Source organism: Vicia villosa, linkage group LG1, assembly GCF_029867415.1.
Source record: "Vicia villosa cultivar HV-30 ecotype Madison, WI linkage group LG1, Vvil1.0, whole genome shotgun sequence".
In the NCBI taxonomy this organism is placed as follows: domain Eukaryota; kingdom Viridiplantae; phylum Streptophyta; class Magnoliopsida; order Fabales; family Fabaceae; genus Vicia; species Vicia villosa.
This window is the reverse complement of record NC_081180.1, coordinates 88,689,259-88,761,347: the sequence shown is the minus strand read 5'-3', so window position 1 is coordinate 88,761,347 and position 72,089 is coordinate 88,689,259. Positions and strand designations below refer to the sequence as shown.

At 33.1% G+C, this 72,089-nt stretch overlaps 4 protein-coding genes across 6 annotated transcripts; all 4 read left to right on the top strand.

Moving 5' to 3' along the window:
* Window positions 1-17,880: 17,880 nt before the first annotated feature.
* LOC131643482 (FCS-Like Zinc finger 8-like) lies at window positions 17,881-20,423 on the top strand. 2 transcript variants are annotated; one of them, XM_058913709.1, is made up of 3 exons: window positions 17,881-18,104; window positions 18,448-19,300; window positions 20,090-20,423. In XM_058913709.1, the coding sequence occupies exons 2-3, from the start codon at window positions 18,468-18,470 to the stop codon at window positions 20,172-20,174; spliced, it is 918 nt and encodes a 305-aa protein (XP_058769692.1). In that variant the 5' UTR covers window positions 17,881-18,104; window positions 18,448-18,467; the 3' UTR covers window positions 20,175-20,423. The 2 variants fall into 2 exon arrangements, with proteins under 2 accessions (XP_058769692.1, XP_058769693.1); XM_058913710.1 differs by lacking the exon at window positions 17,881-18,104 and having other exon boundaries at window positions 18,131-19,300.
* Window positions 20,424-33,733: 13,310 nt separating this feature from the next.
* Window positions 33,734-46,954, top strand: LOC131643481 (folate-biopterin transporter 1, chloroplastic-like). Of its 2 annotated transcripts, XM_058913708.1 has the most exons (10): window positions 33,734-34,155; window positions 34,587-34,810; window positions 35,294-35,358; window positions 35,478-35,640; window positions 41,889-42,037; window positions 42,131-42,385; window positions 42,503-42,671; window positions 42,764-42,856; window positions 46,147-46,441; window positions 46,521-46,954. In XM_058913708.1, the coding sequence occupies exons 1-10, from the start codon at window positions 33,927-33,929 to the stop codon at window positions 46,523-46,525; spliced, it is 1,647 nt and encodes a 548-aa protein (XP_058769691.1). In that variant the 5' UTR covers window positions 33,734-33,926; the 3' UTR covers window positions 46,526-46,954. The 2 variants fall into 2 exon arrangements, with proteins under 2 accessions (XP_058769691.1, XP_058769690.1); XM_058913707.1 differs by having other exon boundaries at window positions 46,147-46,954.
* LOC131643480 (uncharacterized) lies at window positions 36,270-39,654 on the top strand. Its single transcript, XM_058913706.1, has one exon. The coding sequence runs from the start codon at window positions 36,472-36,474 to the stop codon at window positions 39,646-39,648; it is 3,177 nt and encodes a 1,058-aa protein (XP_058769689.1). The 5' UTR covers window positions 36,270-36,471; the 3' UTR covers window positions 39,649-39,654.
* A 15,516-nt stretch (window positions 46,955-62,470) lies between the features above and the next one.
* Window positions 62,471-63,601, top strand: LOC131611750 (uncharacterized). Its single transcript, XM_058883647.1, has one exon. The coding sequence runs from the start codon at window positions 62,884-62,886 to the stop codon at window positions 63,271-63,273; it is 390 nt and encodes a 129-aa protein (XP_058739630.1). The 5' UTR covers window positions 62,471-62,883; the 3' UTR covers window positions 63,274-63,601.
* The last annotated feature ends 8,488 nt before the right edge of the window (window positions 63,602-72,089 follow it).

Here is a 72,089-nt window from a genome sequence, read left to right as displayed (position 1 = left end):
AAACGGCACTAAAAACAGACCTACGGTTCGAAAGTTACACATCATTTAACTTTTCAAGAAAACAACTATCGCTACAGCACGCGGCGCAACCAAGACTCGCGGCGCGACCTGAACCACACAAACGCATTCGCGGCGCCAACCTATGCACGCGGCGCGATACGAGAAAACAAGTACGCCTTCGCGGCGCCAACACGGGGACGCGGCGCGAACTGGAGATTTCACAGATTTTCGGGTCTGCGTCAGATCCTGCGATCTGACTCAATCTGAGTCCAAAACTGACTCTAAACGTCATATACAGGCAGTTAATCATCAATTGCATCATTATTCATCATCACACATCAAAACAACACATGATCAATCAATAATCCATGCAATTTTCTTCAATTCATAACCTCCCTAAACCCGACATATAATCCAATTGACTCAACAACATCCCTAATCAATATTATTATCCAAGAATACGATAATAGATGATAACCGGAGAGTCCCCCCTTACCTTAGCCAAAGATTCTTGATTGGTCTCTCCCTCCATTGTTCCTCTTCACGTACCAGCTTTCCAATCCCTCATCTCCTCTGCTCTGTTTTTCACGTTCCTTTTTCCTTTCTCCCAATTTTCCTTATTTTTATGAAAAATAACATTTTAATTAGTAAAGGGCTTTACTAACATAGCATCCCCTCTTTACTAATACCACACTTGGCCCAATACTATAAACCATCTTTCTTCCAATTAAATCCCACAAACCACTAATAATTCTAATTATAAATTAAATTTCCATTTAAATTAAAAATTAAAATATACGGGTGTTACAACTCTCCCCCACTAAAAGAGTTTCCGTCCTTGAAAACATACCTCAAGTAACCAGCTCGTATAAGAGTCCTCCACCTGACTCTCCAGCTCCCAATTAACATTACCATCGGTCAATCCTCAAAATCCATCTGACATAACCAACAGGAAACATGTTTCATACATTCAAATCCCAGTTCTTACGTCGCATTTGACTATCCAAAAGTATACCACTCGCTATAGCTCCAAAAGGTTAACAACAACAGAACATTGAGGTACAACCTATACAATACGCTCAACAGCCGAGTAATACAATTACACAATCTATAGTATGATCACACTGATCAACACTGCAGTAATGCATACCATCTACCAAACATACCAACCTTAGACATACTCTTCCATCTGAGCGATAAAATAATACTTACACTTTTCACCAATCGCTTCCTTCAAGAAACTCAATACTCATATTCCTATACCATTGAATTCCAATTATCTGGCTCCTCTTAAGTCAAGCCATCGATTATCCAACACTTTACATTCCTTTTTTTTTTCCGCACTACTCTGACTACTCATCACAATCATCTATACCAATTAGACTTCTGAGCTTTACCCGATCCCGACTCTCTTTACTTATTCGTTCAAGAATCATTCTTCATCATTCATGGTACCAATTTACCACTCAGTAATACTTACTCGCACTCAAAACAAATTCCTAAGTTACTACATCTATTAAACATTTCGGCCATCGGAACGAGTGCACACAAGTAATTATAATCACGCTCATCAGCCTCAATACGCCATTTCTTACAAAACAACTCAAATTGAGTTTCGCTCTTTTCTAAGAATTAAATCAATTCCTCCCTTCATAGAGTATAATTCCTCATTATATCTAGAATCTACAATAACCCCTTAACAATAACACAAAATTATTACAACGTCATATAGCATCAACTCTTCGTTTTAATTTCGCTGAATACATACTCGTTAACTACGTACAACCGTAATAACATATTCATCATCTCGGCAATTATTCAAAAGAGTTATAATTCTTCGACACGACATCCTTACATCCACTGGATTCTAAATCCAACATATAGATCAATACATATTCTCTATGTAGGCTTCCGACATATTAATTCCTTACTTCCCGCGAGTAGTACTCATAACACTACTCCACATCACACTTTCGCTGCGCGACTCTGATTACCCGTCTTAAGTCATCATCCACCATGTTGCACTCTTTCATATTCACTTCTTCATAAGTTCACACAACATAGTGAGTGATTATTCTCACGGCTTAGTATTCATCACATCTTAAACCATTAAGGTAACAAAACAAGCTTATCTCTTCTATATGATTCCATCTACTACCAACAAGAGATTTAGGGTGATCAAGTCCTAAATTTGTCAATATTAGTGGAAAATCATATTTAAGCATAAAGCGTCGTTACTACATAATAGTGTCCCTTTCCGAGTTTGCACCTAAACTCATTAACATCGTCATAGTCCAATAATTCACTACGGTGCCCTTCTAGAATATCCTTCTGAAGCTCAAAACATCAGTTACACAAATCCAATCACTCAACCTCATTACATCGTTTTCGTCGATTCTGAATTCACCGCCTTTACTTTGGTAATTCAAAGTCAACCTATCGATCAACTCAACATCATCTTTCTGACCTTCTCTAATCTTGTTAAGAATACCACTAGTCATCTTCTAGCATACTCAATCTAACACTATTAGGAGTGCCTTCACATACTAACTCAAGTCTCTAAATTGTCTAATTAAATCCAACTCATTCATCATTAGCACCGACATTTTAAAGACTTCTTACGCAACACAATAGCACAACATTTTCCTCATTAGGATGGTAATTCAAACCAAAATCCTAATCCTAAAAAAATATACTTTAATCATCTCTACTGCCTCATATTAAGCCCTTTCTGATCAAAGAGGTACTTCAACTCTTATGATCACTAAACACTTCGAATTTTGAACCATACAATTAACCTGCAAGACCAAGACAACATTCATAACTCGTGGTTTTAATCCAAATTCTATTACATCCTTCACGTCCAAATATCATCCCACTCGGAATCTCAACAAAGTCTTCCTCACGTCAACAAATGTTAGAAATTCCCTACAATTCTTCTTTTATACTTATCGTTACTTTGCCATCACAAATACGATTCCAAGAGTTCTAAAGTTTACTTCGCCTTTACTACTAATTTAATCTTTACTAAAATCCATCGGCACTCAAATCATCTTTGTGACCAAACATCTCGTCGACTTATTCATCAACAACATGTTCTACTCCACGTCGTTTCAAACAATCGCGGTAGTAGGCATTCTTATTCAACAAGTTTCACGCTTCCATAACCGACTTCAGAACCTCTCCTCATAGGGTCACTCTACTGTATTTATAACTCTTCCATAAATTAGAACACAATCCCTCCTCCTCGTAGGTTCAAACGGCACATTAATCCGACACTCAGAGCTCAAGATATGAATTTTCCAATCATTGCCCGAAAAATGCAACACTGATATCATGCAGCGATACTCTATACGATATATCCAAAACTCCTCAATTGGTAAATTCAATTCTTAAAATTACTCCTCAACAAACCTTCTAATTATTCCTTCGATCCATTCAACACTGACACTGACATCACGTGCAGTACCAATAAACAAGTCTAGTTATAAGAACAAGAGTAACCGTAACTCCACCTCTTTCCAACGTCATCCTGTCACAATTAAATATGTTACAGCTGCTGCAACTATTTTTATAACAAAGTTCATCTCGTTAGCTTTCCGACGCTTCAAACGGAACTCAATTCGGATGTCCATAACTCCAGTTATGAATTTTCGAAGTTCCGCAGCTATTCAGCAATTTTCCTGCGTTTTGCTTACGAAAATCTCTCTCCAAAACTCATTCTCTTCAACTCTATCACATTCCAAACAGCCCCTTATCGTATCTCTTCACTTCCAAACATTCTTATGACTTGAGCAACACATCCTATCGCCGAAGTGCGATTTCTGGAACATTACGACAGCAATCCTCTTTGCAAACTTGCAGCTGAATCTCGTCCGAGACGTAAGGCTACTCAACTGACATCTTCACAGTACACCAGTAGAGCTGACACATCGCAACTTTCCAATTTCCTTCTCTTACAATAACTGTCAATTACCTCTAATCATCTTCCTTCAAGATGTTCCAACTCAATTCCCAGTGAAGTCTTAATTCCAAGTCACCTTCAATTCGGGAAACAACAAACTCCAACAACGCTCGCACTGTTGCCAACAACAGCCTACTGAATCAATCTTCTTACAAATGAAACATAACCGAGAAGCGAAGCTTCTCCCCCACTTGTTTCAATCCAACACCTGCAACAAACAACCAAGTACCGACAGTGATTCACTCACATGTCGCGTACCAAGGAATAAAATGTCGACAATATACAACTGTCGCGCAACTCAACTGACTCAACAATTGGCCGGACAGACCGACCTGCTTTGATACCACTATTGTAACACCCTTCTAAACCCCGCGGAAATTTTTAAAATAATTCAGAGTAAAACATGAAAACAAGGGTGCCACAATTCCAATTAAGATAAATTTATCATAAATTCATTGTCATGCTTTCACTAAGGAACAATTCATCATAATACATAAACATCTCATGTTAACACAGCGGAAAATTCATCATACGGATAAGCATAACATCATCTATGCAATATCCCATATAATCTAATACAATAACAACACGATAGAGTATCATCATAAACTCTAAACTAGCGTTCCCCCAGTGTTACAATATCAGAGCATGACACCTGACGCTACACTAAAACACTGACTTATGAGCTAATCCTCACCAAGTCGAAAGCAGCTATCCTCAATCTGAAAATGTCAACAGTAAGGGTGAGTCTCATCAGAGTTAACAAATGTTATTGCATCTTAAATAACAACACATCATAGTTATATTATTCACCCAATTTCATCATATTCAGATTTTATCAGGAACATCCATCATTTACACAAACGTCAACAAAACACATCTTTCAAACAGACAATCATACTCAACATTAATTCAACAAAACACACAACCAACACGTCATCAATATTTATAACACTGGAATACTTCCAATCATGTTATAAAAGTATGCATATGTATGAACTGACACTATGCATGTGGTACCAACATCATCCAATGGGAATAACCCATGACCGATCCAACATCATCCAGATACGGCCCTGCCAGCACAGATTCCACACAATGGGAATCATGCCCTTCACTGATCCAACACACCCTTATGAGTATCATAAATGAACATGAATGAATGCAACATATACAACATACTTATACCATCGTCATGTCTAATGAGTAACATCATCTAATACCCATTTCATCATCATCATCATCATCATCATCATCAAAGTATGTTTATATACATTAGCATCATTCAAATACAATCAATCATCATCATCATCATCATTAAAGAACATACATGTGTCCACATCAATCATCATCATCAATAATAAGAACACACATGTATCCACATCATTCCAAAGCAAATCAGTCATCATCATACAACTCTCAACAAATCATCACATCATAATGTTTTTCAAAACAACATCTTATATTGTCACATTTCATCATATATGTCAACAATATATCATCCAATTAAACAAATCGTCACATGATTAATATTTCAACGTAGCATGTATTTAACACATCTCATCACATATATGTACAATACATCATTCACCAAGAATAAAATCATATTTAAAAATAATTGGATTCACACCTCATTCCATCATTTAAAACATAGGCTATCTCATAAGATTCATCGTGCTCGAAACGGCACTAAAAACAGACCTACGGTTCGAAAGTTACACATCATTTAACTTTTCAAGAAAACAACTATCGCTACAGCACGCGGCGCAACCAAGACTCGCGGCGCGACCTGAACCACACAAACGCGTTCGCGGAGCCAACCTATGCACGCGGCGCGATACGAGAAAACAAGTACGCCTTCGCGGCGCCAACACGGGGACGCGGCGCGAACTGGCGATTTCACAGATTTTCGGGTCTGCGTCAGATCCTGCGATCTGACTCAATCTGAGTCCAAAACTGACTCTAAACGTCATATACAGGCAGTTAATCATCAATTGCATCATTATTCATCATCACACATCAAAATAACACATAATCAATCAATAATCCATGCAATTTTCATCAATTCATAATCTCCCTAAACCCGACATATAATCCAATTGACTCAACAACATCCCTAATCAATATTATTATCCAAGAATACGATAATAGATGATAACCGGAGAGTCCCCCCTTACCTTAGCCAAAGATTCTTGATTGGTCTCTCCCTCCATTGTTCCTCTTCACGTACCAGTTTTCCAATCTCTCATCTCCTCTGCTCTGCTTTTCACGTTCCTTTTTCCTTTCTCCCAATTTTCCTTATTTTTATGAAAAATAACATTTTAATTAGTAAAGGGCTTTACTAACATAGCATCCCCTCTTTACTAATACCACACTTGGCCCAATACTATAAACCATCTTTCTTCCAATTAAATCCCACAAACCACCAATAATTCTAATTATAAATTAAATTTCCATTTAAATTAAAAATTAAAATATACGGGTGTTACAGAGTGCATGCTGATTACATTAAACTCAATTATTTAAGTAGAAACTCATTCCAATTGTATCTAATATAACTTTCAAGTTTTAACACTTGCGTGAATAACTCCTTATTCTAATCTATCATACGGACTATTCACAACTTTTACTTCTAAACATATATAATCTTATTATAATTAGCTTAGTTAAATTAAAATCAAATTTTAGCAATTGCATATTATATTTATTTCTTTACACCTTACTAATATAGATAATGCACCTCGTGATGGACAAAACCTACATTATTTGATACTAATCTTGATGAGGGCTATATATATTAAAAAGCTTAAACTTAAAATTTCCTTGAGGGAATTTGTAATTAATTTGATCTCGATGACTTATGTAGCATATAAAACGTCTCTCTGATACATCATCCTACATTCACATGAATCAACGCACATATAAATTGAAATTATATAGTTATAGCCCTAGCATCATTGTTCGCTCAAGCTAATGAATGAGCCCAAACTAAACCTTATAACTATTTATGCTTCTTCAAGATAATCCTTCATGGTTGCCCTCCTTCGATATTGTCTTCTTCTTTTCTTCATTATATTACATAAAATAAAACTTCTCTTGTCTTCTTCTTTATTATTATTATTAGTAGTATAATTATGATTATTAAATTGTGCAAACTAAATAATTTAAATTTTTGACAGTTGATCACATTATGTATACTTAGCAAGGGTTTCTCCCCTTACTAAACATGGTGCATCACGATTTCAATGGTTGCAAACTCTCAAGTTTGCCAAATTGAAAATTAGTGGCACGACTAGGGTTAATAGTGACGTAATTTTACAATTTCTAGATTTTTTTTCAATATAATGTAAATGTGTTAGTTTCCTAAATTTTCATGAGAAAAAACATATTTCGAAGCAAGGAAGTAGGAGAAATGGATTCCTTATTTAGGAATCATTCCTAATCGTGGTAAGTTTAATTTCTTGTTTTTATTTGTAATAGTCTTTAATCTCTTAAGGATGAATGTCTAGTTCCCCAAAATTAAATTTCTCGAGATGAATTTTCTCAATAGTGTGAACTATATGATCCGCTAAGTTTTATTCTTTGTAAGTGAATATATCTTCTCTTATAATTATTCAATTTTGTTTGTGCTTAATGTTTTTCTTTCGTCTATGAAATTGGTAGAAATGATCCAGGTAGCAATGAGAACTAACCGTAGATTTGCATACTAGAGATATTTTACGTGCGATAAACCTTCTAGTGGTTTCATCAGGATCACTGAGGTGATTGCAATAACAAAGACAATTATTCGACGATTAAAATGTTGGTAACTAGCTATTTTATAAACCATTCATGATTAAAGAGGGATCATTACATGATTAAGCATAAACATCACCGAAAAGCGGTAAAGGATTCAAAGGGGATGAATTGTCACTTTCTTCACAGATATTCAAACGATTAGTTTAGTTTTAGTATTTTTCTAGTTATAGTAAAACTCAATCAATTGTGCTCTACGCACCCATTAAACTAAGTGTTTTAGACATTTTAATAACAAGTACAATCTCATATGTTTTATTGAATTAACGACAATTTTTACAAATATGTTATAAATTTATTCATATTTTGAGATTTTTATTAACACAATATTTTTGCAATCAAACACAATTTTCACATTGACAATAGAAATTGTTATCAGGATTGTGGATGCGGTCGACTTTGTTAAGATGACAATTTGGTTTTTATATTTTAAACATAAAAAAATAAAATCAATTTTATTCTAAATTAAAATATAAAAAATATTCCCTCCGAGTAAAAGTTTTCTAAACTTTTTTACTTTAAATATAAGCAAATATCAACAAATTTAGGCACATTAAATGCGTTTATTTCAAAATTATCATTGCATTAATTATTTAATATTATTCAGAAATAAAAATTTAATTAAGCGCCTTTTAATAATTATATTAAGAATTTAATTGATATGCACCGACTATGTAGAATATTTTACACTGTCAGTTAATTGTAACCTTTAAATTAGCGTTTGACTGTTATTCTAATAATCTAATATTATCATTGAATGATTGTGAGACATTGATTGTGTAAAAAAATTACAAAATTTATTCAGACAGTGAAACAATTAATCTCTTATATTAATTATTGTATACGATATTAAAAATTAAATAATTTAATTACTACTCTTAATAAGCAATAAGCGTAAAGTTGTTTCTTTTTCTTATAATTCAGATCAGAGGGGTATAAATTTAGAATATTAAAACATATTTAAGCCAACTTTATAATATCACTCCTTGTTAATACTTGACTTTAAATAAAGTTGATAGGATAAAAAGAAAGGAAAAAGGGAGAATTTTGTTGAGGTATCTAGACTCATAATGCCTAGCATCGAATAGATTAAAGAAAGATAACGATGTTGTTAATAATCTCGTGACTCGTGAGTGGTGGTTTCACTTTCAGTTTTGCATGATGTGAGCATGCTACTATTATACTACTCCCATAACACAGTTACACAGTGCCTCTGATTCATTCATTGATGCTATGTGCATTGAAATTGAAAGTGAGAGACATATACAGATAGCCGATCGGAATTTCCACTCACTTAACGCCACCTTACCTTTCTTTAATTGCTATGTTTTTTTTTTGTTTAATAGCCAACGGGTTTGGAGCAACATCTCTGCTAGGATTATTAAAAAAATTGTCGAATCTAGTAAAATTGAATTGGTGAATCGATTAATGAACTAAACTATATTGTGTAAATTTTAGTACTTAATTAAATGACAAGTAAACTGAATCAAAATTAAAAATAAATTTTATCAAACAGAGTCTTAATGTTGATTTAGAATTTTAAATTAATATATTAAACTAATAACGATTCATTTTTGAGTAAATAACAAAAGTTCAATTCGATTTGAATAACTTTTTACTATAATTTAATTTAATTTGATTTTCAAACAAAACTATATCATAAACCACTTTAATCTCTGCAATCAAATTTCTCTTTAATGCTATTGACTACATTTAGGATCAGACAATCGATTGATTTTGGTCAAAATCAGACCTAAAACTTAAATTCGACTCAAATTACAGTTTTATTCTTAAGGTCCGATTTCGATTTTTTACAATTTCAATTAAAACGATTTAGCAGATAAATCAAATGAGTTTAATAAATTTAATAGTTATTGGGCTAAATCCATAACAATGACATTGTTAAATATATAAATCACAAATAACAATTTTTCTTAGAAAAATAGTAAAATTTTAAAATAGCACAAAGAATTATTTTTTATTATTAAAAATTATTATTACTTTATATATTTTCAATATCATTTGACATTAATTTGCTTATTAGCATATTTTAAACCATGACTTAAATAACATTCAAATTTTCATGTTGCGTAAATATAATGCCACAAGTAAATTATAAAAATTATGTTGGAACGTACAATCACATAATTGGTGAACTATGGAGTATATGGAGAGAGAGAGAGAGAGAGAGAGAGAGAGAGAGAGAGAGAGAGAGAGAGAGAGAGAGAGAGAGAGAGAGAGAGAGAGAGAGAGAGAGGAGAGAGAGAGAGAGAGGAGAGAGAGAGAGAGAGAGAGGAGAGAGAGAGAGGAGAGAGAGAGAGGAGAGAGAGAGAGAGAGAGAGGAGAGAGTGAGAGAGAGAGAGGAGAGAGAGAGAGAGAGAGGGTTGAGGATGAGAATGATAATTTGCAATTAACCAATAATGAGGATGCCTCGAAGGCATTTATACAAGTGTTACAAAATGATTGAGACCTAAAACACATCAACAAAATACAAGAAAAAACCAAAACTCGGGGCTGTAACTAGTTAACACAAATTGTTAACCGGTTACAACAGACAAAATCATAAAAACTCAATGTCAGGTGTAACCTATTAACGTGTTTCGTTAACCGTTTAAACGCAACTCCAAAATTTCTTTTTTTCATAAATGCTTTTCTACCAGCTATAATTGGTTACACCTCTATGTTAACTAGTTACAAACACCTGAATTAAATATTTTCACTCAAACACATCACCTTAATTCAAGTGCTCCAAGTCTTTCATACACATGTTCATCTTCAATCTTTAGAACACATCATTTGTGACTCCCTTAGTCAACATATAAGCAACTTGGTCCTCACTTATACATTATCCCACTCTTAACTTGTCTTCACTAATAAGTTCCCTTAAGTAATGAAATCTCATCTCAATGTGCTTTCTCGTTGCTGTGAAAAACGAATAGGGATTTAGGGAAGATAAGAAGAACACAAGAATTGGTTATAACTGCTATTCTTTTACTTTCTCTTAGAAAACAAGATTACAAGTTTACAAGAATAACCAATAATCTCTCTCACCCTAAATTGGGATTTACTGTGTACAATTATGAGAGACTAGTATGCTATTTATAATAAAACCTAACATACTAACTAATGGGCTTTTTCCACAAGGCCCATTACACAAGTCAACTTAATAAACAAGCTAACTTAACAAATTAGGGTTTAAACACTAAACCTAATTTATCATGCTAACAACCCTAGCATCTTCGATACAAGCATGTTAACAACCTTCAACTTCATGCTTAATTCTGTCGAACCAAGAAGCTACCCTTCGACCATACTAGAGTTCGATCCAATATCTCACAAATCTCCACCTTGGACCTAACTCTACAACATCAAGGGAACAAACTAGCTTTCTTCATGCAGCTTTATCAACTGCATACAGTGGAAAAACTTGCAACTCGGCAATGTCTTTGTGATCATAACAGCAACATTGTCCTCAGTCGAAACCTTCAGCACTTGGAATTCTTCATGCTCGATTACTCCTCTGACGAAATGCAGCCTCACATCAATGTTCTTAGTTCGCTCATGATAGGCTGAATTCTTCGACATGTGTATTGCACTTTGACTATCATATTTAACAGTGATACCTCGACCTTGAAGTTTCAGCTCCTTTGCAAAACCTTCGAGCCACAATGCTTCTTTCATAGCTTTAGTGAGGGAAATATATTCTGCTTCAGTGGTTGATAGAGCAACAACCTTCTGAAGTGTTGCTTTCCAACTAATTGTTGTGCCAAACATAGTGAAAACATATCCAGAAATAGATTTTTTAGAATCCATACAACCTGCATAATCAGAGTCGACATATCCTTCTATTGCTGCTTTACTATCTTCACCCAAGGCTCCACCATAAATTAGGACCCTGTTCAGAGACCCATTTATGTACCATAAAATCCACTTCAATGCTTGCCAGTGAGCCTTTCCAGGATTCGCCATGTACCTGCTTACAAGACTTACTGCATATGTTATATCGGGTCTAGTACATACCATAGCATACATCAAAGAACCAACTATATTAGCATATGGGATGCTATTCATATAGGCTCTTTCAACATCAGTATTGGGACACTGATCAATACTCAGCTTGAATTGAGGGTTTGTCGGAGTCACAACTGGCTTCGAATTTGACATACCAAACCTTTCGAGAATCTTTCGTAGATATGCCTCTTGAGATAAGCATAACTTCAACTTCTTTCTATCTCTTCGAATGTCAATTCCAAGAATCCTGGAAGCGGCTCCCAGATCCTTCATATCGAACTCCTTATTGAGTTCAACCTTCACCCTCATTACATCTTCGACATTGTTGCTTGCTATGAGAATATCATCTACATAAAGCAACAAAATAACAAATGAATTACCAGGTCGAAATTTGAAGTAAACACAGTGGTCGAACTGACTTCTAATGAAACTTATGCGTGCCATGAACTTGTCGAATCTCCTATTCCACTGTCGAGGAGATTGTTTCAGCCCATATAAAGATCTCTTTAGCTTGCACACATAATCTTCCTTTCCCTTTTCGACATACCCTTCAGGTTGCCTCATCAGGATCATTTCATCTAAATCACCATACAAGAACGCAGTCTTCACATCCATCTGTTCCAGTTCAAGGTCGAACTGTGCCACCATGGCAAGCAACATTCGAATGGACCTATGCTTCACAGCAAGAGAAAACACATCATTGAAGTCAACACATTCTTTCTGAGTGAAACCCCTTATAACTAACCTTGCCTTGTATCTTTTCGACGTCACTCCTTCAATTCCTTCCTTAACTTTGAAAATCCATTTACAACTGACTAACCTTGCCCCAGCAGGTTTCTTGATTAGTTCCGAGGTATGATTATCATGAAGAGATTTGATCTCATCATCCATGGCCTTCAGCCATTCAGTCTTATTTCGACTCCTCATAACTTCCTTATAATCTCTAGGTTCTTTGTCCAAAACCTCACTTGCAGAGATTAAGGCATAAGCTATAAGATCTGCATACCTAAGTCTCTGAGGTGCCTTGATGACTCTTTTCGACCTATCTCTCGATAATAGGTAGTCATCTACAGTTTCCTCATCCTCAGTATCATCTGCTTCTTCTTCGACGGCATCAGGGATATGCAATTCAGCATCAACATGCTCCACCTCAACAAGAATCTTTGACTGTTCCACTCTCTTCTTCACTTCGACCATCATCATCATCAGTTTTCTTGAAATCCATCTCAGCTTCATTGAAAACTACATCTCGACTGGTGATACACCTCTTGTGACCTGTCTCTAGGAACCATAGCCTATAAGCTTTGACTCCTTCAGGGTATCCCATGAACATGCATTTCAGAGCTCTAGGTTCAACCTTGTCTTGCCTAATGTGAGCATAGGCTATGCAGCCAAATACTCTCAGTTTTTCGTGATCTGGTGTTTATCAGATATGTTGCTGTCAAAACAGCCTCAGCCTAGAACACCTTCTTTAACCCCGCACTAGTCAACATGCATCTGACTCTCTCCAAAATAATTCGATTAAACCTTTCAGCCAAACCATTTTGCTGTAGAGTACCTGCAGTAGTTCTGTGCCTTGCAATACCAGAGCCCGCACAAAAACTGTCGAACGCCTCATTGCAAAATTCAAGGCCATTGTCGGTTCTCAACCTCTTGACCTTCCTACCAGTCTAATTTTCGACCAGAGTTGTCCAACCTTTGAAATTCTCAAAAGTTTCATCCTTAGTCTTCTGGATGAATACCCACAACTTCCTGGAATAGTCATCAACTATGGATAGAAAATACCTTGCTCCTCAATGTGATGGACACCTTGCAGGCCCCAAAGATCAGCATGGATGTAATCAAGGGATCCATGTGTTCTTTGTTTGCCTTTGTTGAACTTCACTCTGCAAGATTTTCCAAGTACACAGGGTTCACAAAACTTTAGCTTTTCGACTTTGTCTCCACCAAGCAGATTTTGTTTCCCTAATTCGACCAGACCCCTTTCACTGACATGGCCCAATCTCATGTGCCAGATTTCTGTCTTCGACAAAGGTTTCGTGGATGCAACATTTGTCGAACCACTTACAACTTCAGCCTCAAGGGTATACAATCCTTGTTTCTTCACGCCTCTCAAGACTTCCTTCAACCCCTTCATGACTCTTAGGACACTTTTCTCTCCTTGGAAAACATACCCTTTCTTGTCGAATTCACCAAGAGAAAGCAGGTTTCTCTTCAAATCAGGAACATACCTGACTTCAGTCAACAACCTTGTTGACTCATCATGGAGCTTGAATCTCACAGATCCAACACTTGCAATCTTGCAAGCTTTGTTGTTTCTCAGCAGTACTGATCCACCATCTTGATCACATAATTCCTCGAACAAGTCTTTGTTTGGATTCATGTGCCAAGTGCAACCTGAATCCATAATCCACTCCTTCCTAGAGTCACTGCTTGAAACCACAAGAACATCAGATGATTCGAAATCATCTTGAACAATGGCTTCATTGCCATTATCCTTACCTCTATGATCTTTCATGCGTTCAGGGCACACCTTCCGTGTGTGACCCTCCTTCTTACAATGATAGCATCGAATACTAGATGTTTCTCCACTATAAGACTTCTGCTGGCTTTTGCCTTTTTTTCTAGTCAAACTTACCATCCTTTTGAAATAATTTTCCTTTAACGGCCAAACCTTCACCAACAGTCAAAGGTTTATGCTCCTTTCGTTTTTCCAAGTCCTTTGAATACAGGGCTTATTGAACTTCTTCAAAGGACAGGGACTCCCTTCCATATAGGAGAGTTTCTTTGAAGTGAGCATGTGATCGAGATAAAGTGTACAATAGTAATAGCGCTTGATCTTCATCATCGATCTTCACATCAATATTTTCAAGATCAAGAATCAGCTTGTTGAACATATCCAACTGCTCAGCTAACACTTTGTCTTCAATCATCTTGAATAAATACAAAGCTTGCTTCAGGTAGAGTCGATTTACCAGCGATTTGGTCATATACAAACTTTCAAGTTTCACCCATAACCCTGATGCTGTCGTCTCCTTTGATGCCGGTCGGAGAACCTTATCACCAAGGCTCAACAAAATTGCGTTGTGTACTTTCTCGATCATATTCGTCTTCTCCCCTGCCGTCAATTCTGCATTCATGGCTGCCTTTCCCTTCAACGCTTCCAAGCAACCTTGCTGAACCAGTCGGGCTTTCATCTTCAAGCGCCACAGACCAAAATCATTCACTCTAGTGAACTTTTCAATCTCATACTTTGTTGAAGGCATCTTCTCCATGCTCACCGCACCAATTTGTTGTGAAAAACGATGTCAAGAACAAAATATAATAGGGAATTAGGGAAGATAAGAAGAACACAAGAATTGGTTATAACTGCTATTCTTTTACTTTCTCTTAGAAAATAAGATTACAAGTTTACAAGAATAACCAATAACCTCTCTCACCCTAAATTAGGATTTGTTGTGTACAATGATGAGAGACTAGTATGCTATTTATAATAAAACCTAACATACTAACTAATGGGCTTTTTCCACAAGGCCCATTACACAAGCCAACTTAATAAACAAGCTAACTTAACAAATTAGGATTTAAACACTAAACCTAATTTAACATGCTAACAACCCTAGCATCTTCGACACAAGCATGTGAACAACCTTCGACTTTATGCTTAATTCTGTCGAACCAAGAAGCTACCCTTCGACCATACTAGAGTTTGATCCAATATCTCACACTCCTCTCATGTGCAATTGGGTTCTTAGAAAAATTAATAGTTAAATCATTATCAACCGAGAGTGTGACAACCTCACCCTCATTTTTGCCCAACTCTTTCAATAGATTTATTAGCCACGCGACTTGACACGCACATAACAAAGCAGAAATATACTCGGCCTCACAAGACGAGAGTGCAACTATAGGTTCCTTCTTCGAACACCATGAGATTGGTGTTCCACCGAACATAAAGATGTATCTAATGGTAGACTTTAGATCTTATTTATCTCCGCGCCAATTGAAATCGGTAAAACCAAACAAATTTCATTTTTTGTCCGTATCCGTTGCAGGAAAGAGAATTCTGCAGCCAATAGACCATTTTGACGTATCTTAATATTCTTTTGATTACTGCCAAGTGAGACACATTTGCTCTCTCCATGAATCTACTTACAATACTAATACTAAACGCCAAATCTGGTCGCGTATTGTGTAAGTAATGTAATGATCCAATCAACCTTCTATATTGAGTTGGGTCTATGTTATTCTCCTTTTCATTCTTTGACAGCTGCAACCTTGGTTTAGCTGCTGTAATGGTAGCATTACAATGCTCCATGTCACACTTCTTCAATATCTCAATAGCATATCTCCTTTGGTGATAAGCAGTCCCCTTTTGAACTTGTGGAACTCTACGCCAAAGAAGTATGTCATAATACGAAGGTCGCTCATCTCAAATTCTTTCATAAGCTCACTCTTGAACTTATAAATACTCTTCTCATTATTTTCTGTGATCAACAAATCATCTACGTATAGACAAAGAATGATCACACTTTCACTTGTATTCGTCTTCACATAAACTTCATGCTCAGAGACACATTTCTTGAATCCAACCTCAACTAGGAAACCATTTATCTTTTTGTTCTTAGCTCTCAGAGCTTTCTTTAATCTGTATAACTCTTTTCTCAACTTGTAGAATCTTCCCTCTTGGTTTTTCACAACAAAACTAGGGGTTGTTCTACACACACTTCTTCAAGCGGACCGTTCAAAAAAGCGAACTTCACATCCATTTAAAAGATAGATCAATTGTTGTTATTCGCAATACCAATAACTAGCCTTTTGATTTCGGTCCTAGTAACCGGTGCAAATCCCTTATCAAAATCTATACGTTCTCTTTGCAAAAATCCATTTGCAATTAATCAAGCCTTATGCTTGATTATTCCACCCTTGGGATTTGCCTTCACCTTATAGACCCATCTTACACCAATCGACTCCTTTCTTTTCGGTAGATCAGCTAACTCCTAAGTATTTTTTTTCTCAATTGATTCTAGCTCCTTCTTCATAGCACAAATCCACTTTGGATCACTTTAGGTCTCTTCCATCTTAACGAGCTCAGATTCTGCCATAAGTGTAAAATAGACAAAATCACCATCATCATTGATTTCGTTGTCGCGGAATATCTCACAATCTTAGAGTCTTTGAGGCAAACCTCTTTGCCTTGTTGGTCGTCTCACATTTTTATCAGTTCTGGCTTTGACACACGACTCTTTTGCAGTTTCATTTTCTCCAAAATCTAGAAATTCGAAGTTGTTGCACATCAAATGTTTAGGGATCAGAACTAGGCTCTTGATGTCAAATGGTGGAACATACAATCACACAATTGGTGAACTATGAAGTATGTGGAGAAAGAGGTAATGAGAGAGAAGAGAATTAGAGAGAGATAATTGAGGGTGAGAATGATAATTTGCATTAACCGGTGATGAGGATGCCTCCAAAGCATTTATACAAGTGTTAAAAAATGATTGAGACCTAAAACACATCAACAAAATACAAGAAAAATCCAAATCTCAGGGCTGTAACCGTTAAACACAAACTGTTAACCGGTTACACCAGACAAAACCATTGAACTTCAATGTCAGGTGTAACAGGTTAACGCAGCTCCAATAAATTATAATAACTTGACATCATTATGAGCTTTATTGTTATAATGGAGCTCCATAGTAATAAAAGTAAATAAAACAAATATTAGTTGAGTTTAGGTATATTCAATTTTTGATTGGTGTAAAATACTCATCTGACCTGATATTTAATCCAACCCGATCCGTTTGGAAAAAAAATGGATCAATCCATTTCAATCGGACCGTTTAAATTTGTCCACTCCCAGACTGAATCGGTCTAACGAAACCGCTTTGAGTATAAGAATATTAAAAGTATATGCGACTCATTTATAATTATAATATCCAATTTTAAAGTTCTAAAAAAAAATGACATCATAATTAACATGAGTATACACATACATCATTTCTCAACCATTTAACATGGAATTATACGTACTTTAACTTTTACTGGTAACGTTCGTAAAAACTGGCATTGCTGAGATCATAGTAATGTGTCCTTATTAAAACCACTCAATGATTCACCTGAAACAACCCATCATTCTTCTTCTTTTCCTCTAAATTTCAAACCAAAAAAAAAAACACCTATCTTCAGTCATACGAAGAAGAAAAAAAAAAAGCCACCAACCAGTTACTCCAATCAAAACCGCTCTCTTCCTTTTCTCTGAAACAATTTCATTGATCTCTGCAACAACTTCAGACCTAATCATGGAACACTGAACTATAGTGCCCTAATAAAGGTACATTGAAAACGATACATAAAATAAATAAAAACAGCCCCACCACACCACTATTGTTCCTCACAGTAATAATTTACGGTGAAAAAGGAATCCAAAGTAACCAAAAGAATCAACAAAATTACAAACTCTTATTTTGTTCTGTTTTCTCTGTTACATGCATGTCTTGGTCCTTTTGATAATGACCACTCACAAGAGCTTTTCATGTTTTTTTTCATCACCATCTTGATTCTATTCTCAGAAACTCACCGAAATAAACGGGGAAGAAAAAGTTACTATAATTATTTTGAATTATTTTGTATTTCTAACATATATATAATATTCATTTCATGAACTTTTGTAACAGTTTGTGATTAAGCTGCTATAATGGAGGATTCTTCTGGTTCAAAGAGAATCGGTTTATCTTTATTTAATTCTCCGAAGTTGTTTACGAATTTTACTTCGAAGGGTTTTCATGAAACGGAAACAAGTATGATGAGTCCTACTTCAGTTCTTGATAGTAAAACTTTTAATGGTTTCAGAAAGAATCGTTTTTGGTCTGAAGCAACTAATACTAATAGTGCTGGAAAACAAGAACAGAAACGTTGTTGTTGGGAAAAACATGAGTCAAAGGTTGTTGTTGGTCTTGGTTTAGTTGATGTTCTTATTGATGATGAAAAAAACAGTGAAGTGAATTCGAAGGTGGAAAACAGAACGGTTCTGTTTGGATCTCAGTTGAAGATTCAGATTCCGTCTTTTTCCTCTTCGTCTGAATCATCGTCTTCGCCTTTATCTAGGGGCGATTTCGGAATCAAGACTAGGAACTCTTGTTTAGGTTCTTCTTCTGGAAGCTTCTCGGTCTCTCCTGTGGGAAAATCTTCATCTGGGTGTGGTGGTGGTGATTCTGTTGTTGAAAATGGAAATTTGAATTCTGGTAATGGAGTTTTCAAAGGGTGTGTTTCTGCAAGTGAAATGGAGCTTTCGGAGGATTATACGCGTGTGATTTGTCATGGCCCGAATCCGAGAACAACTCATATATTTGATAATTGTGTAATAGAGAGTAGTTGTTTTGATTTTGGATGTTCTGTTTCTGTTAAAGAGAATGGGTATTGTGTTCCTCAGAGTCCTACTAGCTATTATCATCAGTATGAGAATTTTCTGAGTTTCTGTTTTTACTGCAAGAAGAATCTTGAGCAGGGTAAAGACATCTACATGTACAGGTAATTGCTTATTCTTTAATTTTTTAATTTATCCCTCATGGATGATGATTTTCTAAGGACTAATTTATTTGAGTGTTGAAATTTCAATTTTTGAAATGAAATTTTGATTTGTATGTTGATTCTTAGGAAATTTTGTTTGTGTAAGTGTTGGTGTAGATTTTAGTTTGCTCTTGTCATCAGAGGGTATACAAAACCCTAAGGGGTTACCCTAGTCATGTCATGAAGGTTTGATACTATGTGCTCTTGTATAGGGTTTGAATCTGGTTCGTGCAAAAACGGCTGCGATAAAACATATCGGAAGCCTATACCTATAATGTTACTTGTCGTTTTTATGATAAAGATCAAATTGTGGTTAACTCACACTGCAATCAACGTTGCAACACTTGCAAATTGAAATCGTGAAAGCCTTTACGCAGTTGGGTTGCGACTGCAATTGCTATTTAAAACTTCAAGTTCAAATCTCCCAAAATAATTTTTGTATTGGGTTAGTTCATTTCTTACTGAATTTTGTTCGGTCGTCTTTAGATGAGTCTCTCGCTGATATTGGTCTTCAAGTTGGATAATGAGTTCATAGAGTTTTGTTCTCAATTCATACATGGTTTTATTCTATCTTCGGTTTAGTTTCCGTCGTGGACGCTGAAATTGGTCTTCAAGTTGGATACTGAGTTTTTTTTGAAAAATTTCTTTTGTTTGCTTTGCTATTTTGTGTATGATTAGAATTTGAACCATTCTTTTAGCATACCAATTAATCTTTAACCTAGTTGCATGATGTTGTATTGTATTTTGCAGGGGTGAGATGGCATTTTGCAGCCATGAATGCCGTAGCCAGGGGATGTCCATATTGGAAGCCAGGGATGCTTATTATGAGGCATAATTCCACCAAAACAAAAACATTTTAACCTTTGCTTCAAAGGGCTTAGTAAAAATAACACCCTTTTCATTTTTAGTTTTCTAGGATAAGAAATAGTCCTAAAAAAGTTTCTCAACTCAATCTTTCTGTGCACAAAAGTTTGTGAGAAACTGTAGAGTTGATGTATTTTTGAAATGAATTATTGGATTTTGATGTTGGGTTGTTGTCCATATTATTTTTTATCATTTCAATGGTGATGATGATAATTATGTATGACTTAAGCTTACATTATTAATTTTGATAAAGTATCCCACATTAATAATGCTACAATCACGCCTATAGGAGTAGGACCCATGACATTATTTGATGTAGAATCTTTTACTTTGTAAATTGTTTGATTTTTTGTCCTTTTAGTATGTTTAATTGATTATATAAGTTGTTCATTCATTGTACATGCATTGAGTATGACACTTGATGTATATTTTGCTCTAATGGGAGAATTAGATCAAAAGCATCAATTTATGATCACTATTTCAAGGAAATTATAACATTGGTAAAGTAGTTATGTATCCTTGTTGTTTTGTTGATATTTTTTTATTTTAGGTATAGTAGAGTACATCACATCTTTGTCCTTTTCCTTCCCATTGTATGCCATTTTTAAAGGAAGATTATATTTAAGAAAATTTTTTGGACGAGTTTATTTCGATTTACTTTATGGTATAAATATTTACATTAATTCTTAGATATAGCTATTAAAAATATTTGTTATTTTTCTTTTTAATTTTTTGGTATCAATTTATATTAGTTTATAGTAAACATAGATAGGGATTTTCGTAGGTGGTCCTATTATTAAATTAAGCAAGTTATAGGGTGGAAGGTGGCATAATTTTATTTTATTTAATACGGAGAGAGGTTTATTAATGGACCAAGTTCATATTAGGAGCTTCCATTTATAATTTGTCAACTTATAATTATTGTTTCAATTTTTTAATCTTTAAATAAGATAAATAAGAAAAACGAATATAGGAGTTACATAATTACGCAGAATATCTTTGTAAGATTAACCTTGTATATATGGACTGGACTATCCATTTTTATTCATTTTCTTTGGAAGAATTGTTCATGTAAGTGTGAAGAGCTATGTTGTATGTACACCTGTTTTCCTACCTCGTATGGCATTTACACCTTATACATACAATTATTTAGTGCTGCACAAATTCTAAAGTGAAGTAAAAGTATTTAAAAAATGATGAGTATATATTTTTAGTATAAATTACGATGTAAATGTAAGATTCAGTGTCATGAAAACATTTCTCAATTGTGAAGTGGATCAGAACAGATATGGTCAATTCTAAGAGGTGATGTTGTTTATGGTTTGTCGTCTTGAAAGGGTGAGACTTATAAGCATTATGTTGTTCAAAGTAAGTTTTTATTGGATGCAAAAGCTATTTTATATAAAAAGTGTGTATTTTGATTTGATATTTTATTGTTTTTTTATAAGAGTTTTCAAGGGTTTACGTGAGACTAATATGATTGTCTAAATAGACAAATGTTAGAGTATAAATTGTTATGTCATTTGAAAGTAGAGCGTCTTTACCCTAAGTTACTAGTTTGACGTCATACTAGAGTATAAGTTGAACATGCCTCTAGTTTTATTGGCTCGTTATCTAGTCATGTGTCAATGACCAACATGTGTGTAATGAGATAATCTCATTAGGTGTAATAGAAGACAATCCAAAGGGAAGTAAGATAAGCCATACATAATAGCGCCAAGCGAGCACAATAGTAGTATCATAAATCACTTGAAGTTGGCCATTCGCCGCCTATGGTTTGTAATAACACGCCCATATTAGGGTTGGATCGTCTGAAATAACTTGTCACTTATCCACTTATTAAAACATGGGCAACGATGTGTCCCCATAGTTACTAACAAAAGGGGATAGTCTAATAGAGAAACCATCCCTCCATGATTCAAGGAAGGGTGAAACCCACTCTCTACATGTTTCCCAATATGGAGCCGGAGTAAGTCACTCCTTAGTTTTTTCACCCAGACCCAAGGAGGCTATATAATTATATCAGTCTTAGGGGTGAAGGAAAAAAATCCAAATTTCCACAGAAACATGCATACATAGCTTCTCACCTCTCTATAGTCCTAAATACCGTCAAAATACATGAAAACAACAGAGACATCCCTATAAACACAGGCTACTCTCATTGTAATTTCTTAGCAAGTACAATTGGCGCTCATAGTGAGGTATGGTAAAACTAATTTGAGCCCCACTTGTTACCATATGCCAACTTCCTCAATCTCCTTCTCTAGTTGGGTGGTGGATAGAAGCGTAAATTCCACCATCAACACCATTATATGAGGGTTCTCATGTGGTGGAGAATCCAACTCTTCCCACTACTAGAAAACTACTTTTTATGACAACATTTTCACCTTACATGTCAAAAAATTGAGGTATAATCCCTGGACACGCCATGTTTATGAAAACTACTTTTTGATTCGAGTTATGGAAGTTGTATGAGTGATATTTATGATGTTGTGGGTGTGAGTTTATGATATGTTGATATTGTGGATTAGTTGTATATTAATGTTGTAATCTATCTTCGCTTATGTCTTTTATAATTGATTATGATTACTCACTCCTTCTGTTTGAATGTTACCTCTACATGGATAACATGCAGATTCTCAAAAGTAGCTTCCGTGGAAGTAAGTGGAAGCTAGTTGTGGAGAAATTCTTTAGTTATCATTTTTGTAGTGGTTTCTGCTCTAATCATGTAAATCGGGTTAGGGTTGACGTTTGAATTTCCTAAACTATATGTTGTTTATTTTTGGAAGCAAGTTGTTGAACTATATTTAAAAAAATTCAAGTTGAATGTTTTAAGACTCAAATTGATTGTGTTCTTTTACCTTCTACAATTTAACTCTGCATAGTTTCTATTTTGGTAAACATGTTTTCTGTCAGCAGGTGTTGTTATAACATCTGTTATAATACTTTATTTTGTGTTGAGACATCTGTCTTGACATCTGTATTGCAAGTGCCAGAATTTCAATAAATGAAGATGATTTCGCTGCGACGTTATTGTATGAGAACTGATACTGTATAAACATCATGAATGCATGTTTTAAAAGGTTGAATCTTAATTTGTGTAACCCGTGTTACGGGGAAGGATACTTATATGGTTTTTATGAAGTGTGACACCCTTGTGTGGCTTGTTTTAATTAATTTATTAATAAATTATATGTAGGGTTTAGGAGGGTGTTACATCTTACACTAATTAATGATTCTCTAGAATTCTGCAACTCATCATTTATCTCATTTTCTTTTATCATTAAAATCTCTCCAATACTTCTAGTTTTTGTTCAACTTTCTTCCATATTTGTTCATTTTTCAAAGCATCAAATTTTATGCTTTCAAGAATGAATTAGTAGAAAAAGGAAGTGTTGAATAAAGAACTTGAAACATTGAAGAGATTTTAACCATGAAAGAACGTGAGATGAATGATGAGTTACAGGATGCTTCAAATTTATTCATTAGTATAAGATGCTCTTCAAATATAACATAATTGTTCATATAATTATTTTCCTAACCAATTTTGATTTGTTATATATTCAGTTAGGGTTTAGTGAAATAAACATTCCACATTAGATTTAATAAACTCAATTGTGTTGTACCCATCGGTTTTGTTTCTAAACCAATGGAAAATGTGTTTTTCTCCATTTCATAATTCCAAATAGAATCTAAATGGAGATCTAACCCGTAACCTTTACACTTTACCTGTTGGTTGTTTTAAAACCAAGGTAAGACATTAAGACTTTTCATGACGCCCTTCGTTACCTTACCTGAGTAAACTGATGTAAGACCTCTTTTACAACTAATGTAAAAGGTGTATTTCATTGCAGTGTCCCTACGGAAGTATGCCAAGCAGATTTTGACGACGAGCATCATACATGTTGTCTTCGAGGAAGATTGGCAGAAGGATATAAAGTCTGATATCACCTTTTCCTGCAGTGATGTCGTCGACACCATTCCTAATAATAATTTTGTAATAGTTGCCTCCTAAAATTCTTGTACGCGAAGGACCAAACTTGTCTAGATGGAGAAGTTCGATAGGTTTTGATGTTGAAACAACCTTTTTCGATTTAAATGAAACTCTCGTTTGCTTTCCCATTTGTCAAGCTTCAAGAATTTATCTTTTAAAACTTTCATTTTAGGAAGACCAGTCACTATATTTTTGGATGCCATTTTATTCAACAAGTCAAAATGCATGTGAATTAAGCATTTATACCATATCCAAGAATCCTCACCCTTGGCTAATAAATACTTAGTTCCATGCATCGACACGTCATCTAGATCAAACATATAGATTTTATTAATCCAATATCCCTTAAACAGAGGGTCCTTACTTACCTTATTCTCAATTAAATAACTAAAAGTATAAAAAACAATGGTGTACCCATTGTATTGGCTAACGCTAAGTAGGTTGTGTTTAATCCCTTTAACTAAAAGCATATTTTTTAATGGTGATTATGGAGGGATTTTCCATAACACCTTTTCCTAGTGTTTTACCTCTTGTGTTGTCCCCATATGTGACGTGACCGTTTTCCTTCTCATCAAACTTGATGAACATGGTAGCATCTCCCGTAATGTGGCTTGAACACCCTCTATCTATAAATCATAATCTTTTCACGAATACAAGACTTTCATGTGATAATCAAATAGGCAATTTATGTCCCTAACTAGTGGGTCCTTTAGGGTTGTTGAGGTACACTTAGGAATCCATGACATTTTACCATTAGAAACTTGAACGTTCTGAATATGGCAAAGAGGCCTAATGTGTGCATTATCACCACAATAATGACAGATAGCTTTAGATGAAATGCTTATTCTATTTCTCCTAGTGACACAGGGGTTTTTCTTAAAAACTGTCCCTCTATCACTTGAAGAGCTAGAAAAAGATAGTGAAGTAGCATGAGTTAATTGTCCTTTGATATTTTTAATTTCAAGTTTTAATGTTGGACACTCAACACATTCTATTTTTTTTACCTTTTCAACTAAAGTGTTAGAAACATTATAACTATCTTCAACTACAAATGTATGCGTGTCTTTCAGACAATCCAAAGCATGATTAAGATTATTTATCTCCTTTTCAAGTGTCAAAATAATTTCTTTTTGGAGAGAAATATTCTTAAAAGCGTCTATAAAATCTGCATGCATATCATTAAAAGCTTGCAACAATCCGCTATATGAAATCTCATCATCAGATTCAGAATTGTATACCTTTGACGTTTCACCTTTCTTACGTGCCATCAAACATATGTTGGCACACTCATCATCTATGTTAGATCTATGGTTTTTGTATTGGCATAATTTTGCTAAAACATGATTCTTAACTGATGTTGAACGAGATGTTGTAACATCCTGTTCTGCTGTCATAACAAGTTTTGTTGTTATGTGTGTGGACAGATATTGTGACATTCTACACCAGAAAATCCTGATAGTTCATACTGTTTTTAAACCTTGAAATATTTGATTGAAAAATACGAGAATCTGGAATATTCATATTATCATTACATACATAGGCAATCAAGGGGTGATTAGGACAAATTCAGATTAGTCTCTGTTTTTAGAAAAATAATCTTTGAGATTTCTTTTGGAAAACTAAGATTTGATTTTTATTTGTTCCTAATCTGTAAAAGGATCTTGTAGTTGTATCAAAAAAGAGAAGATTGGATTCTTAAAGTCAACTTTTTTAATATATAAAACACATTACCACCATAATTACGCAATTAACCTAATTAAAATTATTAAGAGAAGGTTTATCAAAGACCTAAATGTCATTACATCCCCTAATCATTACTTATCATTTATTTTATTTAATACTGCATACTATTTAAATCTATTCACTAAACCAATATATTGGAAAAACAATTTACTCATTAATTTCCTTGAAAACGTGAAGAGTTATCTAAACCATAAGAAATTTGAATTTTTCTTATCCTATCTCTTTGGCCGTTAAAACCTAAATGTAATTGTACATCCCTAATTATTACTTACCCATTAATTAAACGGAACCGAAAGAAATTATTCAAACAACATTTTAATTCCAACATATTTTCTTAAATGAAGAGAGTAACGCATTGGAAATACACAAGTACACAACAGACCTTTAAAATACCTCTTCATTTCATTCAAACAAACCATATTATACTATTTATTTCCTCAGTAACCAAACGAGTTCAATCATGTTCTCTCTTCCACTTTCTTTCACTATGTTGCAATATGTTCTCTCTTCCATTTTCTTCCTGTTACTGTTTCTCTAAAAAAATTGTTAATTTAACGACACACCCTATTTCTCTTTTACGAAATTAGGGTTTTATTTTTTCTTCACTCTCCTTACGAATTCATAATTTTAGGTTTGAATTAGTTACAGATTCATATTTACCTATGGCGATTTAAACAAAGGTTGTCATTGAGGATGCAAAGATCGATCTCTTCGAAGATGATGAGGAGTTTGAAATCACTAATCTCTTTCTTTCGGTGACGCGATTATCTCAACTTCTGCTTTAAGTTTAAATGTGTTTTTGTTTTTTTAGTGAAGAATGCTTCCACTTTTAGTGAGGAAAATTATTTGTGTGCTATTGTTTTAGATTTGAGGTTATGTGATTGTTTAGTTTTTTTGATTATGTGGTTGATGGTTTATTTTAATGGTAACACAGTTGACTGGTGTTGTTGCTGTTGGATTTGAAGTGTACTGGTGGATCTGAAGTTCTTTTCAAACCTGTATCAATGATTCTTCATTTTTTTCAAATTGAATAACCTAGATTTTATTTTAGATATGTTTTTGTTTAGTTTCAACCCTAATTGGTTTTAGACACTTTGTTTGGATATAATCCATATCAAATTAGCATAAATTTGATGCATAAATTCATTTTTAGTGATAATTGAACACTAAGATAATTGAACAATTACTGTTTGTTAGCACTTTATCAAATTTATAGTACTATTGTTATTTGTAAGCAATGTGAAAGGAATTGAGAAATATGTTGGCAGATTAGTTGCTGAAACAAGTAGATCGAATTGTATACGAATTTATTCATGTTACTTTTCTAATTATATTTACTTTTGATTGTCATGTTCAAGAAATAAAATGATGATTGGTAATGAAGCTTTGGGATTCATTGCTCTTCGCGTTTTCATTTTTGCTTTGTTTATATATTTGCTTAAGACACAATTTTGGTAGATTCAATTTTTTTATGGATCTGTTTGATCAGTTTGTTTATGAAATCATTTTGTAGCATATAACATCTAATAAAATTCCCCGTATTTGATAGTTGGTAATAAAATATCATTAATAATATTATTCTTTTAATTTGTACCGAAAATTCCAATATTTTAATTTATGAGAAGATATTAGGTTTATTGTGTATCCTTTATATTAGAGAATATCTTACCCCACCCATTGTATATCTCACACACCATGCGAGTTGTCTAAAATGTCCTCCTGCTTCCGTAGATGTACCTCCGGAAGCACCTTTTTTTTTGTTTAACGTTGTTTTGTTTCATAGATGTATATACAGAAGCTTCCGTAGATGCATATACGGAAACATTTGATGTTATATTCGCACCAAACTCTTCCTCTCCCCATTCTTCACTTTTTCATTTCTAAACTCTCACTTTCTCTCACCCTCAAAAATCAAACTTCCAAACAAGTTGTTTTCTTCCTCTCGAGTTCGGCCGGTAACGTAAGATCAACTACCAACACATTCCACAGAGTTCTAAACTCCTTTTAATCGGTAAGTTTTCGACCTTTCGAGTTATTTTAGAATATTTGAAATAGAGATTGAATTCTATTTTTAGGTGTAGAAATGATTGAGTAGTGTAAGAAATATGGTTTAGAGATCATGTAGGTATTGTTTCAAGTGTAAAATGGATGATCAATCCATTAAAAAAGGGTTTTTAACCTTCTGCAACAGTGACCAGACACCATTGTTGTACCGTAGAAACTATGCCAAGACAGGTGGGGCACTCGACGGTAGAGGCAGAGTAACCAGCAGACGGCGCGGTGGATGCAGAGGCGGAGGCGGGGCCATCGGTAGCGGAGAGGCGCAGGATGATGTCCGACACACAGTAGTGATGCCTGTGATTTATTTGATATATGTATTTTGATTTCATTTATGTACAAGGTTTTGATATATGTATTCAACATTATTACTCGACGATTTATACAATTTATTTTTTTGGTGTACTATTTACTATTGCGTTTAAATCGCATTACTTTAATTTACTGTGATTGGATTTTCCATTGTTGTTATAAAAATTGAGTTTTGGAGTGAAATGTATGTCATTTAAAAATATAGCAGAATGTTCCGCGGATACATCTACAAACACTCTGTCTAAACACGTTATGTAGATATACACATAGAAAGAAACAAATTTTTTGAAAAAAAAATGTGCTTCCGGAAGTGCATCTACAGAAGCAATGGCAAAATTGGAATTTCACCAGGTGGCTAAGAGATTCAAGGGGTGGATTGAGATTTTCTCTTATATTATACACTCAAGATTAACGTTTAAAATTGTAGTATAATGGATCAAAATATCAAACATAGATTTAATGTTTATAATTGTTGTATAATGGATTAAAATATCAAACGTAGATTTAATGTTTATAATTGTTGTATAATGGATCAAAATATCAAATATACATGTAAAAAATGAGTTAGATAAGAAAATTCAAAAAATATATTAAATATATTAAAATTTAAAAATACATTACTAATTTGAAGGGATTATTCATGTCCTATTTAGTCATTTCCAAATTAAAGTTTATTATCACATATAATAGATATGCGTAATTATTCCTTTCACTTACCAATACTAAATGTTTGAAAAACTTCCTTTAAATCCTATTCCCTTTTCATTATTAAATGTACCTTTTTAGTATTCCAAACATGAAATATTATTAGTAATAATTGATGTGCATTTAATTATTGATAGGGTATTCATGGGTGCGGGTCGACCCACAAACTCGCTAACCCAAGCTAAACCAACCCATAATAACCCATAAAGTTTTTGTTCGGGTATTGAGTTTAAGTTTTGTAACTCGTGGATCCGTTGACCCAACTCATTGATGTTACATTAGTAATTTCTTATTTTTTTATTATTATTTTAAATAGAAATATAAAATTATTATCTCAGTACTAACCATAATTTTTTCAAAAAAGTTTTATTTTCCACCAATAATACTACTAAATAAATGAGTTTACATAATGTTAAGACTAAATGTTGTTTCTTATTTTCTTTTGTATCATTTTCAACTTAATGTATTTTATAAAAATAACGTGTCTTGTGGAATTTTATATTATTATCTAGTGTTATGTTATATTGATGAATATTATTAGATATTATATGATGTGATTCATCCATTTTGTGTGTTAGAAATATGTATAAATGTATTGAATTTTGTTACAATATTTTTAAATTGAAAAAAAAATTATTATTTTTTAATTTGAAACACAACCCACGAACCCAACCCATAAATGAACGGGTCCGTTAGGGTTGGTTTTGATAATGAAATTGCGGGTTGGACAGCAATCTCAACCCATTGAAGTTTGAACGTGTTAGGTAATGGGGTAGGTCCTACCCAACTCATGTACACCCCTAATTATTGGTATTATACAAGAGAAAAAATATAAGTCTACTCAATGTAATTTATTTTACAATTTTCAATTTAGCTAAAACAGAAAGGTCACACAGGGAAAAGGAAAAGTTAGGAAAAGTCACCATACGTTTTGAATTTTTATTTACAACTAAACATTGCAGGAATACAACCACTTAATTATTTTATTATTTTATCAATAATAATTTTTTAAGATTTTTTCTACTTTAGTAATACTTTAAAAAATAATTTTATATACGATTAAAAATTTATTTTTATATGTTTTATTGAAACGACTCTTATTAAATTATCTTCGATGTATTGTTGTGCATATACTTTTCTTTTATTTTTAAATATTTTAACAATATCATTGATTCGTTGACAAAATAATATACATTATATTCAAAAATTATAAAATAATTAGGTAAATTTGTTTATAATTCTTCAAAAATAAAATACTATTAAAAAAACAAGAAAATATTTTTAATAACATTAAAAATAATTTTACAAACTTTTACGTATCTAAGAAAATTATGATTTAGGAGAGTTTATTTTAGGTGTTTTAGTATAATTTTTAATCCAAAAATATAAACAAAGATTATACTATTTGAATCCATAAGGAATTCAAATATATTGAATTTTTTATATTTCAAATATGATTGGAATATCATAATGAATTAAAACATATTAAATTTTTTATATTCCAAATATGATTACAACATATTAAAAAAAAGTAGGTTTTTATCTAAATCTAATTATAATTATTTCAAATCCGATGATAAATGTTATAATCAATTCAAAGGTATTAAGTTTTTTATATTCCAAATCTAATTATAATATTTTTTATATTTTAAATTTGATTATAACGTAATAGGGTTTATCCAATTTTATTTATAATGGTTTTTTTAATTTTTAATTAAGAATTAGATTTTTCAGTGTAGAAAATATAATTAAGAATAATAATTAATTATCTCTAATAATATTGTAATTGATTGATTTATCTAATAATATTTCATTGTAATTGGTACACACAAAATTGAAATATTTTGATGTTTTATTTTTATTTTTTTTATGTTTAATTCAAATGGAATGAATTAGATTTTATTTTGTTTCAATTTTAATAATAATTGGTTCATATATTTTTTTCCAACGTATTAACAATGATACTATTTTTATAAAACGAATAACTTATGCGACCACGAAGTAATATCAAAAATCCCATAAAAATAGGGGAACTCAAAAATTGTATTGAAGGAGGGTTTTGGAGGGCTTACGTAAAATTTCCAAATATCTTTTAGGTTGTCATACTATTTTGAAAATTAAAATTTTTGTAATGATAATGACTCTTTTATCATTCTTTTTTAAAAAAATGTCAAATATTTTTCTATATTTTTAAAAAAAATTAGTATTCGGAAGCCTTCCCCCTCCCCTCCAAACTCCCAAACATAGCCTTAGACTATGTTTGCGAGTTTGGAGGGGAGGGGAAGGGAAGACTTCCGAAAACGAAATTTTAAAAAATTACAGGAAAATATTTGACATTTTTTAAAAAAATGATTTTGTTTTGAATGATAAAAGAGTCATTATCATTACTAAATATTTAATTTTCAGAATAGTATAACAACCTAAAAGATATTTGGAAAATTTATTTAAGCCTTAAAAAACCCTCATTCAATACAATTTTTGAGTTCCCCCATTTTAAGAGGAGTCAAACCCTTCAAAATCTTCTCACCAAAAATCTTTTTATTCTTTTTACTAAATTCTTCTTATTTTTCAAAACCCTCTCCCCTCTTCCCCTCCAAAACTCGCAAATAAAACCTTAGGAAACATTTCCTTTGTTGGAAGTGAACTTTTCTCGAGTTTATTGCAAGTTTTCTAGGAGATTGATGTACATTATGTCACACGAGTATTCTTGGTCTATCAGAACCCTATTTACATCATATTTGGGCGTGGCAATATTTTAGGATAAACTTTCATGCAATATATTATGAAAAAAAAAAATCTAGACATTTTAAACATCTTTTTAGGATGAATTTTTTTTAAAAAAAATGTTGTGTTTGAACGAGTGAGATGATTTTTTTATAGAAAAATGTTGTGTTTGAATTAATCACAAATTTAGTGAAGTTTAACTATGATGTTCACTACTTGTCAAAAAAAAAAATATGATGTTCACTTATTTATGAATTTAGTCGGGGCTGGCCCTCTGCATGTGCAGGGAGTGCTACAGTACAGAGCCTCCAAATTTTAGGGGCCCAAAAATTTTAAAAGATCCAATTTTTTTCTATAAATATTAATTAAAATAAATAAAATATTATGATAAAAATTCAATAAATTAAAAAATGTTATAATAAAAATTTAATACATATAAAAATTGAGATAGATCAAAATTCAAAATAATTTTAATTAAATATATTATTGATTAATACATAAATATAATTTTTATGTCTCTTTTTTAATTAATATAATTGTATTTATATTTTAAATTTGAGTCTATTTTCAAAATTTGAACGGGACCTCTGCGTTAATTGGGCTGGCCCTGAATTTAGTAACAAATTTATCATTATTATATATTTGATCAATATTAATAGTATAAAATAGTAAATATTGTCACGTAACATGCCATACTAGCATCGTGTCATTTCAATTTCTATTAGGGGAAGGGGAGGGGAGGGAAAGGGAGGGATTTTTATTAATTATATTAATGTTTGGTTCAAACGAGGGGAGGGGAGGGGAGGGAAGAGATTTTGATTAAAAATGTGTTTGGTTCACGAGGGGAGGGGAGAAGTTTTATTAATAATTTACATTTTTATCGTTATGATTATAACTGATATGATATTCAAAGGTGAAAATTTCATAAATAATTTTTTGGAAATAATATTTGTAATATTGAGTGATTAAAAATTTATAACTTACTACATAACGTTAAAAAAATTGAATACACTTGATACATATTATAACTTTCGACGAAAAATTATCTATCTGTCGATAACAACTTTTAAATACATAAAATAACTTATTGTTTTATATATATATATATATATATATATATATATATATATATATATATATATATATATATATATATATATATATATATATAATAAACAAAATAAATGAATGGTTTAAAATTTTATATAAAATATATATAATAGAATATATAATAAAATTTTAAAAAAATTAATATAAATAAACATAAAAATTATAATTATAATAAAAAATTTAAAACTGTAGTGATTATAACTTTTATTAAATAAAAATAATAATTTTAAGGTAAAAAGTAATTATAATAAATTGATATAAGCAATAGAGAAAAATCACAAAAAAAGAAGAAGTAGACGAAAGAAAATAATAATTTTGAAATAATAAAATAAAATTAAGGATACTTTAGTAAATATATTAATTTATAAGTCGCTTTACAATTCCAATGAATAATTAAAGCTATTTTTCCTATTATATCCTTAAATATTTATTATTCTCTCTCTTTTCAATTATATAAATTTATCTTCCACATGTCATTAATGAAGGATAATTTTGTAAAAACATTCATAATTTCTCATTTTCATACAACAATTATTATTTTTTTTAATATGTGTGAAAAGTCTAAAACGACTTGTAATAAAAAACGGAGGGAGTATATTTTAGTTAGGTATCAATATCCTCGTTCAATTAAATAATAGAATTTAATGGCACGTCACTTTTTTATTTTATTTTATTTTCAAATAATTAAAATTAAAACACAATTTATACTAAAGGTACTTATATCCAACTTAAATTCATGGATAGTAAAGAAAGCAATTAAAACAATTTTGATATATTTTGTTAATTTAAATTAAACCATGAAAATTGATAGTATATTTTGAAATAAAAGTCCACCTATATCTGAAGATTAGAAGGCTCTTGAAAGTAGATTGAGTTGTCCAACTCTAAGCACCACCACACCACCATTATTATATACCGAATAAACATAAATTAATACCGAACACTGTGTGAACGACTTGAGCTTCAGGGACTGAACAGTACAGAATACCTGATGACTAAACACTTAGCAATTAAATAATCACCACCAATGTTTGAAATTTTTAGCTCCTTATTTTAATTTAAACAGTTAATAAAAAAATGACTTGTGTTTATTTTTTCTCTTTAATACCATTATTACCCTCCAAAATTCCCAATTTCTACACCTCCAACCTACGCCACACACCGATCGTCGCTCGCTCACCGCAAAACCGCCGGAGAACGCATCGGAAACTGCCGGGAACTGAAATGTCCGGCACCGTTCCGAGGTCGGCTTCAGCTTTCCGAATCAGCACCGATGATAGCGATGCATTATTAGGTTCTCGTACCGGTAAGTGAAATTCATAATTCTCCTCTGTTTAATGTTTATCTGTTTTTGAATTGGATTTCATGTTGAAGTTGCTTACAATGTTTCAAATTTTGAGGTGATGGATTGATACTACTGTTTTTCGCTGTAAGAAGTTTTTTATTTTTTTCCTTAGTGATTGATGAATGCACGGTGCAGTTCTTGATTCAAGATAAAATAGCTTATAACTGCTTATGTATAAGCTATTTCTATAGCAAGATAAAATAAAGTTGAATTATAAGCTTTAAGCTACTTTCATAAGCTATTCCGGCGTGCTTATAAAAATATGCTGAAAACAACTTAAGGAATTGAAACTATTGTTTGTTTTAGATTTGAAGTCTTTATTGTTCCCAAGGAGTTTAGTCATTACGTTTTTGAAAGGAAATTACTGGCAGCATTGTTAAATTTTGTGGCAGGTGCGGGAAAAGGTGATACATTAGCAACTGAAACAGATCTAGAGGCTTCCTCCACTAGTAAAAATGCTCTACGAAAGAACAGATACAGTACAGTGTTTGGGGTTGATCTATCCCCAGATACTGCTGCTGTTGCGATGGTATACTTTGTTCAAGGTGTTTTAGGACTTGCAAGGTTGGCTGTCAGCTTTTATTTAAAGGATGGTTTGCATCTGGATCCGGCTGAGGTTTGCGTTCTTAACACTCGTGGTTGTTCGTGTGATTCACACATCTTTTGATTTTATTTGATAACTTTTGCTCATGTATCTGATCCATGGTATAATCAATTGATGTGAGCCATTGCTTGTGTCTGTTATTGGGATTTGAGACAATAGAGACAATAGAGATTATGCATAATGTTATCCTGTCTTATATATATGATGTTGATAAGATATGATGTGACACAAAAGATAAAACACTAACCTACTTCAATTGATCCTTAACAAATGTCAAATGTGGAAGCAAATCAGGTACTATAATTAGATATTGGAACAGATTCTGCACGATCGCCTGAAGAAATACTTTAAGATATTCTAAGATACGATAGTAATATCACGATGTAAAACCCTAAAAGATATAGAATGTCCTTGCAACTCTACTCATTTTCCTTTTTTGATTGAATTAATTAACACCAACATTTGAAGGACTGACATGTTACATATATTGACTAGGCAGCCGTGATTTCTGGAATTTCTGCATTTCCATGGCTTGTCAAACCTCTGTATGGTTTTATTAGGTAAGTTTAAACTGTATCACTTTTCCCTCTTCCTCATGCAGGATATTCATTATATTTCCATCTTTTGTCTCCCCTGTGGGTAAAAGTTTAATTACTGAAGCTGGTGTTATGACATGCAGCGATTCTATCCCCCTTTTTGGTTATCGGAGAAGGTCATACCTAGTTTTATCAGGGCTGCTTGGTGCACTCTCATGGAGTCTGATGGCTACTTCTGTTGACAACAAATATAGTGCAGCTATTTGCATACTTCTCGGATCTCTTTCTGTTGCTTTCTCGGATGTTGTGAGTGTCTCTTACTTAGTAGTTCAAACATAATGTTTTTCTCCCGGAATCTTTTAACCATGGATAATGTTTATGCTCATCAATACCAAGCATGCAAAATCACACCTATGTGGGGTTACTAAATTAAAGTGTCTGTGCACTGAATCACAATTTACTTGTTGAGATGTGTATAAAATTTCTTTTACCAAAATACATGCATAAATTGCTTGGGTTGGTTTATTTTCATTCATTATGCGAAGTAGCCATTAGATTCCTTGAGAGTGCACCATAATATGTATCGCATATAATTAATTCTTTTTTAATTGGAATTTTTAGTAGTAATTTGTTAGGACATCACAAAAGTCTGATAGGCCTTTGACACAGGTGTATAAGAGAAGGGGCAGAAAGGGAAATAAGGAGGAAGGAGAAAATGCACGTGGGACACAGTTAGGAATGATAGAAGGAATAAATAGTGAGGTGGTAGTGGAAATGGGGGCAGAAATAACTAATTGCTTAGGTGGCAGTCAGAGAGTGGAAGATGAGATTGAGGAAATCAGTGAACACATGGGGCAGGAGGGAATAAAGGAGGACGGAAGAAATGATGTGAGTAGGCTGGTATTGAGAGGGCATTTGGTGGCTGAGTAGTGAGAGGATTTTCACTCTCAGTAGGGTTATTATCTTAGGAATCTTAGTATTTTCCATTTACCATTTTGTAAGGAGCTACTCTCCATTCCACCCTAGTGCTGTTTCCATTGTAAGAAGTTGTCACAATCATCAATATATGACACTGTTATTAGCTATTATTACTGTTGGGGTCTATTAATTGGTATTCAGAGCACGATCTGGGTGCATATGGTAGCTACGAGAATGGAACGTATCGAAAGTTTAGAGAAAAGGATGGAGGAGATTCGTATGGAGAATCGGCAGTTGTTGGATGAGGCAATGATGGAGTTGCGTGCATTGATTATACAACAAAACAACAATCGACGCGAGGATGACGATGTTGCTGTTCGTGAACGCCGACTAGATCGACGAGAGGAGAGGATGAGGCGTTTGGAGGTCCCGTATTTTTCCGGGGAAGATCCTTATGGGTGGATTTATCGTGCTGAGCGATATTTCACAATCAACCACATTCCAGAAGAGGAGAAGGTGCTTGCAGCTTCGATTTGCTTTGAAGCAAAAGCACTTAATTGGTTTCAATGGTGGGAAGCTAGGACGGAGCGTATTACATGGGTGCTGTTGCGACGGGCGTTGTTGGGACGTTTCCAGGATGCGACGTCGGAGAATCCATATGAAGTGTTAATGAGCTTGAAGCAGACTCATTCTGTTGCTGAATTCATCGAGCAATTTGAACTCGTGTCGTCACCGTTACGCCATGCTGATGAAGAGATGCTCAGGGGAGCATTCATGAATGGATTGAAGGAAGCTGTGAGAGCAGAGGTGCGTTTACATGGCACCACCGATTTGGGTAGTACGATGAAGATGGCAAGAAAGGTGGAAGAAAAAAATAGGGTGATGGGCCTGGATGGGGGTGTAGCGAGTAAGAAAATTGGGCCAGTTGATAATAGGCCCGCTTTGAAGAGTAGATGGGATGGGTCGGGTCAAGGATCCGGGTCTTCACAAAAAAATAACTCCATTACTGAGGCCCAGGGATCAAATACGGTGAAGTCTGGTCAACCAAGTAATTCGGAGAGTTTGGGGTCAGTGGCGCAACGTTCCGGTGGGTCAAGTGGTGGCGGGTTTCGTCGGCAGTCGGGTTTTCGACGTCTTTCTGATGCGGAATGGGAAGATCGTAGACAGCGTGGTTTATGTTTTCGTTGTGATGAAGCTTTTTCACCGGGTCACGTGTGTAAGAATCGTCATCTCCATGTGTTACTGCTTGGGGATGGTGGAGACGATGGCGACGGTGACGATGGCGTGGAGGAGGAGGTGCGGGCTATGCAATTGCATATGGGGAGTGCAACGGGTATGACGTCTAAGAAGTCGTTGAAGCTATGGGGAAGAATTCAAGGTAAAGCTGTCATGGTACTTGTGGATTCAGGGGCATCTCACAATTTCATTTCTCATGAGATTGTAGCTGAACTTGGCATCAAACCAGATTCAAGTTTAGAGTATGTGGTGGAGGTTGGTGATGGTCATAAGGTGCGGAAGAGAGGGATGTGTCGTGATTTGCAATTAGCATTGCCTAATGTAAATGTGGTACAGAATTTTTATTTGTTTGATTTGAGGGGTGTGGATGTAGTGTTGGGATATGAATGGTTGGAAGGGTTAGGGAAGATGGAAGCAGATTTCAGGGAGCATGTTTTGTGGGTTACTATTGATGGCAAGAGGGTAGAAATACGGGGTGACCCTCAATTATCAAGGACAGTGGCGTCTTTGAAAGCTATGTTCAAAGAATTTCATAAAGGAGGTGAGGGTTTTTATGTGGAATTGAATGTTCTGAATCTGTGCTCCCAAGAGGTTAAAGGGGAAGTAGCTGGCTTGTCTGACATGTTGGAAGAGTATGGCGATTTGTTTCGAGAGGTGGTGGAGTTACCTCCTCATAGGCGATGCGATCATGCTATTGATATTAAAGAAGGATCTCAGATACCTAACATCAGACCATATAGGTATCCCCATCACCAAAAGGAGGCAATTGAAAGCTTTGTGAAGGATATGTTAGCTGCCGGTCTAATTCGACCAAGTGTAAGTCCCTATGCTAGCCCTTTAATTTTGGTGAAAAAGAAAGATGGTAGTTGGAGGTTTTGCACCGATTATAGGGCTTTGAATAATGTTACAACCCCTAACAAATTTCCCATTCCTGTGATCGATGAATTATTAGATGAATTGTGGGGAGCCGCTATATTTTCTAAGTTGGATTTAAAATCTGGCTATCACCAAATTAGGATGAAGGAGGGTGACATTCATAAGACCGCATTTAGAACCCATGAGGGACATTACGAGTACCTAGTAATGCCGTTCGGTTTGACAAATGCTCCGTCTACATTTCAAGCTCTTATGAATGACATTTTCAAACCATATTTGAGGAAGTTTGTATTGGTTTTTTTTGATGATATATTGGTGTACAGTAGTGATCCACATACTCATTTAGACCATCTCAAGATTGTGCTGGAGGTACTGAGAACACAATTTCTCAAGTTGAATGCCAAGAAATGTTGTTTTGGAATGGCACAATTAGAGTATTTGGGTCACATAATTTCCTCAAAAGGAATTGCCGCTGATCCGGAGAAAATCAAAGTTATGCAAGAATGGCCCTTACCAAAAAATCTGAAAGGATTGCGTGGTTTCCTGGGGTTGACGGGTTACTATAGGAGATTTGTTAAAGGGTATGGGCTGATAGCCAGACCTTTGACACATATGCTGAAGAGAGACTGCTTTCAATGGAGTGATGAAGCACGTCAGGCGTTCGAGACATTGAAGGGAAAGATGGCGGAGTTACCCGTGTTGAATATGCCAAATTTCCAAATTCCTTTTGAAATCGAAACTGATGCGTCCGGATTTGGGTTGGGGGCAGTATTGATGCAACAGGGCAGACCCTTAGCGTTTCTAAGTCAAGCTTTATCTGACAGAGGAAGACTCAAATCTGTGTACGAACGCGAACTGATGGCCATTGTGTTAGCTGTACAGAAATGGCGGCATTATTTGATGGGTAGCCACTTCATTATACGAACTGATCAACGAAGCTTAAAATATTTGTTGGAGCAAAGGTTGTTAGATGGAGAACAACAAAAATGGGTGGCAAAGTTGCTGGGATACGATTTTGAGATTCATTATAAGGAGGGAAAGGAGAATAGAGTCGCGGATGCATTGTCACGTGTGGTGGATATGAAGGCTATTTCCATGGTGAGTACGGTAGATTGGAGTATTATTGTGGAGGAAACAACTCAAGATGAACAATTGCAGAAGTTAATCCAAGAATTGGTAGTGGATCCGAAGTCTCATCCTTTTTTGAATTTAGAAAAGGATGTTTGTGGCATAAAGGAAGGGTGGTTTTATCTTCCAAGTCCAGTAAAATACCTATTATTTTAGAAGAGTTCCATGCATCATTATGGGGAGGCCATTCAGGAGGGTTGAGAACATTTAAAAGGATTGCAAATGTTTTTTATTGGAAGAATATGAAGAGGGATGTAGAGGAGTATGTGCAGAAATGTGGGGTGTGTCAGAGTAATAAGTATCAGGCTTTGAAGCCAGCTGGACTGTTACAACCAATTGCGGTTCCGGATCAGATTTGGGAGGAGTTGACCATGGATTTTATTGGAGGACTTCCAAAGGCGAAAGGCAAGGACACGATATTAGTAGTGGTCGATCGATTGACAAAGGCTGCACATTTTATGCCATTACAACATCCCTACACTGCTAAAGATGTGGCAGAGATTTTTATTGCGGAAGTGGTTCGGTTACATGGTTTTCCCTCTTCTATCATTTCGGATAGGGATAGGGTGTTTATGAGCCTGTTTTGGAAGGAGATGTTCAAAATGTCGGGGTCCAAATTGAAGTATAGTTCCGCATATCATCCTCAAACGGATGGGCAATCGGAGGTGACGAATCGAACCTTGGAAGCATACTTAAGATGTTTTGTGAATGGACATCCGAAAAGTTGGATTAAATGGTTGGCATGGGCTGAATTCTGGTTTAATTCTTCTTTCAATATGTCAATTGGGATGAGTCCTTTTAAGGCAATGTATGGTAGAGAAGCACCCACTGTAATTAAATATGCTAAAGACGGGTCTAGAGTACATGAAGTGGATCAATTGTTGTGGGAACGGGATACCATTTTGGAAGAGTTGAAGGAGCAGTTGGGGAAGGCCCAGAATAGCATGAAACAATGGGCAGATAAGAAGAGAAGAGACATTGAGTTTGAGGTGGGAGATAAGGTCTATTTGAAGGCTCAGCCGTACCGATTCAAGTCACTAGCAAGAAGGCCAAATGAAAAGCTAAGTCCCAGGTATTATGGTCCTTTTGAAGTGTTAGAGAGGATAGGACAGACTGCATATAGATTGGCTTTACCGGTGCATTCAAAAATTCATCCGGTTTTTCATGTGTCGCAATTAAAGAAGGCTGTAGGCAGTTTTGTGGTGAGTCAACCACTACCTAAAATGCTGAGTGATGACTGGGAATTACATGTACAGCCAAAGGCAGTTCAAGGGGTGAGGAGACTGTTAAACGGAATTGAGGAGGTACTCATTGTATGGGAAGGGTTACCGGACTCTGATAAGACTTGGGAAGAAGCTGCTGTCGTTGACCAAGTGTTTCCGGAATTCAACCTTGAGGACAAGGTCAAACTGGTGGGAGGGAGTGTTGATAGGCCTTTGACACAGGTGTATAAGAGAAGGGGCAGAAAGGGAAATAAGGAGGAAGGAGAAAATGCACGTGGGACACAGTTAGGAATGATAGAAGGAATAAATAGTGAGGTGGTAGTGGAAATGGGGGCAGAAATAACTAATTGCTTAGGTGGCAGTCAGAGAGTGGAAGATGAGATTGAGGAAATCAGTGAACACATGGGGCAGGAGGGAATAAAGGAGGACGGAAGAAATGATGTGAGTAGGCTGGTATTGAGAGGACATTTGGTGGCTGAGTAGTGAGAGGATTTTCACTCTCAGTAGGGTTATTATCTCAGGAATCTTAATATTTTCCATTTACCATTTTGTAAGGAGCTACTCTCCATTCCACCCTAGTGCTGTTTCCATTGTAAGAAGTTGTCACAATCATCAATATATGACACTGTTATTAGCTATTATTACTGTTGGGGTCTATTAAAGTCTAAATAAAAAAAGGAGGATATTGCTAGTGGAACTGGGACATGAGAGGCCTGAGGAGTGGATAGAAATAACTGATAGGAGGAAGTTCAAGTTATGTTTTTACTTTAAGTATGCAGTGTGTGTTTAGGCAGTTATGTCATATGTTGTATTTGAAAATAACCACTTAGTTGGCAAAGGTAGCAGGTAGATATCCTGACCTCTTTGAGGAGCCTGTGCTCTGGATTGTTATTGTCTCTGTCTTATAATTTAGCAATGGTGCAGTAGTAAATCATATTCCTCCTGTATCATTCAGAATCAATAAAGTGAATATTATCTTCACTTTTATGCACTGAATTATTATTAAAGGACCTCTATGGCTTTGTCGTCTCCTTCTTTGTGCTTCAGAAACAGACACAAACCAACATTTCATTTATTTTCAATGTATTTTGTCTTGCTTTTTGAAACATTTCAATCCGTCTTCTATAGATTAAAATTTCTCAGAGAACTATCAGAGACTGAACTATATTTTAGGTTGTAGATTCAATGGTTGTGGAAAGAGCGCGTGGCGAGTCACAAAGCACTTCGGGATCTCTTCAGTCTTTATGTTGGGGTTCTTCAGCTTTTGGTGGAATTGTGAGCTCCTATTTCAGTGGGTCTTTGCTGGAGGCATACGGAGCAAGGTACTGGGAAGAAGTTTGTGAATCAAAGTACTTCTGATTACTGATAGCATTAACTTTTCCCTTCTAATGTTTTCTAATAACACTACGGTCCAGGTTTGTTTTTGGTGTCACAGCATTGCTTCCACTGTTAACATCTGCAGTTGCTGTTCTTGTAAAAGAACAACCTACGCTTGGTACTGCCAGAGGGCAAGCTTTTTCGTTTGCCCAGCCCGAGTTTTTGGAAAGTTCAAAACAGAGCATTATTCAGCTGTGGGTTTCTGTACGACAACCCAGTATTTTTCTTCCCACATTATTTATTTTCTTGTGGCAAGCAACCCCGCAGTCTGACTCTGCTATGTTCTACTTTAAGTATGTCCATTCTGTAAATATTTATAATTATCATTTCCCATTTTCAATAAGTTCTACCTCATGATTTTTGCTTATCAACACATCATTTATTTCAAAGTAATTTCTTATCCATTTCAGCACAAATTCTCTTGGTTTTACCCCCGAGTTCTTAGGACGTGTCAAGCTTGTTACCTCGATTGCATCTCTGCTTGGTGTTGGACTTTATAATGGATTTCTGAAGAATGTTCCTCTGCGTAAAATATTTCTCTGGACTACCATTTTTGGTTCCGCTCTTGGAATGACTCAGGCTAGTATTTAGAATTTTAGATGTATGTTTGTAGTTTTAATTTGAGGAGGCTGTTCTAATATCTTTCTCATGTTTTGAACATCTTTTATCAGGTTTTCCTGGTTACCGGACTAAACCGGAAGTTTGGAATAAGTGATGAGTGGTTTGCAATTGGTGATTCATTAATTCTCACTGTTTTGAGTCAGGTTATCATTTTCTCCATTTATACTAGTTATTTAATGCTTGCTATGGAATACATACTGCAACTCGCTAATTATAAAACCCACTTTCTATATTCTTTTTATTAGACCCTTTTCCAAATTTTCACAAGCATTAATGACTTTTTCTCAGCAATACCCCTAATAAATATATATACTTGAAAAACCCAAATTTGTTTTCTCTCTCCTATTATATCATTAATTGTTGGGATAATTATGTAATAGAAACACACAATTCTTACAAATTTATTGCTACACCACTTTTCTTAATACCTATGAAATTTACAGGGGTCTTGTAATAAGAGACGGAGGGAGTACCTCATATTGTTATTAACTAATCCTTCCGCCCTTATTATAAGACCCTCTAAAAATAATTATGGATATTAAGAAAAGTAGTTGTACTGACAAATTTGTCAAAAATGTGTTACTTTTACATATTCACCCCTACAATTATTGATATTATAAGAGAGTTACATTTCTCAATGATAAATTAAATAGGGGCAATTTTTATGAAGAAATCATTAAGGCATGCAAAATTTTGAAAATGATCTTATATTAAGGGACAAAGAAAAAGTGAAAGAGTCTTATAATTAGGGATGAAGGGGGAGTAGGTTTCTTGTGTTTACCATAAGTTAAATAAAAATAAAGAGGTTTCTAGTATTTCATTTGTCTTTCTCTGTTTGAGCTAATCCTTCCATATTTCTGCCTATGCAGTCAAAGTTTAATATTTTCTTTGCAATGTTAGATATTCAGGATAATTTTGGTATTGGAAGTGCTTTTTGTAGCATTGCTTTTATATGCTTAGTTTGAAGTTACAACAAAACCATTGAGAAAGTTTATATTGTTCATCTTTGAAGTTAATTATACTAAACAACGACAAAAGCTTTTTTCTTTAATACTAGATCATACAAGGCCATGATATCCTTCATGAAATATGTCATAACAACAAACCATTTAATTCTAAATAGAACTAAAGCACCCTTTCTTTTATCCACTTCACCCGGATATGATGGGCGTGTCATCCCTCTTCACGAACGTTTGTTTTCCTTGATTGGTTTCCGCCTCCCTTTTAATGACTTCGAGGTGGGAGTTATAAATCATCTGGCAATTGCCTCTTCACAACTGCTCTCGGTGAATTGGGCTTACGTCAAAGTATTCTAGTACTGGTGTGAGTACAAGAGAAGCGTGCTGACCTTGGCATTTTTTTCATCTCTTTAAAGCCCTAACACAGTTCCGCTGATTCGGTGCGGGGTCAATGTCTGAGGGAAGTGGAACCTCCCTCATCAGATCAGGAGAGTTGGTTGCAGCAGTAGTCACGGCGTTGGCGTTGCGTGCAGTGGCTGAGCTAGTGGCTTTTGCTGCTGCCATGATAGTGGGAATTGGATTGACGATATGTACAAAGAAGAGATCGCCGCTTTTAAAGAGGAAAGATCGGTGAGCTGAAAGAGAAAAGATCGGTAATTTGAAAGCGTGGGGAAGAGATGGTGGTTCTTCATGAAAATTCGTGAGAATCAGAAGTTGATTCTCACAGACATCACCACTGTTCCGAAATGGAACCAACTATTGGTAGAGATCTAATGTAATGGAGTTCTGGTTCGATGGAGTGAGCTTCCGGTATAGCGGAGCGATGATGGACCTGTAAAATTAACACTACAACACTCAAGTCATTGAATGAGTGAGAAAGTAGTATGAGTGTATGAATGAAAGAATACCTGAAATGATGCGTGTTGAGCTTTATATAATGCGAGCGGTTGAAACCGTCTTTATGAGATTCAGTGCCTCATGTGGATTGCCATCTCCTATCCTTTCCCTATTTATTCCTAAAATTAAATAGTACAACTGCCATAATAACTTCTCGTAACTCCCATAACTGCAAGTCTTACAGACTCCTCGGCAACTAAAGTGCACTTTAGAGCGAGGAAGGTGTGGAATGAAGAAGTTCACATATAAACATAGATGTGACAGTCCTTTGCAATTGGAGAATGAGTTTTCTTGAAGTTCAGGCCACATAATGACAGCATTATGTGGCAAGAAAATGATCCTAAAGTATCCCCCACAGTATTTTGATCCTTAGCTTGTAAACTGCAACTCACCTAAGCTTCTAGGATCCATTCAACAGTCCATGTTGCTCGGCTTTAAAGAGAAGTGGGGTCCTATCCTGTTGAGCTGCAATTACCAGAGGGATCAACGATGAGGTTGATCTCGAGTCTATGTTGGCAACTAGACAAATAAGGGAGGCTGACATCACTAATAAATGAGTGATAAAGTGTAAGCTTAAAAGCTTGGAACATGCTACTCTGAAATACGAATTCACTATAAGAAGCCAATTTCCAACATTCAGTCTTGAAGACAAGGCTGTGTCTGTACTGAGACAAATGTTGGGCTGGTTGATGGAACAATGGGGGTTGTGGGGGAAATTCAAGGACATATAGTTAATGGGTGAGAAGGTGCATACCAGATAGACTAAAAAAGGGCAATTCGGTTATGCTGAAATTAGTATTCACAGTTATTAAGCTAGTGTGGAAGAACAAATCAGTGTGAATGATTTTAGCAGTTTCTTGGAATCTTGGCTGTAAGCTCAGGGTCTTACACTCTCGATAGTGAAGAGAGTTTGCTTTCATTGTAATTCGTTCCCATTTTAGTAATATTACTTTTCTTTTCTTTTCACTCTCTGGTTTTGGTCTCTATATCTCAATAACTATATTATTTGGTCCAATTGCTTTGCCATTATCCATCCTCTTCAAATTATTTTTACTTCTCATATACTATAAAAGGTTTTATTTTGATCTTCCTCTATAAGATTTATCCTATTAAAGTTTGATAAATCATGTATAGCTTGTGAAAATAACTCTTCCACCTTTTCTCAATAACTTATTTCACGACTAAGAAATTTACTTGAACATATAGTTTTCTAAGTAGACAGCTTATTTGCTAGAAATACATGGTTCTCCATGGGTTTTTAAGGCACCTCATGCTGAAATATATTTTATATTTGGCTTTGCTTTGCTTTTTTTTTTTATTTACAAAAAAATCCTTTAACTATTTTCCTGAGGATGCTCATCTTTCTCTTTCAAAGAATATTTATAGGGGTTTAGGTTGAAGCTTTGACAATGGCAAGTCAATGCTGATATCTTTAAGATTTTCTAAAAAGTTAATACCAATTATGCCATAAAAATCATCATTCACTGCGTGAATTTAGGCTTTAATTCAAACATTCAGCTTAAATATTATTTGTTAGTGCAAAATTTGTCTTGCTCCTAAATGCTATTGTATTTCAGGCTTCTTTCATGCCCGTTCTCGTGTTAGCAGCAAGATTATGTCCTGAGGGGATGGAAGCAACTCTTTTCGCAACTCTCATGTCTGTATCTAATGGAGGGAGTGTTCTTGGGGGATTGATAGGGGCAGGCCTGACTCAAGTATTTGGAATTACCAAGGACAAATTTGATAATTTGGCAGCTTTGATAATCCTCTGCAATCTTAGCTCATTATTGCCTCTGCCACTTCTTGGTCTTCTCCCTGGCGACAACCCTGATGATAATCTGACGGACGACGATTCTAAAACTGAAATGAAGTGTAATTAATCCTACTAGTTTTTTGCTGACCTTCCTAGGGGTAGCCTGTCTTAGCCAAGTTTTGCTCTTAATGCTTGCAGATTAAAAAGACATCACTTCCACGTGCAGATAGAGTCCCCTGTTGTATATAGTATGGTGCTAAAGTTACCGCAAGGGCCTTGTTTTAAACCATCTTGATTATATGTTTTAGTCACACACGATCAAAATTCACTTCAGAACATTTGGTTGTGGCGAAAGTGCAATGTTAAGAACCCTTGAGACAATGTTGTACAATATGCTTCGGATTGACACTCGGATTGACACAAGACAATGCTATAGCCACTAACAACAAGGTATCTGTCCCTCATGAACATTCACGGGCTTATTTTGTAAGTTTGTAGAATACTTTTTCGCTTTTGTTTAAACTTTTGGCCTTTTACTTCTTTGTAAGGACTAAAGCTTTGTATTTAATAGTCAATAATCTTTTAACAATGTAAGCTAATGTTTTTTAGGCTTCTCTGTCGTGTTTCTACAAGCTTTTGTTATTAAACTAAAGTAAATAACAGGCTACATGTTTTAGAGTAAGTAATTATCTTTGGGTTTATGCTCATCAATCATGAATTTCTTTTCTCATAGGGTGTGGCTCAGAACCCTGAAAACCCAAAACTCAATATTGTTCTTAGGTGTTTTCGGAGATATATCTTCAGACACACCTAAAATCAGCTCATCATTCGTAAATCAAACAGTCTATCCGAATTTTTTTCTTCAAATATTGGTCTGTAGATGCATCTGCGAAAAATGTGTTCGAAGATATATCTTCGGAAACACAATTAAGATGTGCATTTATGCTATTTAAACAATCTTATTTCAGATATGCATTTCCAAAAACTTCCTTATATGCAAAGTCATTTTAATCCGACTAACAGTGTCATAATTTGATTAAAAAGAACACGCACATTATAAAACAAGGTAATGCATTAATTAAAAAAAAACACCCCATAATACTACACATTGTTCTCAAAGTATAGAAAATTATACTTAAAACACCCAAAATACAAAAAAAAAAAAAACCCATAACCTACTGCGTATGCTTAATCCTAACTGCGTATGCTTAATCCTAACTAGGGGTGGAAATAGGCTAGGCTAGACTAGGCTTTATAAGGTCTGGGTTTGACCTACGATAAACTTGAAAGGTCTGTGGCCTATAATAGGCTCTCTTTTTTGGCCTGGTCTGGCCTTTTTAAGAGCCGCCTGACCTGAAAGTCTATTTTCATTATGGTTTTCAATTAATCTATATTATTTAAGAAACCTTATAAGTCGTCCTATATATGCATATATAGACCTACCTATTTACCTTTTGTTCTAATATATGTGCATATATAGGTTCGCCGTTTAGCCTTTTTTTAATAAACATGCAAATATATGCCGGTCTATTTAGCCTATTTTTAATATACATGAAAATATAGGTCCGCCTATAAGGCTTGATAGAATTTTTTAATAGCCTAAGTCGGACCTATTTTATTAAATAGGCTTTTAAAAAAGCCTAAGCCTCGCATTTTTGTTAAATAAGTCTGGCCTAGCTTGACCTTATATAGGCTAGGTCATAGGCCCCTGTACGCCGGCCTGGCCTATTCCCACCCCTAATCCTAATCCCTTGACTCCTCATTTGCCGCTGGTAACCCAAAGCATTCCGTGACTCGGTAAGAATGACGAGTGCAAAGGCAACCACATAATCACCACCTTTCTCAAACAGCTCAAACTCAATTCCCTCATACATAAGCTGCATAATATTTTGACAGATCGACAACACAATGACATGTTCATCCTTATCCTGCTCATTCTCCAGGATCTCCTCATGAGCTGGCATAGGTGGACGTCTAGGAGCATCTGGTGTCATGACAGGGTGTGACACACTATAGAATCAAGTCATGTAACCGTTCACATAAGACCACGAACTTGTGGCTGACATCCTCTGATAATCCTCTAGTACCAAATGACTATCGTAATCCTCCAGTATGTCATCAAGATGTCTGCGGACGATGGTGTTAGGAGCAGACTGGAAGGGAAATCTCAGAATAGTCTGCACATATCCAAACTGACGCATACATCACTCTGGCAGGTTGCACTTTTGACATAGGTTTCATTTTGTCCATAAACATTGATGTGCCAATCAAGAATAAGAAGTAACACCTCAAAACATGGACATAGTTTAGTGTAATTGTCATCTCACCAATGAGGAGGTGAAAATATGGTGTTTCTTTATGTTATCTCTCAATAAAAGCCCCCTACATGCCATGGCTAATGTTCTTGTACCCAGCGGAACACTGGCTGGCAAGATCGGAGTAACGGATGACACTTTGGAACCAATCATCCTCAGGCTGATAAAGTTGCAAAATCTGTTTGTTGTGGTTAACAAACTTCAAGCAATCGCGCTCCTGTTAAAAAAAATAATATCAATCACAGGGAATTTGTTTAAGACATATAAATAACAACCGTTAGCAAATATACGTCTCTGGTCCAGACAAGCCCAACAACACGATCTCTATGTATATCAGTAAGGAGATGTTAGACGGTCCTCCTGGATAAGGGTCTACAGGTACAGAGACGCCATCATATCATACAAGAGCTTTCTCTTGATCTTCACGAGGGAGACGTGCTCCTTAGATAAGGATCCTTGTGACAGGCGACTCATAGAAGTCGATGTTTCCCCGTCAAGAGGCCTAAGAACGGTTTCCTGCCAAGCTCTAGCCTGCTCATTATGAAGTCTAGCCCTCTCATGTCGGACGAACACGTGCTAGGTTTCACGGTCGAGTCTCAATCTATCGGTGTTGTTCGCATCCATTTTCCTGGAAAAAAAAATAGAAAATAACTTTAGTCTCATAATTAGAACATTTTCGAATATGTATCTCCGAATATCAATAAGGACACAATTCGAAGATGTGTCTCCGAATGAGCCCGTGTTTCTAAGAATGGCTGAAAGGCGGACGAGTCTTGCCTTAACAACCCAAAATGCAGCCAAATAAAAGTGCATGTCTCTAACAACTATCTATTTCGAATGTGACTACTACCTAATGCATTTTTTGGTGGACTCTACCCTAATGCATTTAAAAAACCTATTTTACCTAATACATTAACTAAAACTAAAAAAAAGTTAAATGAAACAACTTACTCAAAAAAGTGTTGAGGATGAAAAATGTTGAATGTAGTAAGTGGAGTGAGTTGGGATTGGAAAGCCTGAAGTAGAAGTAGTGTTGATCCTTGAAAATTGGATTGGAAGAATGTTGCTCACAAGCTCAAATGGGATATCTCAAAAGTTTCAGAAAATGAAGAACGAGAAGAGGGAGTGTCTGTTGCACGCATTATATACTAACTAAATGCGTTTGGAGATGCATCTCCAAAACAACACCTGAATTTGAAAATAAAGGTTAATCCGGAGATGCATCTGATAGAAAAACCATAAAACATACAAGGAGATAGATCTCTAAAACAAATTTGGCAAAATCAGGGACGCTCCCCCATTTGCGCTTATTTTATGAGAAAATGGTGCATTCGGATATGCTTCTCCAAAAATAGGGGACATTTTTAACATTTCGCCAACGGTTAGAGAAAATTTATAGAAGTGGAAAAAGAAATTCCCTGATAATCTCATCTACCAAATGGGCTAGAACAACTACTTATTAGTCTAAATAGGAATATAATCCTAGCATAATTTTAAAAGATATATATTATATGAATTCATCTTGTCACATGTAAGTTATCCGAGAACGTTGTAGAGATTTAGTAAAAATATTGGTCAATTGATCCTTAGAATTGAGAAAGAAAGTTTTGATTATTCTATAAAAAGTATTTTCTTCACTGAAATGACAATCAACTTTTATTTATTGTCCTCTAGTGTGAAATTGGATTGGAGGAGAGGTGTAAAATTGATTGATTATCGCATATAAGTTTCATTTCACCAACCTCACACAAATTTGGTTTTTGTTGTAAATGTTTCAACTAGACAAGCAGGCATGTAGCATGAGCCATATATTGATACTTGACTTATGTACTTGATTGGGCAACGACAAATTGTTTTTATGCTTTTCCATAAAATCAAAATTTTATTCACAAACATTCAATAACCAGATGTTACATCTCTTATTATTCATGTTAATGCCTTGATTTATGTGACTGGCATTTATGTTTGGCTAAAATGTAGTAGCAGCAATATGTAATAGGATATATAGAACTTGCAAATATAAATATGAACAAAACAGGTACAACAGGAAGATGTTTTATGGATTTTCACGACATGTGCTGTGACATCAAGTCCTGTGGGATGTCATATGCAGAAACAAGTGACATTGCGCCTGCTGAGCTGGAATGTGAAGATTCAAGATGTAATTAACAGATGCAGAATATTCTATGGAATATTATACAATCATATGTGGCGCGGTTTTAAAGGTCAAGAGAATCAAGTCAGAATATTGAAGATTGTGTAGTTTCTAATTATAGAGATAATTTAGGAAACTTATGATTCAAAGACCTTTCTTTTAGCAGAAGCTTTCTGCTGATTTGTAACAACAAATAAAATTGTGATTGAAGGCCCAAGTCCAATTGGGAATAGGTTATAAATAGGAAGCTTTGTAACCTAGTTTAGCAGGCAAGCTGTGTGTTAAAAAGATGTAGTCTTTAGGGTTTGTCAAGGTAGTTCACCCGAATTGTGGGATGACTGCCATGTTCTTCTCAAAACCTGTAGGTAAGAGAAGTATTGTTTCTTGATCAAAGATGCTAAGCAAGATCAAGATGTATGTCTTGAAGTGTGTCTTTAGTTTGTTAAATTGTGTTGACTCAATTACTGTCTGTGATTGATGAGGGATTAAGGAGGGCCTCATGTCTAAGTGAGTCTTAGATAGAAATCTAACTTGGGTAGTGATTAAGTGAGAAGTTGTAAACCGGAGGTTGTTTGGCTTTGAATTAATACTATCATAGTAGATTTATCCCTGGCTTGGTAGCCCCCAGAGTAGGAAGGTTGTTCCGAACTGGGTAAACAATTTACTGTGTGTCTTTTATTTTCTGCACTGGTTGTATACGTTGTTACAAGATGTTGTAACATCTGAATAACATCAGGGAATCTTTGCAAAACTGAAGTTTATACATAACCAATCCTGATCAACATTTGTGAATGATAACCTTGATTATAGACAATTTCTAGTTCTTTTACGATCTTCCACCATTATAAAAGTTCAACAAAAATTGGAGATCATTTTATCCTACCCTTGTATCTTCTATGACAGATCTGATGTCTTGACATCTTATGTGACATCCGAGTTTTGTCATACCAGAATTTCAAGTCATATTTACTATCAAGAGAATTGTAGAAGTTCGTGTTAAAACCTTAAGCGATGAATAGAAACAAAATATTATTTCAAAATTGTAAAAAACCAAAGTTGTTGAAAGGCGAAAAGCAACATAAAGGTAGATGAAGGACGTCGTAACCGGGAAACGAAAGTCTAGTGGTCACCGAGAATAGAGGATGAGCCACAATGGCAAAGAAAATGGTCCATGGTACGACAGTGATCGACTAGAGTCTGGCAGGAGGCAACGACTGGGTTTGAGCGGCGGGCGATCCTTGGGCATCAGATTTAGTTTGGGAGGTTCGCAAGAATCGAGCTTGGCTGTTTCGAATCACAGATCCGTTCGATGATGATTCATATGTTAGAATATTATAATAATAACTAATATCAAATATGAAACTAAGAGATGCTCTAAATTATATTATACAATTGTGTTTTTTGTCGGTATGGATCGGTTGAATTTCAACATTTATAAATATGTGATGTTATCATCCTTTTTGAATATCCTAGGTGGAACTTAGAGAGACAAAGGTACAAATTCTTATGATTATGTTCTTGGAATTTATAAAACCTTTGGAGATATCTAATGAAATTATGAAACACTTCTAAACACCTTGAGCTTACATGATGATTCATATATAGAGTTTGAGAGATTTTTAAACACATGGGTAGAAAATATGATTTGTTCTTGAGAACTTAAGTGACTCTTTTCTTGTAACTCTTTTGTAATTTCTTGTCACAATTTTTGGAAGTATAATAATCTGAGAGTCGTTCGCTCCTTTAGAGTATATCAGTTTGATTGAACTGAGTAAACAAATTTATTCATACTCCTATCTTTTATATTCTTTTTTTTTTGGAAAAAAAATTAGTTAAGTTTGCTCTAGGGGCTCACCATGACCATGTCAGACCTCAAGGCTTACGCTTACAGAGCGCTTGTAGAAGTGCTTACCAATCACCCATTGAAGAGAACCTCACATCGACAGCGAGAGTTGAATCGACGATCTCTCGATATGTGAACCAACTCCTTACCAACTGAGTCAATCTACCTTGATTTCATATTAGTGTGTTCTTTAAGACCATTTATTTTAATTATTATTATTTTTTGTCCTACACATATTTATTTTTGATGAATTTAATATTAAAGTTAAATTCAATATGAACTTAGATCTGTCAACAAAATTATTAAAATTGTTTAGTTTTAAAAAAATTATATTTAAAAGGAACAAAACAATTGTGGTTAAGAGTTTTCACAAAAAAAAAATTGTATTTAAAAGGAAGAAAACAATTGTGAATGATCCTTTAATAGTAAATCATCAATAAAAATGGCACAATATATGTATCTCAAAATAGACAGCACTCAATTAGAACCTAAAATATCAGAATGAACAATATCTAAACTTTGAAAAGATCTTGTAACATGTTTGTCAAGTTAATATGATTCACACTTTAAATATAAAAGATGAGAAACAAACCCTTTTAACTTATCGAAATTTGGAAGGCCCAATCGAAGATGAATGGTATCTAATGATGCAGAAACACTACAAACTGGGGATCGGTAAGTGATGAAATGATATAAACCATGCAATTCAGATCCTATTCAAATAGTCTTTCTCATACTTCAGTCTTGTATAAAGACAAAATCGAAAGAAAATGTCATTGAACAATTGAGCTACTAATATGTTTAATGATAGAAATTAAATTAGATGGACCACTTTACACATAACACATAATTAATGAGTTTTAATCAGCATAACTTACATAAGCCTGCCACATCACCTGCTAAGTCACCCTTCATCTCATTTGTTAAAAAATGAAAAAAATATGATGCACTGACAGCATAAATTATTTTTATACTCTTAATCAATGACAATCATAAATTCCATCAAATTAGATCATATGTTTTAAATTATTTATATAATTTAGCATTTTAAAATATTTTAATTTGATATCTTTGTAATACTTTTTCCAACAATAGTGCACTATCATTAAAAACCTAATAAATAATAAGAAAGTTAGATTAACTTGATCTAGCTTGGAATTTAGGGGCTTGATATGTGTTAGGAAAGGTGGATGTTACAGTGAGTGCACATGGTGGGTCATGCAATGATTTGTCATCACTCATACTGTCTTAGTCATTCACTAAAGAGAAGAAAGTTGACAAGTGGGTCACACATTGAACATATATTTGGAGTCACTATGTTATGGTACAAGCCACACACACAATCTCATTCATATGTGTAACTAGTTGAGCCTTTCTTTGTCTTACCACATTATTTGAGGACCGGGTTCCCCGGCAACGGGCCTCATAGATTAGCCCCTGCTTGGTTAAGATCATATACCCTTATTGTTGATGAATTGATACAGACACTTATTGTTAGAGGCTACTTTCATCATTCCAACATAAATTTGAAAGTATACATTTGGACAAAATCAGGGTTATATACCTAGTATCAACATGCTTGTTGGTTTAGATAAATCATTAATTGTTATATAGGTATGTATTGTTAGATAATTTAGTGTTTATGTATAAGTAATAATTACATGGTTGGTTTAGATAAATTAATGTTATATATTTAGTATCTACATGTATAGTTAAATCATTGTTTTTTTTAAGTAAGGATAATATTCAAAAGAATATTAAGGGTACTCTTATCCGATTACAAAAGACCGGAAAAAAATTCGGAAAGAAGAAATATTTTAAACCAATAATAATTTAAACTAGACAAGATAAATGATCTTTGCAGAACTCATAAAATTACATTAGAATATGAAATATCTCTTATATAAGATCATTTTTATACCGTCAATTTAATATCATATAGTAAAACAAAAATATTACAGTATTTACATTGCCAGTTTAGATAAATTAATATAATATATATATTATTTTATATCGTTTGTTTAGATTGGTTTATTTGAGTTTTTCACTTAGATAAATTTTGTGATATAGGAATTTATAAAAACAATTTATGATATTGTCTAAAACTGTTTTTCATCTTTTTTTTTTATAAAATTTTAAAAATATTTTATTAAAGTAATTTATATTTTATACATTTTTTAATCTTTTATTATATAGATATAAGTATTTATCATGATAATTGTTTGTGCAATAAACGGGCAATTAAGTTCTTTATTCAAACAATACCTAAATATGTTAGTTGAATAAGCATCCCTATCTGCCAGCTGAAGAAACCTTAGAGGCCATGTAAACCCAGCTGGGGTTTGACAAGTTGTGATGTGGCATTATTTGCTTACAATGCAATCATCCAAATCACTCTGCACCATCAGATTACAAAAATAAATAAAAATAAATAATAATAAATAATAATAATAATAATAATAATAATAATAATAATAATAATAATAATAATAATAATAAAGAATGTAATAGTTAAAAAAACTAAATTGATACTTTATTCTAATAAAAAAAAAACTGATATTCACGAGTGCCATGTTATATAATTAAATAAAGTACTCGTAGGTAAAAAGAGATGTCCCACTAAATAATTAAGAATAGAAAAATATTCAGACCCCAGTTTTTTTCTTTTGAATATTCGGACCCCAGTTTCATCAATACAAGATTCTGGTTTTCTATTTATTTATTCTTGTGATTTAATTATTGGCTATATAAATAAAGTCTATAGCCGAAATACAGAACCAATAATGTCTAAAAGGATCGGTGGATTATGTTCTAAATTCGACTAAGCTTTGGATAATGTGTCCATGAAAAAATATCCATTCAAAATTATGTGAAAAAATCAAACAGAACTATCTTGAAACTAATATTTGACCAATAACAGAAAGATAAGAAAAAAATATATAAAATAGATAAAATATTTTTGTTACATGCATGCACCGTTTGAAGTCTCTGATAATTTGAGGTGGTTGTTACCTTTATAATTATTTAGAGACAAAAAGAATGCTAATGATGCTGAAAAGAGAGATTAAAATAAAGCACCATGATGATAATTGGTTTGAATCTTGGACCAGGGCCGGTCCTTTGAATTTGGGTGCCTTGGGCGAATCAAAAGAGTGGTGCCCCTATAATTTTTTTAACAATAAATACATACAGATAAATGAAATAATTGGATAAAAAACACATTTTCATTTGATATTGTGCAAAAAGAATAGAAATATGAATCTCTGAATCAATGTTTATACTACATCAAAACATAAACCACTATAAAGAGACTTCTTCTTCTTGATCCCATTTTTTTCCTATAAAAAAATTGACCAAACTTTTAAAATTATTTAAATATCATCCTCTTAGCATTTTTGTTGCAAAATCGTTAATAGTTTGTTTATAATCAAGGTTCTTCAAAAAATTATTTTCAATTGAAATGAACGCAAGACTATTTAATCTATCTTGTGACATAGTTGATCTCAAACAAGATTTTAATAGTTTTAATTTAGAAAAACTTCTTTTAGTAGATGCAACACTGATAGGAATAGTCAATATTACTCTATAATCTATGCATGCATTAAGAAAACAATTAAAAGTCTTTAAAGAACTCAATATCATATAGCTTGATTTTGATTCAACTGTTACAACTTCTCTAATAACTTTCAATTCTTCAAATAAAATTTCACAATCAAGATGAGGAGAATCGTCATGTTTTAAACAAGTTTCAAGATGTTTACAACATGCTTTCAAGCCCTTATCAGATAATGATCTAAGCCTTTCAATATTAAACAAGATTCCAAAAATACTTTCATATATGCTATACTGCTAAAATCTTCTATCAAGTGAGCCAATTGTTTGATCTACAATATATAAGAAATAATGATTTCGAAAAGACTCTTCAACAAACTCATAATGTTGTTTTCTACTAATTTGATGTTTTTGAATAAACACAGATTCAATCTCCATTTCATTCCCAATCTTTTCAGCACTAGCCTTAGCATTTACAAATCCAGATTCTCTATATTTTTTCAAATTCTTGATCAAACCTTTTACTAGTTCTATAGCCATATCAATACGCATGTCTTTTTTTTTTCAAACTTTTGCTAATTTCATTAACAACAGTTAACAATATAAACCAAATACTCATAGCTACTAAAAATTCAAAGTTTACAATTCCACGAGTTGCTAAAGATTCGACTCCACTCTTAATTTTGGGATCATTATCTTGTTTGCCTAGTTATAAGGTAATGTTTCACTCTTAATTTTGAGATCAATAATATAAAAAAAATTCTATATCAGTGTTTTAATTTTAATGCCTCAATCAAACTCTTTAGTTGCTAAAATTATAGATATATTAATTGATTTTATTTTAGTGGAATTAATTGATTTTATTTTACTGTATATTTTATTTATGAGAAATTACATTCTTTTATTAATTTTGACATTGTAGTGCCCCTATAATTTTGTTAACCAGTATTTTTTTTTTTAATTCCAGCAAGTATTTTTATAATAGAAAATTCTCTTTTAATATATATATAGGGATAAGAAAAATATTTGGTGCCCCTAAAATTATGGGGCCCTGGGCTCCCGCCCCGCGAGCCCGTGCTCAGGGCCACCCCTGTCTTGGACCTATATGAAAGTATTATTCATAATTTTATTTGCTCTCTTTCTACTAATAAAATAATGTTAGGTTTTCTCTCAACACTAAAATTGGTTAACAAATATCTTATAAAATTTAGATGATATAATAGATATTTTTTTCTAATTTAATCAAATCTAAGGATCGAATTCAATCATCAGAATGTTAGTATCATATAATTTTAAATTTTTTTATTAAGGTGATTGAGGTAGTTCAACTGATATATATTCAAAATGTTAAATTTAATTCAAAAAATTATTCTATACAATTTATATAAAAAAAAGTGGTTAACAAATGCTAAATGATTGGTAAGTGAAATGGAATTGAGGAGCAGTTGAGTACACATTAGGAAAGGTAAGTGCCATGTGAGTTACCATGTGAAATGTATTAAATATTTGTAAAAATAAACATAACACTAAACAAGGCTTGCATGTGACAAATTAATGACTCCTCAAATTATAATGAACATTTAGCATATATATGGAGAAATGAATATCTATATTCTATACACATATCTTTGGCTAATTTATATTCTACTAAAGGTGAAACAGGGGCATGCTATGTGATTATTATATTGATTATTTTGATGTTCAATTTCACTTTCTTTTTTTCCTTTTGCCAAACTTCTACATGATTCACCTCTTTGATCTAATTTGCATCACAATGAAATAGCTCAACTAGACTTTGGACCATAGACATTAATGAAAATATCATGGATGAGAACATAAATTTGGTAAGTAGGAATTTGTTCATTGAAATATTTAACATTAGAAATTTATTATTATTATTTTTAAAAGGGAAAAATAGTAGGACCCTAGTAGAGTGTCTCTTAAAAGAGTTCAAAGGTTAGAATCTTGTTTTTGCTTTTGCTTTTGCATCAAGGATTAGATTCATTTTGTAGCTTCAATCAATATTATGTAGGACAAAAAAAATGTAACAACAACATGGAAAACACAACAAAAAGAATATGATAAAGTGCTTTTTAGATTTTAAATAGGAAAATGGCTAGGATAAACATCAGAATCGTCATTGAAATGTTATGTAGGTTAGTTATGGTTTATTCATACCAAAATAAGTAGAGACTATTTTATTACCGTTTGACTCACTTATATTTTACAAGACGCTATTTAATCACATTTTATCAGAAAAATTTTAAGTCCTGTTCAAGAGGTCACTCTACAAAGACGGTCCTGATAAACATGTAATCTACGAAGTTTGGTAATGTGGTTTGGCTTGTGAGTGAAAAACATAACTAAGACACACCATTTTGTGATGATTTGAATTGCATGATACCTAACAGACAAGATACACCATGTTTGGAACTCATGAAAATGGCAATGTGTCTTTACAGCCTAAGTTTGTCTGTGGACCTATTGACTAAATACAAAAATTGATATCTATATGAAAGGACAATATTTGTTAATCAAAATTGGTGGTGCTCAACAAAGAAAACCAAACTATCCTATCACAAGGTTAGTCTAAAACCAAACACAGCTTGTTAATTCCTATGAAGGGTCCTAGTATTTTGTGTGTCTATTTTTAGCTTCAAACATAGCTTATCTGGATATAGGTTTGATTGTAATATTATGTCTATCACTTGTCTTTTGTCAATTTTTCAATTAAATATCCCAAAAACAATCAAATTATCAAGTGAAGGCAAATGGATGATTTTATTATCATATCCACTAGTTATTGATAAGTTTAGGTTAGAAACGATTAGGGTTACGAAGAAATATAGCTTACACGATTTTAAAATTAATCAGCAAATGCAATAGTTTTATTTATGTATTTTTTGTTAAGGATATTTTAGTTGATAAGATATTAATTCGCTCACAAGTTTAACTGACGTAAGTAAACGTGAGAAAATATTTTTGTTAGCAGTTTTTTAATATTTTAATCTTTTATGATCCTGCTTAATTCTTATAACACAACTCACCTAAAGTAGACGATGGAATGGATCCATATCCATAAAATTAATTGGATGAAAAATTTATTAAATAATTTTTTGTTTAACAGATAAATTAAATATTAAGTATTGCATGAATGGTGTGTACTTCTATGTCTATAGTTTTTACTTGCTGTAATTTTCCTTGTAAGGTCAACAAAAAGTTATAGTCATACCAAGTACAGACCACATTGATTGAAAAATAATTATGAGTATATATTTAGGCGTTAGTCACTAGCAAAAGTGGTCCTAAATAAAACCATGCTTAATGTGTGTAATTATTGATGTGGAGTTAGCTATCTCAATTACTATCCTCTCATTGCATTGCATGAACCTAACTATCTATTTTTCTATGGCTTATTTATTAACCACTGAGGCTTCAGACTCTGTTCCTAACTAAATTTATTGGTCCAAAAGACAATCTTGAGACATGTAAAATCAAATTGGTCCTCTCATGTTTGACTTTTAATGTCAAGTGGGTTGGATTCTTAAATTCACTTATATTTAATTTTTTACAATAGTTTTTTTTTTTAAAATGAATTGAGTTCTAAAATTTGCTATAAAATTATAAATTTGCTATAAAATTTATAATAATTACTTAAATTCACTTATACGATGCCGGAATCCGAATAATAGATTTCTTTAGGCAATATAAGGGTAAAAAAAGTAGAGGAACAATAAGAACACAAAGAATTGGTTATATATGTTATGCTTTACTTTCTCTATCAATCAAAATTACAAGTGTTAAAAGAATAACAAATAACCTTCTCACCTTAAATTATAATTTGCAGTATCCAATGATAAGAGACTAGTATATTATTTATAATAAATCTAACATACTAAATTAATGGGCATTTCACAAATACTCATTATAAGTTAACTTAGGGCACAAGTTAACTTAAAAAATTGAACATAACAAACAGACCAAATTCAAAATACTAACAACCTTAGCATTTCGACACCCACATACTAGAACACACTTCGATTACAATATGTAGGTCTTCGACACTAACATGTAAACATACTTCAACGACATGGATAAATTCTGTCGAACCAGAAGCTATTCTTCGATCCAATAGAGATCAATCCAATTCCCACAGATGGAGTATAGATAAAGTAGGTGTGAAGCCTCAATTTTTTTTGGAGTGAGTCAACTTTTTGTTAACAAAATCGATTTTCATCTATATGATTGTTCAAAAATACTATCAAATTAAATAGAATTAAAAGTCAAACTAGATTTAACTTAAAATATCTTAACTGTTATCTTTGCTTAACGAATCAAACATGTGTTGCACAAACAGTTCTAAAACCGAATCAAAAGATAAATAAATCGAAGCTAAGACTGAATCAAACTAAAATAAAAAATACTAAAAAAAAGATTATTTTTTTATTAATTCAAAAAAAATATAAACGATTTAATTCTTTAACCAATAGTTCGATTTAGAAAAACGTCTACTAACAATTTAATATGATTCAAAATTCTAAATCAATATACCAAACTAATAAATTTAGTTTGGTTCAGATTTAATTTGGTTCAATTCAAATGTTGTTTTACTATAATTCAGTTTAATTTGGTTCGTTTTTAGTTAAAATGTACCTAAAACCATAAATAATAACCATGAAATAAGGTTGCCGAAGAATGAATAGTGTAAGAGGTGTTCAAACTTTCAACCGAACATGCACGTTCCATGTTTTATTATATGCATAATATCATTAAATATATTCATATATGCACCAACTCTGGCTTTTGACTTATGTTTCATTTGCATATTAATCAATTCAAGTTTTTGAAGTCATTAACAATGACATACCAATTATGATCTTCCACGCGTCTCAATTATGAGAAATTAATATCTAACTGGTTTTGAAATTGAGTTAACATTATTAGATGAACCATTGTAGGTGAAAGCAACATTAAATAATTTTAAAAAAAAATTGAAATATCAAAACAATAATGTGAAGACAAGCATGACATCATTGAAATGGAAATCAATACAAGTGAGTACAATCAAATTGGGGTTGTCTCGTGACATTAATGATCCATGTTGATCAATTTGACAAATTGATTATCAAATAGAAGTTGCTAAACTTTTTGCATGTTAGTGCAAACTTATTGAGCACGACAGAACATTCAAGTATTTACTAAATTCATATGAAAACAACTCTTCTTTTACAATGACATTTGGAAAAAAATTAAGTTCATGCATAGAATTATTTCTTGTTTCTTTCGTTTTTAAGTGATTTGAATTATCAATTCCACCATCTTTCATGTTTTCCTACAAATGCATATGATAGAGAGTGAAAGAGAAGAAAACATCATGGTAGAGGATTGAGAGAACTTTATCATGGTAAATTTTAGTGTTGCAAAGAAGAAAAACAAAGTTTTCAAATATTTTCGATGGGTCGGAGTATATATGAAGAAATATATGGGTGGGTAGGAGAGAAACATGTTTATATATATGTACTTGACTGGAGTTTCTCTACTGGTGAGACTGAGGGCGGAAGGTTTTATTATGGGACAAACAGGTCTCAAAGCTACATCAAATAAAGTAGTCAAACATGAGAAAATGTGTTCTGACTAGTAAAATGGCCTTTTACTAAAATTATTTTAATGACTTGCCAATAGTCTATCACAACATGAATATCTACTCTTCTTTTGAATGCAATATCTAGATGAAGTGATGCATACGTTAAGTTTAGAGAAATACTTGTATGGAAACGAACTTAAATTCATATATTTAAGAACAACCAATAAAGAGAAAAAAAATTTAAATTTATTTAAAATTTAATTTCGTTTTTAATTGACATGTGGTGATTGTGATAATAGAGGAGAAATAATTTTATTTTTATTACTTAATTAATAAAAAAATTATGATTGATTGTATGTAAATCTAAGTGTTATGGTTGTGTCCATCTGAATATTTTCCTTAAGTTTAATGTGAACAACAATGAACATAAACATGTGAAAATGAAATGAAACTCTTCTTAATATGAATTAGGATAAAGGTAACACAACTCTTCTCAAAAATAAGGATTTTGAGTTAAATATTTTTGAGTCATTAAATTTTAACTAAACTCTTTGCAAACAACTTAAATTGACAACACCATAAAACTAGTAAAAGTCACTATAAAAGACTATAATATAGCCATACCATAACTATTAGTTGTCTCAATCCCAATTAACTTTCCATACTTATTTTATGTTTAATTTATATGGCTATAGTATCAAAAGTATTAAATGCTAGAAAGGGCCATACCAAAGGTCCCTCCGACCACCTTTGTCACATTTTCCACTGCCCATGTCCCTTAGAACATGGAGCAAATTATGCCATCATTATTACCCTCTCTCTCACCTCAAAACACCTCAATAAAAACCCCTTCACTCATCATAACTCACTCCCCTTAGAAATGAGAAAACACAACAAAAACAACATAAAAGTAAACAAATAAAACCTCTTCAATCATTGTTCTAGAATCCATTATCCATTACCATTGCCATTACCATTACCACTATCCAACCAAATCAAAAGCCCTCCATTTTTTTTTACTATACTTTGTCTTCCAAAGTCATAACTCAAAACCCCTTTTCATTTTTCAAGAAAAAAACCTCTCTTTCATCATAAAAATCTTTGCTTTAATCATGGAAATTGAGTCAGCAAAGTGTGAATGTTGTGGTTTGAAAGAAGATTGCACACAAGACTACATAACCGAAGTGAAATCAAAATTCAATGGAAAATGGCTATGTGGATTGTGTTCAGAAGCTGTGAGAGATGAAGTTATGATTGGAGGCAAAAAACCATGGAACATGGATGAAGCTGTGAAAGCTCACATGTCATTTTGCAGAAAATTCAAATCTAACCCTGCTGTTAGAGTGGCAGAAGGTATGAGACAGATGCTAAGAAGAAGATCAATTGAATCATCATCATCATCATCATCAACAACATCTTCATCTTCATCTTCTTCAAAGAAGTATTCAAGATCAACAAGCACTTCTCAAGTTGGAGATTCTTCTACTTTCTCTTTCTATTGATCATGATGAAAAACCAAAAACAGAGATACTCTGTTTCCTCTGTTTTTGGTTAGAATAAAATAATGTTGTTTTTTTTTTGTTTGTTTTTGTCATGTACAAAATTGTAATTTCGGGTCTTTTCTTGTTTTTTCCAACTGATTTCTACTAGTTTGGTATTCCTAATATGTTTGTCATGTTTTGTATTGAAAATGTTTTTAACTTATTAACCAACTATAGAACTTGTTAGTTAAATGTTTTGGTGTGTTAGGTTTAACTTTGACATGTGTTCTGTTACAAATTGTTTAGTGTATGTTGACCTAACAAATAGTTGTATAGTTGTTTTGAAAAAGTGTTTAACTTTAAAAAATAGTAGTAGTTACTAGATAGATTATAATTGGCTTGAGAAAAGTAATAAAGGTTGGATAAGTAAAACAAAATAACCCTAATTTTCAATATTTTGCTTACTTAACATCCACTATAAAAATATGAGGTAAATCAACTAATTTACATATATTAGAAAAATGAAATTAATATTAAAAATTTAAGTAAAGGTTAATTTCACTTTATTTCGGTCAATATCTATTCTTTGCTTAGCATGGAGAACAATAAATAACACAATTACAACACCAAAAAAATATATTTGACTCTAAAATCGAAGAAAAACCATTGTATAAAAATTACTACGCACATAGATCTCAATAGATTGACACTCTTCAAAAGAATTAAATGAAACTTTTAATACTTTTGATTTGTAGATTTTATAACAAATCTATTCTATCATACATGTCTATTTTACTAACAGATTTTCATAGACAATCTCAATTTAAACATGCATCTTTTATTTTGCTTATATTTTTGTGCATGTTGAGATTAAATTTTAAGTCCACATTCTCTACTATGCTCGCATCATCTGACCTCATTGTTTTTGCAGATGATGATATTAAAGAGGCTAGCGTGATTTTTTTCTTCTATTTTTAAACTTTAAAAGTGCAAAGTCAATTGGTCCTGCCCCACCATCATGTATTTATTATGTGAGTCACTGTTTTAGTCTCATACCTTCGATTATGTCCTCCCTATTTTTTTGCAGGACATATCTAAACAAAACGAACATACTCGTTTGACACGTCTACTTCTCTTACAATATTAAGTGAGTAGGAAATTCTTTTAACCAACACTTAATAATGAAGTGAAGGGCAAAGTTTAAACGACTTTGTTAACTTTGATGACTTTATCTCTATTTTTCTTTAAACTAAATATTACCTATCATTAAAGTAATTTATTTTAATCATTCATTTACACCAAAACTATCAAAATTATAAAAATAATAAAATCACTTAATCCATTTCTTGGAGGCAATGTATTTACTAATTTTTTTAGTCATAGTATTAGCACATCATTTTATTATAGGTTTAAATGCAGTTTTGGCCCCCTAAATTTCTCAATTGTTTGATTTTAGTCTCCCATGTTTTAATTGCTTGATTTTGGTCCCTCAAATTTTGTAATTGTTTGATTTTGGCCCCTGAAGTTCCAATTGCCTGATTTTGGCCTTTCAAGTTTGTCCTCTTTTGTATTTTATAGTCCCAAAATGACATGGAGACTAAAATTTTCTTTTTTCTTGTTGCCTTCTCTCTTTTCTTTTTTAAATTTTCTTCTCTACAATTTTATTTTTCTTCTTTTTTTAATAGTTAAACTTTTAATGTAATATTTAAAAAATCTTAAATATTTCATTCAACTTGGAATATACGGACAAACATACAATATCCCTTATAAAAAATTAAAATTTTATATGACTAATATGATTGCTAGACTTTGGGACTTTATGTTTAACTATCGGTGAGTTGCTTACCAAAAGTTTGTTATTTTAATTAGGTAGTGGTCTATTTTATTTTGTTAATATAATTTGTCATTATGCATGAGTTGAATGAAATATTTAAGATTTTTAAATATTTCATTCAAAGTTTAATTATTAAAAAAAGAAGAAAAATAAAATTGTAGAGAAGAATTTTTTTTTTTAAAAAAGAAGAGAAAAAGCAATAAAAAAAATTTAATCTACAAGTCAATTTGAGACTATCAAATATAAAAGGGGACAAACTTGAAGGAAAAAAATCAAGTAATTAAAATTTAGAAGGCCAAAATCAAGCAATTAAAAAACTTGAGCGATCAAAATCAAGTAATTGAAAAATTTAAGAGATCAAAACTGCATTTAAACCTTTATTATAATGTAAGTAAGAGCATCTCCGATGGAATAAAAAATTTAAATAACAATGTTTAAAATAAAAATTACCAAAAAAGCAAGCTTTTCAGAAAATTTACCAAAGTGTCTAGGTTTTGCAGGACCCCCTAGAGTATGCGCCAAACTATTTGGCGCATTAGTACAAATTTTCTTGAATTAGCCAATTCATTTGGCGTATAAGTATTTATAAAAAGTAAAAAAAAAAAATAAAAATAAAAAAGAAACATCCACTTTGGCGCCAAACCAATTGGGGCATACACCTAATTTTTGTACTAATGCGCCAATTCATTTGGCGCATACTCTAGGGGGTCTTGCAAAACCTAGACATTTTGGTAAATTTTCTAAAAAACTTGTTTTTTTGGTAATTTTTTTTATAAACCTTGTTATTTAAATTTTTTTTTCTCTCCGATGCATATATTGCTTAGTGTCTACATGAAAGTATTAGTTCTATTACTTTCTTTGGCAATAAAACAAATACATGTAGAATTCATCGTTGCTTAAAATTTAATGTCAATTGTTTATTGAAGTAATTTAAAAGTGTGTTATTTATCATTAAAAAAATAATAAAATATAAATAACGTTTGGTCATTGCACGTGTCTCCGTAGCATAAACTGAATTAATCGATCTACTATGTAGGTTAGAATCGGTGCGAAAATAAAAAATAAAATATTACTTATTGGTGAAATTAAATATAAATTAGCAGGCTAAATATTAATGGTTTGTTATAATGTTTAAAATTACTTAAAAACAGCTAAAATATAATATGACAATTTAGACCTAAAAAAAACCTTAAACAATTAAAATTAATTCTTCAATCAAATTTTTTTAAATGTGCAATGTAATTGTGCATCACTAATAAACTTGTGTATTTCAATTCTTCTTGACCAATAAATTATCTCTCTCTATCTTACCATAACTTGTTTTTCCTTTCTCTATTTCACTGTCATTCATCAATTTCATGTCATGGTCAATAAAAGTATTACTGTACTTCTCATAAATTATCTGGAGCTGCTAGACAATGTTGGTGATGGGGGTTTGATTTGCCTTGACTTTTATTGCAGTGAAAATAATGTATGGATAACGACTTGTTTCATACTAGTACTCCTCCAAAAAAGAAAACAAAATTAGATGATTAAGAAATTTAGTTAGTTATTTTGTTTCCTCTATCTCATAATATTTGTTATACTAATTATTTTACACAATTGTTTTTTAAAAGATAACAACCAATTTACTAAATTATAAATATTAATTATTAATGTATTTTATTATTGTAAATACATAGCGGAGAATAATAACTTAAAGGTGACAAAATGATATTAAATATTAATTAAAGAACACAATTGATGAATAATAGAATTTTGTAACAAAGAAAAAAATATACTGAAAATGAAAAGTGGAATTTTTTTTTAGATAATTTTGTTGTTGTTGCAAAAGTGATAAGTAAAACATAAATAAAATACACTAAAGTGTATTTTTTGTATTTATTTTAAAAAATTAAAATAAATTAGTATATAAATAAAAAAGAATTCACTCAAAAACAAGATATACTATGTCAGTTTTGGAAATTTGGAGGGGAAAGGGAGATGAGAGTTTTGAAAAAACAGAGTGGTTGAGTGAAAATAATTGAGGAATTTTGATTGAGAGAGTTTGCTTTTATTCATAATACTAAAAATCTCATAATTTGGAAGAACTCAAAATTTGTATTGAATGAGAGTTGTAGAGGGTTAGAAGAGTTTATATAAATTTTCTAAATATATTTTATGTTGTTATAGTATCATAAAAATTAAAAATATAATAATGATTAACACTCTTTTATCATTATATATAAAAATATCTTTTTAAAAAAGATCTATTTTTTATTTTATTTTTTAAAATTTGTTTTCGGAAGTCTTCCGTTCCCCTCTCCTCCGAGCTTTCAAACAAAGCCAAAGAGAAAACTCAAAATAAAAAAGTCAAAGAAGTTGTTAGATTATAAACAAAAACATGAATAACCACTAAATTGCACGATAGAATACCCAATGTTAGCATAAGGGTTAGACTGTCAGAAATTAAGTAAAAAAACTTAGGTCTTTTAGCCTTCATCCATCATCAAGAAAGAATTTTAACTTTGTCAACCAATCACAAAAGTGTTGTTTCTTTACTATTGAAAGTCTGTATATTTATTTCTTTCTAGATAACTCAAATGACCAACAACTAGATGTCTTGAAAGTATTGCCGCAAAATTGAAGGGTATTGCAAGAACACAAATAATCACTAACCACTAAAGGACATAAGTTCACTTTTTGCCATAAAACTCACACCCTAAAAATAAATGTTGAATATTCTCCTCATTCTCACAACCACCTGAACACTTCAACGATCTCCTTCCAAATTGTCTTTTATTAGAATCCTATTTTTGAGATAATTTTTCCAAATGAGATCATGCAACGATAATGGATGAAGTTGGTTCTTATGAGTAATAATATGATATCTTTCTTTCACATAATAAACCAACATCACGATCAAGAGAATTCACACCTAATGTCCACCTACAATAGCCTGTGAAATAAGTTACTCAACAAGAAACAACATTATTCCATTTATTCCTCCTCCCATGTGAAGAGTCTCCTTCTTCAACTCTACCCTAGATCCTAGACCTTCTACCCCCAACTTAATCTTATTTTCTCATCTACAATAGTATTTTTATCCTTCGACATCTGATAAAGGCGGCATAACCTAGAACTAAAAATACCTCTTTTTAGGCAAGGATCCTTTTAAAAAAAGATACCTTCACCATTATCCACCAAACGAGATAATTAGGTGTCTATCCAACAACTTGTGCTCGCCTCCGCCGCATTGACACCTAGCAAACAACTTAAGTCCACCCCCATTACACTGAGCCTTATTTCCTCTACACTTAATACAACCCATTTATAATTCATATTTAGCAGCTAACACCTTAAACCATAACTCGTCCTAATCAACATACAACCTCCATCATCATTTTTCTAACAAGGCAAAGTTGAACTCCTTAACCCTCTGAACCCCATCCCACCTAAAAAAACTTAAGTAAATATTCAGTAGAAGAAATAATATACACAGGAAGATATTAAATGTTAAACTGTTTACTTTACGATAACACATAGAAGGTCTCTAGAATGTCATACTTTATGATCACAACAAGTCCTTATAATTTGAAGCATACCCACTTTTGATACTTGATCCCCAGTTTAAAGATACTAATTTGTGAGAAAAATATGAGTTTCACTATCCTTATCTATGGTCTAGATCCAAGAATAATATTAATGTTCGTCTTTCATTCCTAAAAGTTTGAACATTTAAGAAAAAATAACAATGATAGAAAATGTTTTATACGTTCCTGAGATGAAGTGAAACATAATAAGTGTTGGACAACGGATAGAGAAAGGACACTTATTAATTATGGAGGGTAATTTACTTAGATGTATGATGCAAAGAGGAAACTGATTTTGAATCAATACTTGCAAAAAATAGAAACTTCAAGACCTTACTCAATATAGTGGAGGTTGACTACTTTGCAACAATGATTCAAGACAAGGAGAGCATCCTATGACACAAGAGTCTTGACAATCTAAATATTAATAGTTTAATTCAGCTTAATCTAAAGGAGATGGTGTTAGACATGTCTAGAATTACAACTCCTAAGAGATCTTGCACAACATGTATGGTGGAAAAACATCCATAGTCAAATTTTACTAACAACTTGCCAATGAGGTCTATGACGTGTTGAATATGGTCCATCCTGATGTTTATGGCCACTTTGATGTGTCATCATTATAGATAAGTTGTCAAAAAATATTGTGGCTATATCTGATCAAAGCTAATAATGATTCCTTAGAAGTTTCCAAAAGATCCAAGAGGTCAGTTGAAAAACAAAGTGGCAAGATGCTGACTATTTTAATGATAGATGGAAGCGGAGAGTATACATCCATAAAAATTTAAAATTATTGTAGTCTAACATGACATTATACAGAAGTTACAACACCATATACTCCACACACATTGACCTAGCTGAAAGGAGGAATATAAATAAATTGAATATAGCAAGAAGCACATTGAAGCAGAAATGGATACCTCACAAATTGTGGGGGGGGGGGGGGGGGGGGGGGGGGGGGGGGGGAAATAGTGACCATGATTATTTATATCTTGAACAATTATCCTACGAAAAGATTGAAAAATAAGATCTTCGAGGAAAGCTTGGTCAAATAAGAAAATAAATTATAACTCATTTAAAAGTGTTTGACTCACTATCTTTTAAACTTATGCTAAGAAAAAGAAGAAATGAATCATTACGGGTGACTAAAACCGAATATGTCCAATAGAAAACTGCAAAATTGAACCGAACCAAATCAAAATCATAAAAAACCGCATTTGGTTCAGATGTGTTTGGGCCATTTTATAACAGAACTACGTGGTTCGGTTCGATTTGCGGTTTGTATTTTACAAACTGACCAAACCAAACCAAATCGCGTTATGTTACAAAATCTTACTAACTAATATATATTCTTTTAATTTTTTTTAGAGAAATCAACTAGTATTATGTGTATATTTTATCATATTCTTTGTACGATATTTATTTTAATTTATATATCATCATTAAACAAAATATTATTCATTTATAAATACTATTTTGACAAAATATATTTTATCGTATTTTTTGAATAAATATTTATTTATGAATGCAACTTCATGTATGTCATTGTTTAACCCAAAAATAAAATGAGTTTAAGGATAGTGCGCTGTTAATATAAAACAATTTTACATATACAATCAATAAAAACTCTTACATTTGCCATATCATTTCAGTATTTTAAAAATAAAATTGGGATTTATTGTGATGCATGTCCCTCATTAGTTGAGAGTGTCAAACTATTTTACACTGTCAATGCATTTTCTTTTTTCTCAAATAAAATTGTAAAACGTATTTTTACGTATCAAATTTGTTAGAACAAGAATTTTCTGATCAATATTCTTAGTTTTGATGATAACAATGTATATGAATTTTGTATATGTGGTACTCTAATCCTATGCATTTTCCATTTCAGGAAATATATAAAGAGTATGCACAATTCAGCGCAAGAAGCACTGACTCAGAAGGTTCAAGTATGCAACATCATAACATGCTCTCGCAAGACATCATAAGATGGTCAAGCAAAATCAGAACATGGTCTATGAAGCATCAGAAGAACTTGAGTTCAGAAGCAGAAGCACTGAAGTTCTTATGGTATCACGCTAGAAGCACTTCAAAGTCAGAAGACAAGAAGATACTCTGCACCAAGCTGAATGACTCTGATATCCAAACGTTGTATTTACAAACATCAGATCAGAAGCAAGTACAAGATGACAGGCTACGCTGACTGACAAAAGGAACGTTAGAAGCTATTAAAGGCAAAGTCAGTTAAAGCAGAAAAAGCAAGGCTCGAGGTAGTTGACAAAAGAGTGAAACATTAAATGCAATGTTGTACGGATCACACAACGCATTAAATGCTCCCAACGGTCATCTTCTCAAAACGCCTATAAATAGTGAAGTTCTGATCAGAAGCAAGGTTACCAATTTACGAACAAATCTTTCAATCTTGCTGAAACGCTGCTGAATCAAAAGCTATCAAACTTCATCTTCAACCTCACTTCATTTGTAATATCTTAGTGAGATTTAAGCTTAGAACTTAAGAAAAATATCACAGTTGTGATTATAGCTTATTAAGAAGCATTGTAGTACTCTTGTAAGAATTTGATTTACATTTATTTGTAAAAGGTTCCTAGAGTGATCAAGGTGTGATCAGAATACTCTAGAAGACTTAGAAGGTATCTAAGTGGAAAACCATTGTAATCAAGGTTGATTAGTGGATTAAATCCTCAGGTGAGGTAAATCACTCTAAGGGGGTGGACTGGAGTAGTTTCGTTAACAACGAACCAGGATAAAAATCATTGTGCAATTGTTTTTATCTTAAGAGTTTTTAAAGTCACACTTATTCAACCCCCCCCCCCCCCTTCTAAGTGTTTTTCTATCCTTCAAAATTAAAAACTTATTTCAACAATTATAAACTTTTTTTTTGATGATATTGTATGAATGATTAAACACAAAATTATATTTTCCTCTATATGTGTATGTATGTCTCAATATTTTTTTTTTAAGAAAACGAATCAACCCAAACCGCATTAGTTTGATTTGTTTTGATTCAATTTTATTTTTAAAAGTCAACAGAACCAAACCGAACCACACGTTTTTTCTTTTACAATTAAGATGATTTTTAACGTTAAAACCGTTCAAACCTTTGTAAAAGAAATATTCAAGATTATCAAGAACTTCTTAAATTGGAGATTCTTTGTATTGATGATGATGAGAGAGCAAGAGGCAGAAGATACTCTATTTTTGTGAAAATAAAACAAAGAAATATTCAAGATCTTCAAGAAATTCTTAAATTGGAGATTCTTTGTATTGATGATGATGAGAGAGCAAGAGGCAGAAGATACTCTATTTTTGTGAAAATAAAAGTTTATTTATTGTTTTTAGCTTCTTTTGACCAAACCTCTCTTTCTTGTCTTGTACAGGGTTGTAATTCCATTATCTTTTTTCAACTTTTT

Excerpts from the sequence above, each read along its gene's own strand:
- LOC131643482 (XM_058913709.1), top strand. The coding sequence starts at position 18,468 with ATGGAGGATTCTTCTGGTTCAAAGAGAATCGGTTTATCTTTATTTAAT. Across the intron at positions 19,301-20,089 it reads AAAGACATCTACATGTACAG|GGGTGAGATGGCATTTTGCA; the intron begins GTAATTGCTTAT and ends TGTATTTTGCAG.
- LOC131643481 (XM_058913707.1), top strand. The coding sequence starts at position 33,927 with ATGACTTGTGTTTATTTTTTCTCTTTAATACCATTATTACCCTCCAAA. Across the intron at positions 34,156-34,586 it reads ATTATTAGGTTCTCGTACCG|GTGCGGGAAAAGGTGATACA; the intron begins GTAAGTGAAATT and ends ATTTTGTGGCAG. Across the intron at positions 35,641-41,888 it reads CTGTTGCTTTCTCGGATGTT|GTTGTAGATTCAATGGTTGT; the intron begins GTGAGTGTCTCT and ends ACTATATTTTAG.
- LOC131643480 (XM_058913706.1), top strand. The coding sequence starts at position 36,472 with ATGGTAGCTACGAGAATGGAACGTATCGAAAGTTTAGAGAAAAGGATG.
- LOC131611750 (XM_058883647.1), top strand. The coding sequence starts at position 62,884 with ATGGAAATTGAGTCAGCAAAGTGTGAATGTTGTGGTTTGAAAGAAGAT.